Raw genomic sequence first — 72,089 nt, forward strand, 5'->3', positions numbered from 1 at the left:
TGTAACAAACCGATGGGTCGTGCTTTAATGACCTCTCATCGCATTATGCAACGCTAAGACTCAGGTCTCTTAGAGTTAAATTTCAGAATGAAATATACCTTCCTTCATATTCTAATGTGATATAATCGCATTTTAGCATGTAAAATTTCTAGCTACTAACTTCTTTAACAACGAGCATGATACCAATGATCGCATTGATTTCAATCTTCTAACTTAAGTTAGATGCTACCTTGAACTTGGTTCTCTGAACCATGTAACATACCTATCAATGTCGGACTCAATTTGATAGGACCTCTAGGGTCGAATAACAACCATCTTACTAGTCATTACCAAAACAATGGTAATTACACACTTGAACAAAACAGAATCAATTACTAACTTCATGGTAACCTTGTGCTTTCCCCGATCCAAGTGTGAGTCCTGTGCTTCTGGTAGTATATGCATCTACTACCTTTCACACCTACTCATACTCGTCCCAAGTATTGTCCCGCAGTCAACCAAGTCACCTTACAAGAAAATCATACAATCAATCAACACACCAGATAACAAAACTAGGTTTATATTATTTTTCTTGAAACTATTACACAAAAGTTCAAGTTCACCCTATACTATACCTCTAATAGGCTACACCATAAGTTACTATTCACAATACTACTTCATAACTTGATCTTTGGATATAAAATCCTCATCCTTGATTCCTCGCGTTGTCATCTGCTTCATCAAGGATCATTTGAAATGCTCTTGCCTTTGGCTTTGGCAGCACATTTGGCTTTGTAATCTCTTCCCTTCTTGGGCAGTTTTGCTTGAAGTGTCCTTCTTCACCACACTTAAATAAGGTTTCTCTTTTGTTTGTGCATTCTCTGGCATAATGACCAGTCTTCCCGCATTTGAAGTAGGTCATTTCTTTAGAGCATCTCCCATTGTGCTTCCTCTTGCACTTATCACACCATTGTGCTTCTTCTTTGAACCAAACTTCGAAAATTTTCTCTTCTCACCGGACCTTGAGGATCCTTCAAGATTTCTTTTCTCGCCAACTTCAACCTTGTTGGCAGTTCTTCCCTTAATCATATCTTCAACAAACTTGGCAGCCCAGATAGTTGGCTCCAGAGTAAGTGCCTGACGTACTGGCACCGCATACTCCCATGGGAGTCCCTTTGCGTACCATTCAACTTTAGTCAGCTCATCTGGGATGATGCACAAAGAAAACTCCATCTTGTCTGTGAAGGCATTAGTGTATTAATCAACTGACATGCTATATTTTTTCAATGTCAGAAACTTGTTCTCCAACTCTAGCAGATTTTGGGCCGAGCAGAACTTGCGCTTGAATTGCACCAAGAATTCTAACTAAGTCAGTTGTCGTGGCCCATTAGGGCTTAGGGTCCTCCCCAGAGTGTTCCACCAACGAACATCGCCATCTCTGAACTGACGCACTGCGAACGTGGTCTGCAACTTGCCTCTGCAACTACACGTCATGAAGGCTAGCTCCATTTCTGAGATCCAATCCATCACTTCGATCGGATCCTCTTTTCCAGTGAAGGTCGATGGTTTGCAAGTCAAAAAGTCTTTATACTTGCATCCAAGTCCATCAATTCCTCCTTCTTGTTTGTTTCGTCTGACCAATGGTGGGTTGGCTTGACCAACAATCCCACTGAAGTTACCTCCTTCTGAATGCCCTTTATTCAACTCGGGTTGTTCAATCGGCATTGAAAGTTCTTCACGATTCTGCCGAAGCAGACGTCTAGTTTCATCCATTTGACGATCCAACATCGTCTGAATCATTAATTGTACACCAACCACTGTTATTGGCTCAGGTGTTGCCGCTACAACGGGTACTCGCTCAATCACAGGTGGCTGATTCCTGTCTTCGTTCACGTTTCCATCTCTACTTCTGGTTCTTACCATTTTTTATCGACACACCGAATATGGTGAATTCAGATCCTCAATCATGATAGATAATTAAATCATCTTTATCACTCCGAAACGTTTACATGCTAGTTCCAATACCGTAGTCGTACGCTTAGAATCCTAAACACATAAGCTTTCTAGATCCGGTCGGCAACAGACCATAGATCCGAACAAACAATTTCATATACGATAAACTAATAGAATTTAGCACATAAAAGAATTTTAGGCATCTTTCCTAAAATATACTAGTGCTCTTGTATAAAATATGGTAGACACTCATCTCACGATCATCACTTAGCATTCTAAGTTTAAGTCTAGAAATCCTACAAACTCCTAGTTCGCTTAAACTAATGCTCTGATACCAACTGTGACATCCCCAATTTCACAGCCAGAAAAGACTAATTTATTTATGCTTTGTTTTTAAAATCAGAGTAATCTTTTATAGAAAACAAATTGCGGAATGCGTTCCCAAAACAAAATATGATAAGAATTTATCAAAACATTTCTTTAAAGAAATGTATTTTCATTATATAACAAAATCTCGGGATGACATGTTCAATACAAACCAAAAGCATAAACAGAACAAAATAGACCTTACAACAATTATTCATAACTAGTAGCCTATAATCCAAAATCTCTCGTTATGTCAGCCAACTTATGCTCTCTTGTCATAACCTGTAATACAAAGAAAACTGAATGGGTCAGGTTTGGGAGCCTGGTGAGCATATATGGTTTTCATCCCACAATGTTATATATATATATATATATATATATATATATATATATATATATATATATATATATATATATACTAGAACTCACAAACTTATATAATTTCACCATATAAAAGCAACTCTTAACCCACCCCATCGATCATCACAACTACACGATCTAAAGTCTCGTATCTAAAACCTTCCTCTTTACCTGATCCCTACTCACATATCTAAAACTAATCTCTTCACCTGATCCATACTCCTGGAATCTAAAACTACTCTCTTCACCTGATCCATACTCCCAAATCTAAAACTAATCTCTTCACCTGATCCATACTCCCAGATCTAAAACTAATCTCCTCATCTGATCCATACTCCCAGGTCAATAACTGTGCCCAATGCATACTCCCGGACAAGGGACAATTAACTTAGTCTTAATCCATACTCCCAGACTAATAACAAGTTTATCTCTTAACTGGTCCATATTCATAGATCTAAAACTAAGCTCTTGATCTCATTATCTAACTCATCTTTTATCACACACCAACTATCTCATCTACCTATGTTCTACCCAACATATTTGTAGATATAAAATACATATACAGTTTAACTCATTTAAAACTATATAAAACATCCATTCCGCACTCATCTTAAATAAACAACAATATATAAACACATAGCACGTATTTAATAGCAAATACTTCATATTTATGTGTTAGAAGAGAGTGACTACACACTCACCCAAATCATATACTTAATACATTCAAACAATACTTGTATTAAAATCGTGTTTATGAAAGGGACTATATACTCACCTGATAAGACGATCATCGGACAGCTCTATGGCTCTTCAAGTAGAAATTCTTCGGTGAAACCGAAATATCTTCACACAACAGACTACTCGCGAGCAGAGCTTCGGCTCGGAAAATCTTTTCTTCTCGGGATCTTCGGAGCGTCGGGACTCACTTCGGGTCTCGGGATGATAGCGGGGCTTCGGGGGGTATTCCTTGCACGTAAAACGAGGTAAAACGAGAGAGATAAAAGAAATTTGGCAACCAAACTCGGCTGCCTTCATGTTCTATTTATAGTGCTGAAGTCTGCCGCGAACGCAGGGCGTTCCCCGAACGTTGGGCGTTTCCTTCGAACGCGGTGCGTAGGAGCAGGGTTCATATCCTATCCCTTATCCGCTGAGTCAGCATCGGCGTGGCCACTCTGGAGCCAAGTATTGAATGCTGGGCATTCCCCAATTGAACGCGGGGCATTCCCCTTTGGGATGCGTGCCTCGAACTACAGAAAATCATAACTCTCGCATATGATCTCCGTTTTCGACGTTCTTTATATCCACGCGTAGGTGAGATTATGCTCTACAATTCTTGTTTACACTCCGTCGGCTAATTTTCAATTTATTTTTATTATATTATTTTTAGTAGGATGGGACAGGAAAACTCCGTTAGAAATTCATAACTACTTCATCTGACGTACGTTTTCGTCTGTCTTTTTACCGTTGCACTACTATTGATATGAAGCTACTTACACTGAGAGATTAAGGAGATGTAGATCACTAGTTTAAATGAATGTAAGGTCTTTTTATGCTTATGTTTCTGTATTGACAATGATATCCCAACATTTTAAAAGGAATAAAATAGATTTCTTCGGAAATGCTTTGATAACGTATTTATCATGCTTTTCTGGGAACAAATTTCGCAACATATTTCTTTAAAATATACTATGATTTTCAAAATAAAACATAAACATTAGTCTTTTTTGGCCGTAAAAATGAGGATGTCAGATTATTGCTCTGACTGATCGTACACATCGCATCATTCCTTGTTTACTTTTGAAAACAATTTTGAAAATCAGTTTAAAAACTTTTATAGTTCCCTAGTTTGAGTCTGGATTCACACGAATGATCATCTAATTCTCTCAAACCAAGGCTCTGATACCAACTTGTAACACTCAAAAATCACAATAAATTTAAAATGTTCAAAATCAACCATTAATCAACATTGTTTACAAAAATAGTAATTGTTTCAAAAGCATTATTTCAAATCAGAGTTTTCCCAAAACCCAACGACATAAAACATGAAGTTGTGTACGACCACACCTTTGCCTTTCCACGATCCTCTGAAGTACCTGAAAGAAAAACCAAAACTGTAAGTCAAAGCTTAGTGAGTTTCCCAAAAGTACCAACACACACACACACACACACACACACACATATATATATATATATATATATATATATATATATATATATATATATATCTAACAACATATACCAGGTATAAAGCTAGAAAGACGGATTACCCCTAATCCCACAGTATGAGTCTGGCATGCCAATCGGGCCTTCATCTCATATTTGGAAGGCTCACGGGTTTGATGGCTATAACACAAAGCAGTAAAACCTCAACCCAACGCAATATGTTGACATATGTCATAGATAAACATAACATAAAACTAGCAAATACAGATAATCATATAGATCTACTAATCAGCCACATTCCAGTATAATACTATCTTAACCAGGATATATAATCTATTGGGCCGACATTGGTGCCTTCGACCCATGATACAGTAAGAAGAAACTCACCTCGTAGTCTGATGAATAACTGAACAATACACCACTCCGAATACTGGCTCTACAAGTCACCTATTCAACATATAGAGATCAATGCTTGACTGTAGCTCAAAATATACAAAATACCCTTAAGTCAAACTTGGTCATCCTTGGTCAAAGTAATAGTCAACGGTCAAGGTCCAGAAGTCAATATTCCTTCACAGCAGAGTACGCCCAACGTACTCTGATGTTGATCAAAAGCAGGGCGCTGACCGTGTACGTGCAACGTACCTCCAAGTATGCCCAGCGTACGTTGCCCAATCCCAAAACTTCATTAAGAGCTTATTCCATTAAGCCCTTCCGTCCAAAACTCAGATCCAAGGCCAAAATTATATCCTAAGTCATAAAGTTTCTAACTTTATGACTTGGCATTCCTATAAAGTGCTTAATGTCCAAAACCCTGTGTTCTTAACCCAATAAGACCATCTAACACATGCATTGTAGTGACATAAAGGACATGGTTTGGCATGCAAAATTAAAGATTGCATAATGAACATGGTGATTTGGGTGTTTAAGAGATGTATTGATTATGTATGGTGTTACAAAAAGGGACATAAATCTACATCTACATAAATAACACACACTTACACACTCATTTTTACACCTCTCCAGCACACCTCTACAAGTGGACTAAACCCACCATATATAAAGGTGTTTACATGTCTCTCTCTCACTCTCACTAACTCATGGGTCAAAAGGCTAATGCACCACATGCAAGTGGGTTTTATAAAAGTCAGCACATTACAAAGTCAAACATGAATAACTTTACACCCTAACATTCTCCCCCTCAAAGTTAGGAATGGATGACCCACTTCAAATCTTCCAAAATCGAGCAACTACGCGATCCGAGCCTCAAGGGTGACACATGTTGAAATGAACTTCAATCTTCAATTCTTCCATGATTCTTTAATTTGGGCTCTAGGATGTGAGACCATACAAATTGAGCATCAACGAATGATCACGAGCTTCTCAAACTCCAAATTGATCATCAAAAGTTGAGCATAAAAACACACCCCAAAAATCTTCAATAAAACCAAATGTATTTCGAAAATAAATCACTTCTGAACTTCCAATTGCATCATTTCATAAGCTTCAAAATTTCAAGGTCACTTCGGTCTTCAAATTCGCGTAATGTGAAAAATTCAAGTTCGAATTTTCATATAAATTTCTCCCCCTTTTTATAATCGAAATTTGATTATAAAATCTTCAAGGAAAGAGAACGTGCTCTTTTCGGAATTTTTCGTGTCAAAACCCTCCCTTAACATGTAACATAAACTTTGTGCTTTAATCCGGAAAATCCAAAAATTCTTCAGTTTTTAGCTTCGTTCACGGACCGCCTTTGACAAAATTTCTCGAAAATGTGTAGAAATAGTCAATTTCAAAATTATGCAGTGACCCAGTACGCCCAAAACAGCCAAAAATGCAAAACTCTCCCCCTTTTCCAAAGCAAGGTAGAAAGCATCGTTTTTCATAAACTGCAGGGGGCTGAAATGCATTTTCTTCAACTTTTCAGCAAAATCAGTCCATTTTCGAATTTGGGCAAAAACTACCAAATTTCCGAAACTCCACGGACTGATTTTGAAAGTTATGCCTTTTGTAATTCCAAACTTACCAAAAATTATCCAAACATTCGAAAAGTTGTCCCAACATACGAAGATGGATACAATGTGTCACACTTTCGAAGATATAGGGTCTAATTTAGAAAATTCCGCACCATACTTCAAACATACAAAACTTTGTCCAATCATATGAAATTTTGTAAAATATGTCAAACTTTCGTAAGGTCAAGGGTCATTTTCAAAAATTTTGTCAAATCATATGAATCCACCTTTAACGAAATTTTGTTCTTCATCCCTTCGTTAATATTCATTACCCCTTCGTACAAAATCATCTACCCATTTTCTCTCTCCCCTTCGTTTAATCAGAGAACCGAAACCATAACCCATTTTAACGAAAATTTTCCTCACACTGGTTAACGAAATCGAATGTAGTCGAAGCCTCTAAATAATGTCTTAATTGTTTAATCACTGAATCGAGATCCAATTTTTTTTCGTTCGTTCAACAACTCATCATCAAGTTTTCGCACATCAATAATCTATTCATCAAATTGACAACTTAACTTCGATTGAACATACTTCCTCACGCGGATTCGATTTCCAGAGAAGAATGATAATAATCAAAAGTGATATTATGCATCTCCAGTTGACTCCAATCTTCGAATCTTAACCCAAATCAATCATTAACCCTTCAAATCTTAGACTCACAATAATTGACATTCAATCCAACCCCTTCATTAACGAAAAATCAATCCTACGTTTTACAGTTTGATCTCATAAACGAAATCACAAGTTTTCGTTACCAGTTCTTCAATCTAACTAAAAATCGACTCCAAATCAATAGATTTAAAAAAATCAATCAATATATTCCACTGAAAAACTCCAAACACTCTAAACCCAATATTGATTATCAGGAATCGAAATGGAAACAAAACATCACATTCATTCTTCGCTTTCCATTAATCATCTAACTGAAATCAATCCCTGTATACAAACCCAACACCCAATCGATCCTCAATACTACTCCAAACCATCAAAATCTTTAATCCTTTGATTTCCGATCTTTTATCAGATTAAGTATCGATTCAACCTAATTCATTCCATCTTCATCATTCTTCAATCATTCATCAACATCATTAACTAGAATATCAATTTCAAGATATTGAATTCAACATGATTACAAACAATCAAGATAATATCAAAAAATCGAATTATTCTCAATATTATCCACCAAAAATTAACATCGGTTTTGAGATGCGATGAATTTGTTGTTTAGGGATTCCAACTCACGAACACAAATTGATAAGTAAACTAAAGTTGAAACGAGATTGACATGTTAATTCTAAGTTCGTGAAATAAGTTTATGACCAAAGAGTGAACACACAATCAATCAGAAAATTAGGAACTTGAAAACAATCAAATGAGAAATATAGAATCGAATAAAGGAGACACTGACATGAATCAACGAAATTGAGTGTACTGTTGATACTTGGGCTACAAAATCGATTGATGAACACTAAAGGATTCGAAGTTTGGGCTCTTTGGACATATTATAATTTTGCGCTAAGATATATGGATTCATGAACAGTGAAAAGTAAATGCTTTTTTTGGGCCAAAACTTGATTCAAATATATATTAACAATTTGAGATTCGAATCAAACACATGAAAATTAGATTGGATCGGGATTTGATCAATGAAAAATTATTGGATCACAACAAATGGATTTTTCAAAGAATTTGATCCAACGAGTCAAACGATCACAAATAAAAAATGCAACGCACGATTCAATGAAATTAAGAGAGATCATAGAGAGAGACTCACCAAAAATGCTCCAATTGTGACAAATGTTGCCAAACCGAGAATTGTTCTTCAAAAATCACGTTGATCATTGAAGAACCACTCTAATACCAATTATAGTGACATAAAGAACATGGTTTGACATGCGAAATTAAAGATTGCACAATGAACATGGTGATTTGGGTGTTCAAGATATGTATTGATTATGTATGGTGTTACAAAAAGGGACATAAATATAGATCTACGTAAACAATACACACTTACACACTCACTTTTACACCTCTCAAGCACACCTCTACAAGTGGACTCAACCCACCTTATATAGAGGTGTTTACATGTCTCTCTCTCTCTCACTCTCACTAACTCATGGGTCAAAAGGCTAATGCACCACATGCAAGTGGGTTTTACAAAAGTCAACACATTACAAAGTCAAACATGAATAACTTTGCACCTTAACATGCATGGGTTACATACAACACTCAAGATCATATTTTTATGAAAAAAAATACTTTGAAATGTCTAAAAGGACGACTCAAATGACTTAGAGTAACCCTTACTCAAAACGCCAAGCTAATGGGACCAAAATGTTCACAACTTCGAGGCTAACAAGATCTTAAACAAGTCATCATCAAGTTTAGAGCTTTTTACCTTAAAATGATGCCAAATGGTGATGAGATTCTGGATCTAGGGTGCTTCAGTCTTCCAAGGTGACATTCTCTCTCCTTCCTTCTTAATCATAAAAAATTACCCATAAAAGCTTAAGAACACTCTCAAGGTGGATTAGGGTTCTAAATGGACGAAATGACAAGTGGAGGCTGAAGAGGGGATGAGAAATGAGGAGTTAATGATGTTTGCATATAGACTAAACCCTAAAAATTAAAGTTTAAGGATCATTCATGTACGACCTGCGTACCAAGCCCCGCGCATGTACGCTTAGCGTACGCAGCCTTGGCTTGATTTTACAAAAATGGCACTATAGGCCCTTTTGCAAGCTTACTCATACACAATGGTTAAACATTATAAACCTTCATACATAAGAGTTAATCTTGGAAATACCTCATTTTCAGGATGTTACAACATACCACACAGACCATTTTTGCAATTATATATATATATATATATATATATATATATATATATATATATATATATATATATATATATATATATAAACTTAGGTTATTGTATTCTAACTAAGTATTGTGTAGATGTATGAATGATTATGAGCCAATCATTTTAGTTATTTTAAGAAAGTGCTTAATAAATATTATTAAATTAAAAATAATTGAAAAATATCATCTAATTTCATTGTAAGGGTTTTATTCAATTAAAATAAATTTAAAAAAGGAAAATTGCAGATTTTAGGAAATAATTAATTTTATTAACTTTAAAAATATGATTTTTTTTAAATTGATTGAATTTCAAAAATTGTAAGCATATTCAATTTTATTCGGTAGGAATGTTATTTTGTTAAAATGATGTTAAATGAAAATGTTCTGACAGAATGCTATAAACATATATTACTCAAAATTAATTATTTTTAATGAATACAAAAGTAATTATATTCATTCTTAAAGAATACAACTATGAACATAAATTACATTCATTCTGAAAGAATACGACTAATAATGGTTAACAATTGCATTTATTCTTAAAGGAATAAAATTAAGAATGGTTAAAATTCAAATAAAAATATTGAAAAGTGAGTAAAACACTAATAACAACATTCTTGAACAATCATGTAAAAAATATGACAAGTTGATCCATCCTAAAAAGAATATGTTGATGATGAAATTTGAAAGAATATGTTGATGCATTTTGAAAGAATAGACTGATTCATTCTGAAAGAACCTCCATGATTTGTCTTTGACAAGTTTGGATAAATGCTCCAATTCACCTTCCTCCACAAAATTCTTACTTTTTGTATCCAATTTTGATGAACTGAAAACATATATATCAAATTAAACAAGTTACATCTTTTTTAGATTACACAAATATACTCTCCATGAAAAGTGATAAGGAAAATGGGATTGAGATTAACCTGGTATTAAAAAATAAAAATGAAGTCGACCCAAATGAAGAATCCTCTGACGACCCACTGGAAAATGGGAAATGACAATTAGGGAGTTGAGACATTAACTAATTGAAAGTTTGAATTGAAGAACCGATGTCGATAGATGAGTACGCAAAACCCTATTCCAATAGAACCAGTTTGCGACCAACAATAGTCGAGGAGATGCAATTCAAGAAAACAAAAATCAATTTATTACAAGAAACTAGAAATCTAAAAATACAATAAGAATCGTCGATTACCGAGTTAGTATCCGTGGTTAGAGCTTGTAATCAATATCACTAGAACATCGATTCAGCTATAAGTGAGGCTATCTTCTTCTGGACAAAAAGTTTGCTTCCCCAAGAACTGCTCTCCTACTTGTTCTTAACATCTATAAATATTTAATGATGAGTTATCTTACAACCCACAAGAACAAAAGGCCCAACAAACAAATTGACGCTTACCAGCTGCCTCTAAAGCAACAACATGATTTTTCTTTCTTTAGGACTCTGTTGATGTTAATTTTGGTGTTTGTGAGTGTTAGTCTCTTGAAGTTCATTTGACCCCTAACCATGTCATGTGCATCCATAAGATCCTATCAATCAAATATTCCAAAATGATTATAACATACATATAACTAGATCAATTATCATTGGATATGTATCTACCAACATTAGTTGTTCCTTCTTTAAAAACTTCTGAAAGTACATTCTAGGCTCAGATTTTTGTTGTTTTAGACAAGTTCTAATTTTAAAAGGAATACAATAACATGATACTGTAATTATGTGGGACTGAAAGATCATAGTTATAAGGCTATAGTTTGAAGAATCGAAGATGAAGAAAAAAACTAGCACTACTCCAAGACTTCATTCATTTTAAACCCAATTGGCAAGTACACTAAAGAAATACCTAATCGTATCTTGTATTGAATAAAGCAGAGCATATTTACATCTAATCAAAGCAACTATATCAAATTCATAACTAGAAAATCAACACAAAAGTAAATACCTTGTTTTGATCAATGAAATCGACGATAACAACGAGCCTTCCATAATCCTTTCTGTAGTTGACAAGGGCAATTCTTCCTATCAAAATAATCTAAAAGTAAACACCCTGTTTTCATCTGGGTAGGAGTGGAGGCGTGAGGCTCTTCGATAGAGCGATGATGGTGGGGGATAGGTGTAGCACTTGGTTCCCGGTACATATTTCTTGTAATTAATAATTCTAAATTCATGCATTTGTGCCTTGGACTCGACGAGTTGAAGGACCGACTCGCCGAGTAGGAGCGGGATGAGACGCGAAGTCTGAGCCTTGGACTCGGCGAGTCGGTTCCCCGACTCGGCGTAGGCCCTGTTGGGAAAAAACCCTAACCCGAGTATTGGAACCCTATTTAAGCACACTAACTCGGCCTCCCTTGTCCCTAACACTTCCAAAGAGCTGTAGTGAGAGACCCTAGCCCCCATATTGTTCTTGTGAGTGATTTTTACTTGGTAAAGGAAGTTTGGAGCTTAGAAAAAGAAGGAGGATGTTGAAGAGTGAAAGGAAGGGAGTAGATCCGAAATCTACACTGTGAGAAGCTTCCATTCAGGTAGAAAAGTTCATACCTTGATCACTAGTTCATTAGATACCATTTTTGTCCCAAATTGGTGGTTTTCAAGCCCTAAAACACCAAACTCCATGTGTTTGTGCTTAATGATCCGAAAGGACTTTAGATCTAGACCTTGTGGACGTATTAGAAGCATAAAGTTCTTGTGGATGAAGTGATTGAGGTCCCCATTGAGTGTATGACCTCATAAAGAGCTTGGATTTGCCTTTTGAAGCTTGTAGGGCCATGCATGCACGTAAAGTTTGCAACTTTACGTGATAAGCATGCCCTAGGAACATAGATCTATGGTTTTGAAGCATTTCATGTCTCAGATTTGGTCTATATGGGAAATGGGTAAAGGGACTCGACGAGTCCCAAAGTGGAACTCGATGAGTTCTTTGAAGACGACCTTAGACTCGACGAGTTGGATGAAAAACTCGACGAGTCCTATGAAGATTGCCTGGTACTCGACGAGTTGTTCTTCAAACTCGGCGAGTCAGATGAACAATTACTAAGTAGGAGGGGTTTAGATGTTCAATGTCTAACCCTTCGTATTTACACGCGGAATTAGCAATCTAATGTGTTGCAATAGTACCAGAAACCCAAATCCTCATAAGGGATGCTCGGGTGAGGATTTGGAAGCGAGTGGGAGGTCTGATCCTATGGACTCGGCGAGTTGTTCTTGGACTCGGCGAGTCGGATCGCGAGCCGGTTCTATCGTCCCAAGTAGCGAGTTAAGGGTGACTCAGTGAGTGGGAAGAGGGGCTTGTAGAGTAGGACGGGGTTAGTGGGAGAAGGACTCGGCGAGTCAGTGCCATGACTCGGCGAGTCCAGTCAACTGGAAGTTGACTTTGACCAACGAGTTGACCTTGGACCAGGGGTGGGTCAGTTATCTGACCTCAGGGTGTAAATGAGTGGCTAATCTATGTTTATGATTTATAGTCGGAGGATTACCGATTCAGCAGTCAGGTGCTTAGCAAGCAGGCTTTCAGCAGCTACTTTTCGAGTTGAGTTACCTTCCAGTAGTGGTGGGTCTAAGGCCACAATGCCGACCCACCAGTAGGAGACGTATGATAGATGATTGTCTTTGTGATATCATCTACGTTTGTTACTACCTGATATGTTATATGCTAGCATGATATATTGTATGCGATAGTAGTAGAGTTCGGTTGTTAGGACCGAAGGGTAGTCAGACAACCAGGTACGTATGACGGTATGTGATGATATGTTTGCATGTTGGTTTGTTATGTTATATGTGATAGAGGTAGTAGGAGGGGACTAGTCCCCGAGTTCGGTTGTTAGGACCGAAGGGTAGTTCAGGCACCCCAGATATTTCTGATAATATGCTTATGTTATGTTATATGTGATAGTAGTAGTAGGGGTGAAATATTCCCCGAGGTTCGGTTATTAGGACCGAAAGGTAGTCAGCACCCCAGAATGGCTTGACATGGGTAGGTCGGCACCCCAGAATGGCCGTACTGGGTAGGTCGGGCACCCTAGAAATGCCTGGCAGTATGTATGTGACATGATTGTATGGTATGTGGTACGATGGGGGGACTCACTAAGCTTCGTGCTTACAGTTTTTAGTTTTGGTTTCAGGTACCTCTTCAGCGAAAGGGAAGGAGCCGACGCGGTAGTGGCACATCATACACACACACACTTTGGATTTCTGCATTATGAGATGTTCTGGGATTGTACTATGACATTATTATTATTTTCTTGTTTTGGTTTTCAGACACGTAATATGTTTTATGAAATGATATGATCGGATGATGTTTTGCTATAAATATTTTACAAACCACTTATTTTAAATGAAATTTTTGGGCGTGAAAATTGGGTTGTTACAATAGGGGTCTGCTTTGTTGCCTTGTTGCGACATGGAGGATACAAACGACACCAACAAGTCGTCGATTGGTGGAGGAGTAGAAATCGAGAATGGATGAGCTAAACCAAGATTAGTAGGATAATCAAAAAAATTTAGTATCCTTGAAGCCTTTCTCGACTTTGGCAACATCATAATAAAAGGAAATCCTTCTTCTTGTTGATCTCGATTGAAGTAGGAGGCGCTGGTGGAGGCGGTGACCTGAATCCTTCTTCTTGTTGATCTTGATTGAAGTATGAGGCATTGGTGGAGGCAGTAACCTACTACTGGTGGCAGAGTGGTGGCAAGGTCGATCCTTTGAGCACTGGATTCGAGCATCAAGGTAATCATTTAAGCCTAAGACTACATCACGACTGAAGAAGCTCTGATGATTAGCGAGATGATAATAAGGCGAATATTATGTCGATGCAGATGTATTGTAGGGTTTTAAACTAAATTCCCAAATTCAAAGGGGATATTAAATGTTTTCAATATTTACTAAAATTAAATAGGTTCAACATTACTATTATACCCTTTAAAGAATTTATTAATTATTTAATATTTTTTAAAAATTGATTTGTGCACAATCATTCCTACATCCACACAATACTTAATTAGAATATTTGAATCCTCTCTCTCTCTATATATATATATATATATATATATATATATATATATATATATATATATATATATATATATATATATATATATATATATATATATATATATAAAGTGGTTGCGGGAAAGTTCATTGAAAGTATGAATAAAAAATGATCATGTTGTGTGTTGATCCCTACCATCCAACTGATATAAATTAAAAAAACATGTAAAAAATATAAGTTATGAATATAATAAAAGTATTCGTTCCCATAATGTATGACTGTATGTATATGGCTGAGTGGTGGATTCTAATAATAACCAACAATAGAACGGAATCTCACTCTAGTCTCGTTGTAGACATAACACTATCACTCTAATCATGTGAATCACATTATATAACCCTTACAATTTGCAAAGTATTTCCGACATTTGTTTATATCATTTTTTATGCTAATTTTAAAATGGGATAATGACTTAGAAGGGTAATAACGTTTCCTGTTTGTCCATGTTAGGTCCATAACGAATTTTTTTGTGCGTACTACACCATTAAGGTTATTATAACCGTTTACAAATAATCATTTTAACAGGAAGAAGCCGGTAAAAGGATTATTTATAAATGGTTATTACAACCTTAATGGTGTAATATACACAAAAAATACGTTGGGGACCTAATATGGACAAACGGGAAACGTTATTACCTTCCTAAGTCATTATCCCATGAAACGATAAACCCCCATAATAAATTTTTACTTTTTAAATAAGAAAACTTATAGGTCGTGGGGTTAGTAGTTTGGATGTTTTTAACATCGGTGTGACATCCCCAAAACCACGGCCAGAAAAGACCGATTTTGTTTATGCTTTATAAAAGTCAGACTACTTCTTTTAATAAAAATGTTGCGGAATTTGTTCCCAGAAAAATACGATAAATGCGTTATTAAAACATTTTCGAAGAAACGTATTTTTATTCATTTCAAAATGTTTGGGATGTCATCGTTAATACAGAAACATAAGCATAAATAGAACTTACATTTATTTACACTAGTGATCTACATCTCTTTAAATCTCTCAGTGTAAAGTGACTTCATATCAACACCTGTGATATAAATAAACTGAGTGGGTCAGGTTGGGAAACCTGGTGAGTACATAGGGTTTTCAACCCACAATAATATAATTATTATGTTTAAACAATCAAACAATTAACCCAATTACCCATCCCCATTATCTTCTTTAGTCTTACAGATCTACCCTAAGAATCAGCTATTCCTCGTTTATTTATTCCTAAGGATCATCCTAAGGAATCGACACGAAGTCCATCATTACCAAGGCTTATAGAATATATCTGGTGAACACGTAGTCCGAAACATCTGGTAAACACTTAGTTCAAAAGTAACTAGTGAACACACTTAGTTCAAAATACCTAGTGAACACACTCAGTTCAAAGATACGTAGTGAACACACTCAGTTTAAAATACCTAATGAGCACCTAGTTCAAAAACACCTACAGGTTACGAGCTTACTAGCGTTCCATCGGACCATTTAGTATCGCCCATGGCCTTCATCTCTACTCCACTAGATGACTGGATCACTGACAACATCGTGTTATCACAAAAAAACTATTTCATCTACCCATGTTTTACCCAACACATTTTGTAGATATAAAATACATATACAGTTTAAATCATTTAAAACATGTATAAAAATCTTTCACCCAACATAGACAGCAAGTATTCAGACAATATGCACACACAACACGTAATTTATATTAAAATACTTCATATCTATGTGTAAGATGAAAGGGACTATGCACTCACAACACGTAAATTATATAATAAATACTTCATATCTATGTGTAAGATGAAAGGGACCATGCACTCACTTGAATAGGTGGTGACTCAACACTCAGACAGCGCTTCGATACTCTCAAAACAACCTTCCTTCGATAAAACCTAGTATCAACACCACTAGGGTTTAGTCTACCGATATCCGCGACAAATTAATAGTCTGACTATTATTATTATTATATAAGCGTTAAATAACACTCAATATAACTCATAATAATAGCCCAAATAATTATTTTCAGGTCCTAATAATGTTACTATAATTAATTAGATGCTATATTAAAACTAGCGTAGGCGTAGCTCACTTACAGCGGGTTTTTCGCAAAACCAGGCTTCGCTGGAGCAGCGTTTCCCAAGCCGAAAGGCTCTTTTCTCGGAACTCCGGGAGCCTTGGGGCTTCCTTCGGGTGCTAGGGGGTTTACCTAGGCTTTAGGGAGGGTTTGGGAGGCTAGAGAGAGAAACTAGAAAGAGAAAGAATGTTGGAGAGGTGTGAAGAGAAGTGAATGCCCGGCACCTCTATTTATAGGAGGCCTGACTGGTGGACTCACCGAGTTTGAGTCATGACTCGTCGATTTGGTCCGTGTGGTGGCCTTCTGGTGGTGCCACGTGTCCAATTCTGGTGGTGCCACGTCACCCCCTATCGCGTATCAGCCTTCAAACTTAGAAAAATCATAACTTTCGCATACGAGCTCCGTTTTCGACGTTCTTTATAGCCACGCGTAGGTAAAATCAAGATCTACAACTTTCGTTTAGACTCTGTCAGCTAATTCTCGACCGATCTCAAATTTAACAGTAGGAGGCGTTTAGATTGTTAAATGACCGCGAAGAATTCATAACTCCTTCATACGGACTCCGTTTTCGTCTGTCTTTTTACCATTGAGTTCCTATTAATGAGATCTTCAACTCTCATTTAGGTCGTGTAAGCCAAAAACCGCTCGAACTAAAATTCGAGTTTCGGGTCGTGCACTGCTAAGCCGAATCTTAGAAAAATCATAACTTCTTCATACGAAGTCAGATTTGGGCGTTCTTTTTATCGACGCTCTTAGTTTAACATATTCTACGACTTTCGTTTAGATTGCTAAGGATAAATCTCGCTCTATCGTAAATTCACTATTTACGCTTCCCGGTGCCGTGCCGATTTTTCCACAAAACTTCGACGGGCCATAAGTTCTTCGTTATAACTCGGATTTCGGCGTTCTTTATATGTACGGAAAACTTGTGACATATTCTACAACTTGGTTAAGATTATTTATTCTAAATAATCTTTTGTTGAAAAGTCATTTTCGACCCCTATTGCCTCTAAATTGACTAGCCCAGATCTGCGGGCGTTACAATTATCTCCCCCTTAGGATGATTACGTCCCGGAATCATCAACGAAAAAGGGCTCACATGATGACTCCATTTGTTATCTATTCATCCTAAGTCATAACTTCGATGTTTCTTCGAACGTGTATCTAACTCTTAGATTCCTTGACTACAGGCGGTGCTCGATCTTGCATACGCTCTCTATCTCACGTTAGACTCCAAATTTTGACCTTCAAGTCACAATCTCGATCCTCACTGGATACGGACTTAAGATAAGTTCTTTTATTAATACAATGGACCGATGTGTCATATTCTAATGACCTCTCATCATATGTTGCAATGCTCAGACTCAGGTCTCTTAGAGTCAAATTCCAGAACAGTCTATACCTTCCTTCATGTTCTAGTCACATCTAAAAAGGTAGCATCTCTAGCAACCATCTTCTTTTAACAACGAGCGCGATACTTCTATTGATCGCTTAGATTTCAATCGTTTGGTTTAAGTCGGACGCTACATCAAACTTGGTTCTTTGAACCACGTAACATACTCATCATAGTCGGACTCAATTTGATATGACCACTAGGGTCGGAATATCAACAATCGTCTTAGTCATTACCGAAACAATGGTAACAACACACTTGAATAAATCGAAATCAATTACTAGTTTCTTGGTAACCTTGTGACTTTACCTAATCCAAGCGTGAGTCCTGTGCTTCCGGTAGTATATGCATCTACTACCTTTCACACCTACTCATACTCATCCCAAGTATTGTCTCACAGTTTTCCCAAGTTATTATCACAAAACATTTTTTTTAACACATAAAAATGTGTCCAAACAATCACAAAATTTTCCCTAGACTCTACTAGGACTTCTTCTATGCGTATCTTCAATCATCAATTTTGCTTCAGCTCGGTGGAAATACCATACGATGGGTCAACTTCATGAATTACGCCAATCATTCCATCATACTGCCAATCGAAGGTGTACTTCGGAGAAACATATTTTTATTCATACGTTATTAAAACATTTTCGAAGAAACGTATTTTTATTCATTTCAAAATGTTTGGGATGTCATCGTTAATACAGAAACATAAGCATAAACAGAACTTACATTTATTTACACTAGTGATCTACATCTCTTTAAATCTCTCAGTATAAAGTGACTTCATATCAACACCTGTGATATAAATAAACTGAGTGGGTCAGGTTGGGAAACCTGGTGAGTACATAGGGTTTTCAACCCACAATAATATAATTATTATGTTTGAACAATCAAACAATCAACCCAATTACCCATCCCCATTATCTTCTTTAGTCTTAAGGATCTACCCTAAGAATCAGCTATTCCTCGTTTATTTATTCCTAAGGATCATCCTAAGGAATCGACACGAAGTCCATCATTACCAAGGCTTATAGAATATATCTGGTGAACAAGTAGTCCGAAACATCTGGTAAACACTTAGTTCAAAAGTAACTAGTGAACACACTTAGTTCAAAATACCTAGTGAACACACTCAGTTCAAAGATACGTAGTGAACACACTCAGTTCAAAATACCTAATGAGCACCTAGTTCAAAAACACCTACAGGTTACGAGCTTACTAGCGTTCCATTGGACCATTTAGTATCGCCCATGGCCCTACAGGTTACGAGCTTACTAGCATTCCATTGGACCATTTAGTATCGCCCATGGCCTTCATCTCTACTCCACTAGATGACTGGATCACTGACAACATCGTGTTATCACAAAACAACTATTTCATCTACCCATGTTTTACCCAACACATTTTGTAGATATAAAATACATATACAGTTTAAATCATTTAAAACATGTATAAAAATCTTTCACCCAACATAGACAGCAAGTATTCAGACAATATGCACACACAACACGTAATTTATATTAAAATACTTCATATCTATGTGTAAGATGAAAGGGACTATGCACTCACAACATGTAAATTATATAATAAATACTTCATATCTATGTGTAAGATGAAAGGGACCATGCACTCACTTGAATAGGTGGTGACTCAACACTCGGACAGCGCTTCGATACTCTCAAAACAACCTTCCTTCGATAAAACCTAGTATCAACACCACTAGGGTTTAGTCTACCGATATCCGCGACAAATTAATAGTCTGACTATTATTATTATTATTATTATTATATAAGCGTTAAATAACACTCAATATAACTCATAATAATAGCCCAAATAATTATTTTCAGGTCCTAATAATGTTACTATAATTAATTAGAAGCTATACTAAAACTAGCATAGGCGTAGCTCACTTACAGCGGGTTTTTCGCAAAACCGGGCTTCGCTGGAGCAGCGTTTCCCGAGCCGAAAGGCTCTTTTCTCGGAACTCCGGGAGCCTCGGGGCTTCCTTCGGGTGCTAGGGGGTTTACCTAGGCTTTAGGGAGGGTTTGGGAGGCTAGAGAGAGAAACTAGAGAGAGAAAGAATATTGGAGAGGTGTGAAGAGGAGTGAATGCCCGGCACCTCTATTTATAGGAGGCCTGACTGGTGGACTCGCCGAGTCTGAGTCATGACTCGTCGAGTTGGTCCGTGTGGTGGCCTTTTGGTGGTGCCACGTGTCCAATTCTGGAGGTGCCACGTCACCCCCTATCGCGTATCAGCCTTCAAACTTAGAAAAATCACAACTTTCGCATACGAGCTCTGTTTTCGACGTTCTTTATATCCACACGTAGGTAAAATCAAGATCTACAACTTTCGTTTAGACTCCGTTAGCTAATTCTCGACCGATCTCAAATTTAACAGTAGGAGGCGTTTAGACTGTTAAATGACCGCGAAGAATTCATAACTCCTTCATACAGACTCTATTTTCGTCTGTCTTTTTACCGTTGAGTTCCTATTAATGAGATATTCAACTCTCATTTAGGTCGCGTAAGCCAAAAACCGCTCGAACTAAAATTCGAGTTTCGGGCCGTGCACTACTAAGCCGAATCTTAGAAAAATCATAACTTCTTCATACGAAGTCAGATTTGGGCGTTCTTTTTATCGACGCTCTTAGTTTAACATATTCTACGACTTTCGTTTAGATTGCTAAGGATAAATCTCGCTCTATCGTAAATTCACTATTTACGCTTCCCGGTGCCGTGCCGGTTTTGCCGTAAAACTTCGACGAACCATAACTTCTTCGTTATAACTCGGATTTCGGCGTTCTTTATATGTACGGAAACCTTGTGACATATTCTACAACTTGGTTAAGATTATTTATTCTAAATAATCTTTTGTCGAAAAGTCATTTTCGACCCCTATTGCCTCTAAATTGACTAGCTCGGATCTGCGGGCGTTACAATCGGCCTTCTTTATAAATGGAAGTGATGGTTTCTTAATGACAATGGAGCTCTTCGGGATAATATTGTCAAATTTTGTCATGGTGAAAGTGGTGGTTTTTCAGACGATTCGAGAATAGGAATTGGAGGGGGTGTTTGGCAAAAGATTGTAGGATCCATTAATTACCTCCATGAGAATGGTTGTATTTCTTCTAATTACATATATAGAGTGGTGGGGGATGAGACTCAAACGAGGTTCTAGAAGGATGTTTGCAATTATAAACCTTCATACTTAAGAGTTAATTTTGGAAATACCTCATTTTCGGAATGTTACAACATACCACACAGACCATTTTTGCAATTATATATATATATATATATATATATATATATATATATATATATATATATATATATATATATATATATATATATGCTTAGGTTATTGTATACTAACTAAGTATTGTGTAGATGTAGGAATGATTATAAGCCAATTATTTTAGTTATTTTAAGAAAGTGCTTAATAAATATTATTGAATTAAAAATAATTGAAAAATACCATCTAATTACATTGTAAAGGTATTTTAGTCAATTAATATAAATTTAAAAAAGGAAAATTGCAGATGTTAGGAAATAATTAATTCTCTTAACTTTAAAAAAAAAATATATTTTTTAAATTAATTGAATTTTAAAAATTGTAAGCATAATCAATTTTATTCTGTGGGAATGTTATTTTGTTAGAATGATGTTAGATGAAAATGTTTTGACAGAATGTTATAAACATATATTACTCAAAATTATTTATTTTTAATGAATACAAAAGTAATTACATTCATTCTTAAAGAATACAACTATGAACATAAATTACATTCATTCTGAAAGAATACGACTAATAATGGTTAACAATTGCATTTATTCTTAAAGGAATAAAATTAAGAATGGTTAAAAATCAAATAAAAACATTGAAAACTAAGTAAAACACTAATAAAAACATTCTTGAACAATCATGTAAAAAAATATTACAAGTTGATCCATCCTAAAAAGAATATGTTGATGATGAAATTTGAAAGAATATGTTAATGCATTTTGAAAGAATAGATTGATTCATTCTGTAAGAACCTCCATGATTTGTCTTCGACAAGTTTGGATAAATGCTCCAATTCACCTTCCTCCACAAAATTCTTACTTTTTGTATCCAATTTTGATGAACTGAAAACATATATATCAAATTAAATAACAAGTTACATATTTTTTAGATTACACAAATATACTCTCCATGAAAAGTGATCAGGAAAAGGGGATTGTGTGACAACCCAAAATTTCCATTTTCGTGCAAACAATATCAAGTCAATAGAAGTTAGATCAGTTGCAGTAAATTTTCAGACTTTTGGTATAAGTTTGAGTATTTCAGGATTTACACTGAAAGAGATATCAGGAGAGAGGATATACTAGGGTATTGTGCAACACTGTTATTCCAAAGCTCATTGACATTAGAATTCAATGCCTGAATAAAAATATTTTATGCCAAAAACCCCAGGAGTATATATATGATTCTGAGCAATAATTATTCATTTGTTACATTTCCAACTAGAGAAAAGCCATATTCTATCTCATGGATCTTAGGACTTTCGTCCCAAAACGTGAGTACTTCTATCTAAGTGTGTTATAAGGCTTGTTATGTGTCTAATACACTAGAAATCTTAAGAAAACAACTAGATTAAAGAGTTTACGACCCAAGAACATCTTGGACCGTAAACCCTTCTTTAAGGGACAAATGATGCCCTAGTCCCTTCCTCTTGCAATGAAACTAGCTTAGCCTTGTATCCTAATGTATTTAGGACTAGAAAACACCCCAAGAACACCAAGATTAAGGTGTTCACGGACCAATAAGTTCTTGGACCGTGAACTCCAAACAAAAGGGCCAAATGTGCTTTAAACTTTCCATAAGCCTTGGACACTAGCCTAGATTGATTTCTAGTTGAGTTAGGGGCTTGAAAACACCAAAAACACCCTTTCCATGGGAGATTAACGGCCGTAATCACCAAGGGGTTTGGTCCCAGGGCCGTGAACACCTCAAGGGAGTTATAGGATGCCCTAAACTCTTCCAAAGACCATGCCATTAAGTAGAAATGCTTCTTAGGGACTTGTAAAGCCTCAAAACATCAATTGACCAAGTATGTATGAGCTTAAGGCCGTAAAACCAGGAGTTTACGACCGTAAAATCATTTTTTGGTGACATTAGGGCCGTGAACTCCATTAGGGAGTTTTCCTTGAACCCTACACACACTAGCTTGTCCCTACAAAACCTAGATGCAATCCTTGAGGCTAATAACACTTGTTAAGAGTGTTTAGCATGACCTAGGGTGTCTTGAATTTGTTTATTAGTTGTTTAAAGACTAATTTGATGCATATATGTGATATTATATGTTAACTAGGATCATAGAGTGTGTTCAAGACTTCACTTGACACCTAGCAATCCTGCATCTTCAGTTCATCCGTACCACTCACTACAGGTGAGTTCATACCCCTTAATCAATGTTTTAAATGTTTTTAAATGCTTTTATGGGGGGGGGATACAAGTAGAATCATGCTAGTTATTATATCAATCACATGTGATTAATAAGCAACATTCAAATGATTTACTACACATTAACTATTTTACCAAACAGTTTTCTTCAAATGATTTTCATAAACGTTTTATATGTTTAAAACTCCTTATTAAACTATTCTTTATATACTGTATATTTCATTTTAAACTCATTTACAATTGTGTTTCAAACAAATTTTTTCGTTATACTTAAACTGTGTTTTCAAACAAATACTTCCAAACCATTTTTATAGGCTGACACCATGTCGAATTTTTCTTAGATAATAATCATGTTCAAAGGTTTGACAAAACTTATTTTATGCTTTTATATTGTCAATTGCATGCCTATATATGTATAGTTATATAAGAAATGTTTAAAGGACTTAGGAAGGCTATCCACTCTATTTCCTTTTAACCGTTGGGATGTGGTCTGGTGAGGTATCGGGTACCCGTCCGAAGGTCGTTTAAATATTAGTTATATATCATGTGTACATATATAGTCATAAAGGTTCTTCCAGTTCATTCAGTACCCTTGGGTAGCAAGGCTATACTTCCATGTTCATATGTACCAGTTACATCACTAGTAAGTTACCATAGGGGTAGCCCAGGAGGATACTAATACTATTACTAGAACAATGAAACATACAATGAGTTAGTTCATTTATGAGTCTATACATGCTAGATAGAGAGAGAACACACGTTACAACCAGTTCATACAGTACATTACTATACATGCTAGATAGATAGAGAACACACGTTACAGCTAGTACACACAGTACATTACTATACATGCTAGATAGAGAGAGAACACACATTACAGCTAGCACACACAAAACATTTCAGTACACTACTATACTATTACATGATTACGCTTACATGAGTACATTTACATAGATACGCTTACATGATTACGTTTACATAGATACGTTTACATGAGTACGTTTACATGAGTGTGTTTACATTTACGATAATAGAACAGACATCACTAGGTGCTATAGCATGGAACGGTTTCAGGATCTAACTATACCAATGAATCACAACGCATTGTGATAGTTATATTGGGTATATACGATCATAGTAATGTGGATGTTCGCGGCTTGAAATCATGCAGGGGGCGTGTATGGGTCCCAAAATCTCTTTGACAGGGAGCGTCTAGCCTGGGATCTAGCCATCACATTATGTCTTATCCCTCAAATAAGGCAAAATGAGTACAAAAGTAGTCACTTATTACAAATACTACAGTACTTACGATATTACAATAGATTTAAGGTAGTTAGTACGGTTGTAGTTTTGATACTACACCATGGTACTATTTCATTTTCCCATTACATTCACTTCGTGAATATTCACACGATGCACAGTAATGTAGAAACTATATTTTTGGTTAATGATAGTCAGATTGGGAAAATACACACTTTTACAAGAGACACACACACAGACACTAGATGCCTTGGTAGAAGGCTACCCTTAGTAGGAAGCATAGGGCTTTCTAGGATGTTCAAAACGTTTTCATACTTACATTTCACATACGTACAAATACATACATTTCATATACGTACAAATACTTACATTTCAAATACATACAAGTACTTACATACAAATTAAGACACTAAAATACTTATGATCTCACCAGCTTTAAAGCTGATACTCGCTTTCAAAATAACTTGTATCCTCAGGTCAACGATAGACAGGTACCGATGCAAGGTTTAGAGAAGATGGAGCTCATTCAAGACTCATCTTTCATTTCGATTTATACTTTAGTGTTTTTTATAATTTGACAGAACACACTTGTATTAAAATTATATTATTAATGCAATGGATGATGTTATTGCTTGTTTACTACTTTTCATTGTTGTGATACTGTATATGACGTCTTCTGCCCCAGAACGTTTCCGCCGTTCATGGTTTTGGGGTGTGACAGATTGAGATTAACCTAGTATTAAAAAATAAAAATGAAGTCGATCCAAATGAAGAATCCTCCGACGGCCCACTGGAAAATGGGAAACGACAATTAGTGAGTTGAGACTTTAACTAATTGAAAGTTTGAATTGAAGAACCGATGTCGATAGATGAGTACGCAAAACCCTATTCCAACAGAACCAGTCTGCGACCAACAATAGTTGAGGAGATGCAACTCAAGAAAACAAAAATCAATTCATTACAAGAAAGTAGAAATCTAAAAATACAATAAGAATCGTTGATTACCGAGTTAGTATCCGTGGTTAGAGCTTGTAATCAGTATCAGTAGAACATCGATTCAGCTATAAGTGAGGCTATCTTCTTCTGGACAAAAAGTTTGCTTCCCCAAGAACTACTCTCCTACTTGTTCTTAACATCTATAAATATTTAATGATCAGTTATCTTACAACCCACAAGAACAAAAGGCCCAACAAACAAATTGACACTTACCTGCTGCCTCTAAAGCAACAACATGATTTTTCTTTCTTTAGAACTCTGTTGATGTCAATTTTGGTGTTTGTGAGTGTTAGTCTCTTGAAGTTCATTTGACCCTTAACCATGTCATGTGCATCCATAAGAGCCTATCAATCAAATATTCCAAAATGATTATAACATACATATAACTAGATCAATTATCATTGGATACGTATCTACCAACATTAGTTATTCCTTCTTTAAAAACTTTTGAAAGTACATTCTAGGCTCAGATTTTTGCTGTTTTAGACAAGTTCTAATTTTTAGCGGAATACAATAACATGATACTATAATTATGTGGGACTGAAAGATCATAGTTATAAGGCTAATGTTTGAAGAATCGAAGATGAAGAAAACAACTAGCACTACTCCAAGACTTCGTTCATTTAAACCCAATCGGCAAGTACAAACAAATACCTAATCGTATCTTGTATTGAATAAAGCAGAGCATATTTACATCTAATCAGAGCAAATATATCAAAGTCATAACTAGAAAATCAACACAAAAAGTAAATACCTTGTTTTGATCAATGAAATCAACGATAACAACGAGCCTTCCATAATTCTTTATGTAGTTGACAAGCGCAATTCTTCCTATCAAAATAATCTAAAAGTAAACACCCTGTTTTCATCTGGGTAGGAGTGGAGGCGTGAGGCTCTTCGATAGAGCGATGATGGTGGGGATAGGGGTCTACTTTGTTGCCTTGTTGCGACTTGGAGGATACAAACGACACCAACAAGTCGTCGAATGGTGGAGGAGTAGAAATCGAGAATGGATGAGCTAAACCTAGATCAGTAGGATAATCAAATTTTTTTAGTTCCTTGAAGCCTTTCTCAACTTTGGCAACATCATAATAAAAGGAAATCCTTCTTCTTGTTGATCTCGATTGAAGTAGGAGGCGCTGGTGGAGGCGGTGACCTGAATCCTTCTTCTTGTTGATCTTGATTGAAGTATGAGGCGTTGGTGGAGGTGGTAACCTGCTGCTGGTGGCGGATTGGTGGCAAGGTCGATCGTTTGAGCACTGGATTCGAGCATCAAGGTCGATTATTTAAGCCTAAGATTACATCACGACTGAAGAAGCTCTGATGATTAGCGAGATGATAATGAGGCGAATATTATGTCGATGCAGATGTATTGTAGGGTTTTAAACTAAATTCCCAAATTCAAAGGGGATATTAAATGTTTTCAATATTTACTATAATTAAATAGGTTCAAGATTACTATTATACCCTTTAAAGAATTTATTAATTATTTAATATTTTTTAAAAATTGATTTGTGCACAATCATTCCACACAATACTTAGTTAGAATATTTGAACCTCTCTCTCTCTCTCTCTGTATATATATATATATATATATATATATATATATATATATAGGATATAGATCCGGTAAGAAATTTTTTTTATTAGGAAGGTACAAAGTTTTTTTTCTATATATTTTTTTGACGAACAAAATAAATGAATCACTAGATGATTCATTTGTAAGATGATTCACAAGAAAAAATTCCCAAAAAAACATCTTTATGATTCATTTTTAAGTAAATTAAGAAAAAAAATATTTTTATGATAATTTTAGTGAATAACAACAAAATCATTGTAAAAATGAATCATCGAGATGTTTTTTTGAGAATTTTTTCTTGTGAATCATCTTACAAATGAATCATTTAATGATTCATTTTGTTTGTTCGCGAAAAAAATATGTAGAAAAAAAACTTCTTACCTTCCTACCAAAAATTTCCTTCTTATTTGATCTTGACTATATATATATATATATATATATATATATATATATATATATATATATATATATATATATATATATATATATATATATATATATATAGGTTTCGGTTCTATGGAAAACAAAAAACCTTAAAAATCATAAAAATGCATTAAAAAAAACTTAGAGATCACAAAAAATTTTTTTATATATTTTTAAAAATCGTAACTTTTATATTATTTCGATGAAAATCTTTTTGAAAAAAAAACAATAAATAAAAAAATAAATAATAAATAAATAAATAAATAATGGATTTTTTTTCAACGGATTTATAGAAAAAGCTGCAATTTTTAAGAATATAAAATTAAAAAAAAAAGATTTGTGATCTCTAAGTATTTTTTAAATGTATTTTTATGATTTTTAGGATTTTTTTAAGGTTTTTTTTTTGTTTTTTTATATAACCCTTCCCTATATATATATATATATATATATATATATATATATATATATATATATATATATATATATATATATATATATATATATATAAAGTGGTTGTGGGAAAGTTCATTGATAGTATGAATAAAAAATGATCATGTCAGTGTATTGATCCTACCATCCAACTGATATAAATTAAAAAAACATGTAAAAAATATAAGTTATCAATATAATAAAAGTATTCATTCTCATAATGTATGACTGTAAGTATATGTTACATGGATGAGTGGTGGATTCTAATAATAACCAATAATAGAATGGAATCTCACTCTAGTTTCGTTGTAGACATAACACTATCACTCTAATCATATGAATCACATTATATAACCCTTACAATTTGCAAAGTATTTCCGATATTTGTTTATATCATTTTTTGTGCTAATTTTAAAATAGAATTTGTTAAGAACATTGCAAGTTGCAAGATTAGATTTTCTTTTTTTCAACGGGGGTAAAAAAATCGGGTTTATTTGAACCCATCAACCCGGTCGAACCCACCCAACTAGACTCACTTAGTTCGGGACCCTTTTATAGTTCCTCTAACTTTTTTTTTTACACTTTTAGTCCTTTTTTTTTGTTACAGTTTCGTTTAACATTTAATTATTTTTACGAACTTGGTTTACTACTTCTACAATTTTAGCCCAATGTTAAATCATGTTTACCAATTTGGTTAAAAACAATTTATAGGATATAAAATTTCCACAACTTTTTCTATACAAGTTTATCTCTTTATATTATTTTAAAACTTACATACTTTTGACTTTTTTTTTTTTTTTTGTACATCTTTGTTTATGAATTCGTCCAAACCATTTTTGACAAATTTTCTCATTTTCTACAACTTCGAATTTTATGTTTCTAAAACTTATCTTTTATATTTTTTGAACAACTTTTTACATCTTTTTTACAACTTTCTATGAGGAACACACCAAACAAGGACAAAAGATATTTCCAATTCTTAAAAATAAGAAGTTTTTTCTACGGTCAACTAAAATAAATCAATATTTGCCGATATAATTCTTGGTCCATTGTAAGCTAAAAGTGCGTTTTTTTAAAACATATTTTTTTTTTTTCGGTTTCTAAAACAATTTGGGTGAAATAGGGTTATGCCCGAAAACCATGAATTCCTATGTTTTCGTTGGTTAGTGGCAATATTTTTTCAATTTTTTTTTTTTTTAATAAATTCGTTTTCATGCATGTAGGGTTGTAAAAACATATATATTTATTTCACATATTCGTCTTCACAAACCAAAAATGCATTGTTATATACATAAACTTTCCACAACAACGTGTAGGGTGTGCATCCCCTAGTTATAGACGTAACAAAATCGCCTATTCGTGTGAATCACACTAATTTGCGTTCCTTTATTTCCTCACATATTAATTTGTTTGTGTGCGCGCCAATTTTAATGATAACAATTGATATTAAAGTTATGATCACAGAAGGAAAAGTGGAGATTGACATGTTTGACAAGTTTGACAGCTAGAAGTATGGATTTTGGAAGATGCTTACGGCTTATTAAGGATTATAAAACCTTAATTGATTAAGGTTAATCTTTTTTTCATTTTTCGTTGAATAACAGAGTACAAGATATATATATATATATATATATATATATATATATATATATATATATATATATATATATATATATATATATATATATATATATATATATATATATATATATATATATATATATATATATATATATATAGGAAACATATTACGAAACTAACCCCTTAACTATAAACTATTGTTAAACATTGGTTTAATATGCCCCCACAAGCTAAGGGCGGGACACGATCTGGAGCTTGGACCGAAGAAATTGAAACTTGGGTGTTGATAGTGGCTTGGTGAAGACATCGGCCACTTGATCATTAGTGGAAATAAACCGAACCCGTAGCTCACCTTTAGAGACCTTTTCCCTAACAAAGTGAAAATCGATTTCAATGTGTTTTGTGCGAGCGTGAAACACTGGATTGGCAGAGAGGTAGGTAGCGCCAAGATTATCACACCAAAGTGTTGAAGATGCATGAGTACTAACACCCAGTTCTCTGAGCAGAGCCTGAAGCCAAGTAAGTTCAACCGCAATGTCGGCCATGGCTTTATATTCCGCCTCGGTGGAGGAGCGGGAGACCGTTCGTTGTTTTCGTGAACACCAGGAAATGAGATTTGTGCCAAGAAATATAGCAAAGCCTCCTGTTGATCTCCGATCATCCGGACACCCGGCCCAATCAGCGTTGGAGAAGGCATTAATTGTAGAGTCGGAAAAGGCATGAAGGGCCAATGTGGAATTGCGTCGAATAAGAAGTCCAAGAGAGTTCGTGCCTCGAAGATACCGAAGAATACGTTTGACTGCTGACCAATGATGATCTGTCGGTGCATGCATAAATTGGCAAACTTTGTTGACAGCATAAGCAATGTCTGGGCGAGAAAGGGTAGCATATTGCAGGGCACCAACAATTTAACGGTACTTCGTTGGATCGTCAAACGGTGTACCAGATTCGCGGGTGAGTTGCGTTGTCGATGACATAGGGGAAGGCGCTGGTTTGGCATCGGAGAGACCCGCCCGACGCAATAAGTCAAGAACGTATTGTTGTTGGGACAAGATAATGTCTGATCCGCTCGAGATAACTTCAATCCCAAGAAAATGATGTAAGCCACCCAAATCTTTTAAGGCGAATTCAGATCCAAGAGTAGAGACTAGGCGATCGAGTTGGGATGCATTGTTCCTTGTCACAATAATATCATCAACGTAGACGAGGACGTAAAGAACAATAGAACTCCGAGAGTAGATGAACAATGATGAGTCAGTCTTAGAGCCGGTAAAGCCATGATTAACCAGAGCGCTAGAGAGCCGGTGAAACCAAGCACGGGGAGCCTGTTTTAAACCATAGATAGATCGCTTGAGCTGACACACATGATGTGGATGAGCAGGATCAACAAATCCCGATGGTTGAGACATGTAGATAGTCTCATTAAGATGCCCATGGAGAAAGGCATTTTGAACATCGAGCTGACGGAGTGACCACCCTTGAGAGATAGCAAGTGAGAGAACCGCCCGAATTGTGGTAGATTTGATGACGGGACTGAAAATTTCTTCAAAGTCAATACCTGGTTGTTGATGGAATCCTTTGGCAACTAAGCGAGCTTTATAACGTTCGATGGTTCCGTCCGCCTTTCGCTTAATTTTGTACACCCATTTGCACCCAACAATGTTATAATTGTCTGAAAAAGGGACAAGATTCCAAGTGTCATTCCGAACCAGTGCAGAGTACTCCTCAGCCATAGCCCTGCGCCACTCAACAAATTTGTTAGCAACAGCAAAAGAGGAAGGCTTTGTTTCCGCTGATGTAGACCGAGTGACATGGGATGTAGAAGGATCAAAAGGAACACGAGGTTTGGGATTTGGTCGGAGAGACATGGAATGAGTGCGAGTGACAGGAGGGGGGACGGACTCGGCGGAGTAGCTTCTGGTATGGAACTTGTGCTCGGATGAGTAGCTATCTCAATAGCAGGAGTAGTGGATGGAGGCAGGGTAGTTGTGGACTCACCGAGGGAAATAGGAGAGTCGTCATCAGATGTAGGAATTTCTGGAAATGGAAAAGCTGTGTGGGGTTCGGGAGGTAAAGGATTCTCAACTGGTTGGGTCATAGATGATGGGGGATCAAGTTTACAGTAGAATGGTGTCGGCATGGAATTAGGTAAAAATGGGAAGACAAGCTCATTAAATCGAACATGATGGACTACATAAATACGATTGGTTTGAATGTCAAGACACCGATAGCCATGATGAGTCAGGCTATAACCTAAGAAGACACACGGGGTAGAGCGAAATTCAAGTTTATAAGAATTGTATGGACGAAGATACGGAAAGCATTGACATCCAAAAACCTTAAGAAATAAGTAATCTGGTTGTTTGTGAAAAATATGCTCATATGGAGAAATTGATTGAGAGACACGAGATGGCATCCGATTAATCAGAAAGGTGGCAGTGTCAAAGGCATAATGCCAAAAGTGATGGGGAACATTTCCTTGAGCTAAAAGAGAGAGCCCGGTTTCAACAATATGTCGATTTCGACGTTCGACAAAGCCATTTTGTTCATGAGTATGAGGGCATGAGCCGCGGTGAACAATGCCCATGGTAGAACAAAAAGTGTTGAGATCTCTGTATTCACCCCCCCCCCCCCCCCCCAATCAGTTTGAATAGTTTTAAGTTTTGTATTGAATTGACGTTCAACCATTGTAACAAACTGTTTAAATAATTCAAAAATGTCAGATTTACGAGACATAGGATAAAGCCACATAAAGCGAGAATAATCATCCACAAATAGAACAAAGTAGCGATGACCACTAGATGACAAACACGGGGCAAGCCCCCAAACATCACTATAAATCAAGTCCAAAACTCTTGTACTTTTAAAAGAAGAAATAGGTAAAGACAACTTGGAAGCCTTGCCCAATTAATAAGCCGAACACATATTATGTAAAGTTTTATTAGAAACAGGAAGCGAAAAAAGATTCAATATCGATTGTAGTAATCGTGGATGAGGATGGCCCAGGCGTTGATGCCAAACATCAGTTGAGGCACGCTCAGCAGAGAAGACAACATGTTTGATAGAATGGAGTTAAGGAATGGTAAGAGAGTAGAGACCATTATGGCTCGGGCCTGTGAGAAGAACAGTGCGCGTATTCTGATCATTCACAACAAAGAAACGGGAGTGAAATTCAAAAAAGACATCATTATCAGTGCAAAATTTTTGTACAGAAAGAAGATTTTTAGAAATGGATGGAACATGTAAAATATCTGAGAGTCGAAAAGTTTTGTGAGGTGTGTGAATATCAGAGGATCCAACGTGTAAAATAGGAAGACCTTTACCGTTGCCAACATGAAGAGCGTCAGGACCATGATATGCTTCGGAGAAGTCCATACCAGAAAGATCGGCCGTCACATGACTGTTTGCTCTCGTGTTTGGATACCAATTTGGAGTACTAGATGAAGATGCTTGTGACCGGTTTGTGCTAAAGTGAGCAGTCGGCCGAATATTAACATTCCCCTTGTGATTAGGGCATTGTGCTGGAATAAGTTGAATCCCGCATTGCTGACAATGGCCATAAACGGTGTTCTGGGTGGATGCCCAACTAAAATCAGGACCACGTGATCTGCCTCCACGAGTATTACGATTGTTGTTTCTTCCACGACCGCCACGATTGCCACTACGATACCCACTGGAAGATGGCCGTCGATTACCAAAGAAGGCTTGGGGTGTTACATTTGTCGGAATGAGACTTAAGCCAAGAGCTTGGGCTTGAGCTGCAAGTTGCATGTAATTTGGTGAGTTGTTCACACTTTGGCTTGAAGTTCGGCTAGAACCTGTAGATTGACCGACTTGCACATTATATGCCTGGGATATATTTGGTGTTCCTGTTTTGGATCGGCCATGAACAAACTCATGGTCTGCAAGAAGAGCTTGGAGATCATCAACATATATTTCAGTCCCGCGAGCTGTGAGTGTGATAACAAGGCTGTTGAACTCATTGCGACTGGATAAACCTGCAAGAATGGTTAGAACTAAATCTTTTGGACGAACGGGCTTGCCAATTGAGGCAAGAGAGTCGGCATATCCCTTTGCACGTTGAAGATAGGCAGTGACAGATTCATCAGTGCCAATTTCCAATTTCAGAAGATTAGTTTTGAGAGTAAGTTCTCGGGAAAGGGATGTCGGCTCAAAGGCACGTTGCAAAGCTTCCCAAATCTCATGGGATGTTTGTTTCCCATAAAAAAACACCATACGCTTCTTCAAAGATTGAAGAGAGTAGTAGCATCTTTACATGATCATCATTTGCTTTCCAAGTCGCATAAGCCGGATTTTCCACTGTCTTGTTTTCTGTTGTTATCTGCAAGGGAGGACACGGAATTGATCCATTAAGATACCCTGATAGTTTGTTTGCTGAGAAGAAGGGTTCCACCATAGTTTTCCAAAATTGGTAATCCTCTTTTGAGAAGAAAGGCCCAACGATGGGCTGATTGAGCAGATTTTTCTGCTACAGTAAATGACATCATGCTAATTGAGAGATAAAAGACAGACTTGGTTTTGATTGTAGACTACCGGACGGAGTTAGATTACCGGAATTTCAAGCTGTGTCAAAACTTAGGGTTAGGGTCGGCTAGCTGGGCTCTGATACCATATAAAACCTTAATTGATTAAGGTTAATCTTTTTTTCATTTTTCGTTGAATAACAGAGTACAAGATATATATATATAGGAAACATATTACGAAGCTAACCCCTGTTTATAAACTATTGTTAAACATTGGTTTAATAAGGATTAAACATTTAAATGTACAAGAAAAAGCTCCATGAACCACTATCAAATTACAAATGGGAAATCAAATATCTTCCTATCTTTTGTTAATATTCATCTTCTTACTTATTAGATCAAGGCAAAGTATCAAAATCAAGAGAACTGATTAAGAGAGTGAATTAATGGATTTCAAATATCATTATTAAGAAACAAAAAGTAGGGGATTATTTTTTTCATTACAAAAATGAAAATATGAATTAACAAGATAGAGATATGTTAGATTGACTTAGGTGCTGTTTGTTTTTTTGAAGCCAAAATGTCTGCAGTCTGCGGACCACATCTGCAAGCCTCTGCGGCAGAAGAGGTGGACCAAATGTCTGCAGTCTGCAATAAGAAGACTGTTTGTTTTTAACGTCTGCAGCTATTGAAATAAATTAATTTTTCAAACTTAATTTCATGTCATAACGATTAAAAATGCATTTTCAGCAAAAAGAGAAAGAAAAAAAAACAAATGGTCTTTTTTTTTTTTTTGGTTAAAATGAGGTCTGAAGACCTTTGAAGACAGTGGCTCATGTCTGCGCCAGGAAGATCTCGCGCAGACGTTTTTTGGTCTGCGCACTTCCAAAAAACAAACACTCTGCAAAGGCATATGTCTGCGCGTTGTCTGCACGGCGCAGACAAAAGTGGTTGCGCAACTCTTCACAAAAAAACAAACAGCCCCTTAGTGTAGACAAGTTGATATTAGCAAGGAATATGTTTGGACCCATAAAAGTATTATCCATGTACATATACCAATATATATATATATATATATATATATATATATATATATATATATATATATATATATATATATATATATATATATATATGGGTAAAGTGAATATACCTAACAACCTTATATAAACTTAGGTACCTAACATCATCAAACTACGTCGTTTTGCATTAAATTTTCATTGCAATCATCCAAGGTTCTTAAACTTCATCCCTACACTTGATTTACTTCAAAAAAATTTGGAAATTCATCATTATATTTCTCCTACATCATTTCATTTGTAGCGGTAGGATATGAAGCCTATAGGTGGTATTCGATAGAAAGACGTGATGTAAAAGAAAGATATTGTTGAAAGTCTAAAGATTTTGGAAATAATCAAGTTATGGGGTTGAAGTTTAAGAACCTTAGGCAATTACAATGTAAATGATATAGGAGAAATATTTTGTACCATTCCTATAGTTGTAAGAATGTATGTATATACTACTGGTTAGATGTAAGAATGTATGTATGTTACAAACAAATAAATGAATTTAATTCGATTATATCTAGGTTAGCCTCATGGATATTACATTTGATGATGAAGTACAAACAATGTCATTAAAACCTTTGGCATTAAAAATTTGATTAAAATCTCATTAAATTTGATGATAAAGTGTATAACAATATTATTGAAATCTATGTAATAGAATCTTTATCATTATTTGTGTTTGCCACCCGGCCCTTGTTCCATCTAGGCATGCAAAAACCGGTTTTTTTTATGAACCGGACCGGTTCAGAAAACGGTTCGATTCAAGTCCAAGTAGTCAAAACCGGTTCACACCAAAACCGGTTCGGTTCCAAACCGGTTCACACCAAAAAATATCCGAACATATGTAAACCGGTTCGGTTTATTAGAAACCGGTTCAACGAAAACCGGTTCAAAAAACTGGTTCAGAAAATCGGTAAAAAACTGGTTCAAAATCGGTTCGACGCAAATAAGGTTTTATAATTTTTTTTTTTTTTTTTTGGGCTAATAAGTGGAAAATAGGAATGGTTCAAAACCGGTTCGATGCAAAAAACCGGATCAAAATCGAATCATAATCGGATCAAAAAACCGGTTCGAAACCAGATCACATGGTCAAAATGGCGAATTGGTTCGGTCCGGAGGTTCGGTTCTTCGGGGGTTCGGTTCATGCCTGAACCGGTTCGGAGGTAAACCGGTTTCCGGTTCACTGACCGGTTCGGTTTGTGAACCGGTTTTTTTGGTCACCTCTAGTTCCATCTTTACTTTCAACTTATATTTTATAGTATTTGGTCCATATATTATTGCTAGTATATGCTTCCATTCCATTATTTGTGTATTCATAGATAGCTAATTATTTTACCTTTACCCATTAACCAACCACTCTTTTTTTTTTCTTCATTGTGGGCATGATATGCTTAATATGCAAGAAATCATACTAGAAAAACTCGTATTTCTTTTTCTTATTGTTGTATAATACCTAATCACCTATTGTACTTATGAAACACAAACAAAAGGTATTCCAAGATACAAAACAAAATAAAATATTAACAAAATGCAAGTAAAAGGGCATTAAAGAATCCCCTTGCATATTATCCCATCACAACATATATATTTTTCAGTAAATAACATTAAAACCCTCATCTGTACAACTTTAAACGAAAAAAATCCCCAAAAGAATCACCAAGAAACCCATTTCATGATCATTTTGTATGTTGATGAACAACAATTAAAACAATCTAAAGAAAAGACTCGTTGATCCATCACCAAATGATCGTATATCAGCTGGTCTTACTAAAGCTCTGCATAAAGGACACGTCCTCTCTCTTTCAAACCTACATACATCACACCTCATCAACATCTATGTATGTATGTATGCATGTATGTATGTATGTATGTATATATAAAAAGGTATATCTAACCATTCTGAGACACAATCTTCACAGAAAATATGGTTACAACACAGCAATATTGGAGCTTGCATTTTTTCTTGGCAAATAGCACACATGTCTCCAGCCTCACTTACCTAGTAAGAAACCTTAAAAATATCAAAACAAAAAACATATTTTTCTATTTTTAATTTAATAAATGAATGATTTTGTAAAGTGACACCTGTTCTGATGTTGCATATGATCCATAATGCATTTCTTTTCGTGATAAAGCCTTCATTGCAGCATAGAAGGAACCAACCTACAGGGGCAAAACAGGAAATACATTAATAATACCCATTTTCACTAAAAGACAGATGATTGATAATTATTGACAATAATACCTTCTCCACTATTGATGTAAGCTTAAAAGTCAAATATAGCCCTGTGATCAAAGAAGAAAACAAGCTCCCGTATTCTTTGTTTAAAAAGAATCTGTACCAAACTGGAGCAGGTAAAAAAGCACGGTATAACAGAAGGGCATATTCGACCAAAGTCAACATTTGACCCTAAAATACCAAAAATGCCATTAGAAAGTTTTAAAAACTTGAATTGAAGTTGTATTAAGTTACCTGTCTACGAAAATTATGACCCCTGCCATTTTTATAGTACATAAGGAGTACTAATTTTAAAGTCATTGCTGCTTGTCGCACCATTGTATCTAAAGGGAATAAATTTTCATAAAGAATCATTAGATGCTCATTTTACACATCATAAAATCTTTATTAAAGATGCAATAATGGAATGAATTTCATACCATTTACGATTATTATGAAAATGGCATGCCAGAATGGTGGGATTGATTTTGGGGGAACCATTAACAATGGGGAACTAAGATCATCGTTTTGATACCACCAGTATACTCCAATTACATGAAGCGTAAAGATTATACCATAACCTATGAGAACAGAAAGTTTTCTCTCCCCCTGTAAAATTCAGCGATTATTAAGCTTAATGGGTGTTTTGTGATCGTTTAGTGTTAGTGGTATTCATACCTTTAAAGCTGTTTGCTTTCGAAGAATGTCGTTTGACTTGTACATGAAAGCAGTTACATAGATTGTTACAAAGAAACCTAAAATCAATTATGAATGAGTAATCAGGAATGGTATTTGGAGAAGAAGAGATAATCAAAGTAGAAAGTATATGGTTAGTTTCAGCTTTGAGTACCTTGCAAGTGTTGGCGAATGAACACGACAATTAAGAGTAAGGAGAACGGAAGAATCTGCTCAATCCACCTCGAAACTTGCTGCAAGTCATACCTTTGTTGATTTGATGAATCACTGTTATTATTACTCCCATTAGCTCCACTCCTGACATCCACATCACTAGAATCGGCCATCTCCCTCTCTCTACCACCACCATCTCCGCCTATGACAGCGGATTCTCCACCGTCGTCGCCATGTCCCTCTTCTTGCTCTCCGTCACCCATTATCCGAATTGAAACCTCCCCTTCATTATTACTACCATCGCTACTAGAAGCCGTACCGGAATCACTCGAACTATGATTATGATGGTGTGGAATCAAGCTCTCGGATTCATGATTATCGTTGCTTGACCTAGGTCGTAGAAAACCCGAATATTCAAATAAAGTAGTTACAGGAGCTTGTAAGAAGCGGACTATAGGAAACGCAGAAGACGACGTCGACCTTCGGGAAGACCTGATGCTACCAGCGGCGCCCCTAGTCGCCGGAGATGAAGGATTTGACGAGACTGAATTTGAATTGTTACCAGTATAGCTATCAGAATTCGTCGTGGCAACACCAACACCCACTGTTTCCATCAATCGTGTATAAAAGTAAAACCCTAATCGTCAAATTTAATATTTTCTTCCTTCACACGTTCAACGATCTTAGAGCTACAAATTCCTCAAATTGATCGAAATACTGAAGAAATTTACACCGAAAAGGACATGATTGCGATGATATATGGAAAAAATAAAAAGTCAAAGGTTTGAATAATGACGAATTGTTTGATGATTATTAGGAGAAGGGAGAAGTTTAGGGTTCTTTGTTGCGATTTGAGATTAAGAAGTGGAATTAAATTACAGATATTGAAAAGGATGGTCGATCAATGGGATTGAAATAGTGAAGCGGGCAGAGGAGACCGTGTATGAAAGACGAGACGGCAAGAGAAAAAAGCATCTTGAACATATACGGCGACAGCCACGGAACAACCTATCTTTTGACATTCTTCTTTTTTTTAACCAATACTTATAAAAACATTAATAAATATACACTTTTTAATTTATATTTTAGAACTTTAGTTATTTAATAAGAGTAATCGCCCATAAATATTTCTATTAACATACACTTCATAACTTAATTTCGTATTTTGGTTTCTGGACTTCAGTTGTAAGACAAAGTTAGTAAACAAATTCAAATTTTGATTGGTAAAGTTAAAGCCAAATTTGTGATTATTTATCTTAAAATTTTCTTATCAAAATGATGAATTGATTATGTTTGATTGTAAATTTAAGTGAAAATCTTTTGGAGAATTATGTGTCTCCTGAAAACCCAATGCGGGTTTGGCTTAAAAATTCTAACTATCCGGATAATTATGTGTATGGTCTATTATATCGGATGAACCTTACTAATAATGATTTTTTTTGGTCAAATGGATATTCTCTTACAAACTCATCGATTGTAACTTATGGGATGTCCTAATTAAGAGTGGTACCGATTGGGATCGGCGGAATATCCTTATTATGAAGAATAACATTAGAGACTTCATTGTCTCCCAAACTTGATGATGACAACTTTGTCTCTGCTTGGAATGACAACCAGCATCATGTTGTTCACCTTTCTCGATTTTGGCTCCATGTATTGTTAATCAAGTGAGTTTTGCCCTTGATGCTACAATCATATACCTTGTCTGCATTAGTACTTGGGTTAACGTCCAGTGTGACACGCATGTTGCACTTAGTGGTCACACACCTTGTAACATCCTAAAAATACGACTTAAAATTTTGATTTTTAAGTTTATCAAAGTCACAAACACAAAACATCATTGATTCCAAAACCATGAAAAACACAAGATAATTATAGTGTATAATCAAGACAAATTAGTAGAAAAACATTATCAGAGCATAAATCCCAAAATCTCTACTGCAAAAAATCATAGTGTGATGCGACGCGATCAAGTCAAGCCCTTCCCCTTCGAGTTGGAAGTACCTGAAACACAAACTGAAACAGTAAGCACAAATCTTAGTGAGTTTTCCCCGCCATACCACATACAACACCAACATACTGTCAAACATATCTGGGTGCCCGACCTACCCTGTCGAGCATATCTGAGTGCTCGAACTACCTTGTTGAGCATATATGGGTGCTCGACCTACCCTCCAGTTTATTTCAACCAGTTACGGGGTCTATTTCACCCACTACCACTACCACATAATAACACACATAAATCACATAATCATAAAGCAATACATAAACAATGATAATTATCACACAAACAACCATCATATTATGCAATAATAAAGGGTCGACTTTGGTGCCTTCGACCTGTAACTTTCACGAATGGAGACTCACCTCAACTATGAATGTCAAATCGTACTCCTTGGATGACTCGGGACTCCTCTCCCTATAGCACAACAAACTTCCTAATTAGATATTGGATCTAAACCTGACCCTAAGGTCTAAACCCTGATTCATAACATAAGGCAAAGGTTCCCTAATTTTTGCCCTATTGGGCCTCTTCCTCCCAAGGCCTAACTTTCAAAATAAAATGTCCAAGTCCAACCAACTAAGCTTTAAGGCCCAATAAGACCTAATACCAAAGGCCTTAGTCCTAGGCCCAAAGGCCTTAGTCCACAGGTACACTTGAGGCCCAACAATTCCAGGCCCAATATCCTAAAGCCCAAAAGCCACTTTTGATCCATTACATGCGTACGCGCGGTGTACTCAGCACGTACACTGGCCTTGAACAGATACGAGAGATTGAACCAGTACGCTCAGTGTACTAAGGGGTACGCCCAACCTACTGGCCAACCATCTTAAGAACTTCCTTGTGACTTAATCCATTAAGTCCTATCGTCCAAAACATAGATACATACCCCTAAAGACGTCATAAACCATAAAGTTATAAAATTTATGCTTTTGCATGCATGGATGGGGATTAAGACATAAATTAAGTCCATAAGCTCACTTAATTGCTATCTAGCACTTGCATGGTTGAGGCTAAACCATCAAGGTCTGATTTTTATGGCTCCAAACGCCTCCAAGAGCCTAAAAGGGCAGCTCATATGGACTGGAACCTCTAAAACTCAAGGAATCTCAACTATGGGACCAAAATATAACATAAAACACCCCAAAACTAGATTTACGCATGCAATGGTCAAGGTTGAAGCTTTATACCTCAAATAAGTCAGAAATGATGCAAAACTTCTAGATCTACAAGCCCTCTTTACGTCCTTACTCCTTCTTCAAACTTTTTCTTCTTCAAAATCACCAAATATCACCAAAAATGCTCAATGTAAGCTCAAAATGCATACAAGAGGCTGAGGGTTCAAGTTTAACACTTTAGGGATGGTGAAGGCTGAGAGAATGAGGTTTGGTAGGGACTTAAGGTGTTTAGATAAGCTGCAAACCCTAAAATTTCGGGTTTGTATCTGGCCAGCCTATGCCCAGCGTACACATGGGCTTCCCATAATTCGCGCCTCTCCAATGTACGTCGTACGTACACTATGTACACACAATGTACGACCCCTTCACATATTCAAAATAATATTATTATTTGAATAAGTAGCAAAAGGAAACACCTGTCAACTCGGGCATTACAAAACTCCCTGTAACATCCCCTAAATACGGTCCCAAAAATTTCTTTTAATTAATTAATAAAAACCATAATAACATATCATATCATTCATAAACAAAGGTTGTTATATCAAATCAGAGTATCATCTCAAAACATGATCTTTTATCAGAGTATAAGCCTCCCAGGCTAAAACTTCTTGGTATGTGCCATGCGATCATCCCGAGCTCTCTCCTCCACTTCCAGAATTACCTGAAACCAAAAATGAAAACCATAAGCACGAAGCTTAGTGAGTTCCCCAACCTACCACATACCATACACAATCACATACTGCGTAGTAGGGCCAAATCCAGCACTCTGAGATTATTCAACCCTGATCACATGTGACTTGACGTATCCACCTAATGGCTAACTCACATCACTTAGAGTCCCACAAAGCACAAAGCAAGTAGCATTCAGACAAAAGGGAAAAAGTATAACCATATAATCCAATCATACCGTTCTATCCCCTACTCAAGAATCTGTACTAGCATGCAACACATAAAGCTCATACAGATAACAGGCACATAAGGCATCCTCCTTAGATCCTTAGTCCTAATCTAGCATGCAGTTCTAAAGCACATATCATATCATAGCAAACATGTATGGGTAATTTGGGAGAACTTACTTGAGCTCGGCTGATTGCATTCTAATGGTTTTTGAGCATATTAACACTCCTATGGTGTACATGCAACCCTAGAAACCTTGAATCTATGTTTTCTCTAAAATAAATGCAAATTTCATTTCCAAGGTTCACAATCTAACTAGCATGTTATGGGGTACTTGTAACACAAAACTTTAAGTAGAATAACATACCTTACTTTTATGGTTGATTGCTTGGAGTTTATGAGCCTAGCACCAATAATGTGGATGCCTTAAGTGGTGTCACAAATCACCAAAACAAATTGGAAGCTCTTGAGAGAATAAGAACACTTATAGAAATCGGCTCACTCTTATGCTCACACACACTCATAAAAATTCTAGAACCAAGAACTCCTTTATATAGTATGAAGGATTAGGGTTAAACCTTAATACCTATGACTCTTCATTTACCTAGGATCCATGGGTTAAAAGCTCCATGGACTCCATATACTCTTAGCCTAATCCATATATATATATATATATATATATATATATATATATATATATATATCATATCATATACATCTTATTCTCAAAAGTATATCCAAACAAGTTGTTAGGTGAAGTGCAACCCAAATGGACCATTCCGGGTCGGGTCAAGTTGATACCAAATATAGTTACAGACTTAGACACCTTATCCAACAGTCTCCAACTTGGATAAGTCTAATAACTATAGTTGCAAGTATAACTTCAGGAACCAACCAGCAATCGTAGCTCTTTCAAACTCTGTCAAACTATGAAGCACCATTTTAGATAAGTGATCATATAATCCTCTACTCTCAAGATATCAGTCGGACAAATACATGGAACATGGTCTTACTTATTGTCCATCATTTGTTTCTCGATCTCTGATTTGTTTCGACATAGAACCAAATTGAACACATCAATTAGGTTCTGACCGGCACGACACATAAGTCATAACCAAATCATCGAGGGGCCCAGATATCGCTTCTATCGCTAGAAGGAATAGATAAACTTCGACTCATATGCTTGTACTAACTACTTGTTGAATTGTGCACAAAAGCACATTTTATGACATCAAGTTACTGATGCGTTTTCGTACAATCAATGGATAACCAACTCACAGTCAACAACTCATATCTCTAGGTTTGAAGATATATATATATATATATATATATATATATATATAATTTTACCATCTCACGATCACTCGAGATAAATTCCATGAAGTGATACAAACGAGCGTGGGTTTAATCCAATAATCAGGAGTTATGAGCACTCATGAATGTTGTAGCAACCATTGCTATGTCTAATTCACCTTAGACAAATCTTACAAGCCAAATTAATGACAGTCTTGATTCATATCTACTTCCGACATATGACCGTCTATGGAGAGTTTAAATAAAATAGTTATTATAGAAGTCAAAACATCCAAAATTGAAACAATAGTAAACAATCAACATAGGATAGTAACACTTTACTCATAAATAAATAACAACTTTTATTTAATCATCAAATGTCAATTACATTTTACAAGTTTCAGAAATTTAATTATTAAAACTAATATCGTCTCTCAGCCCGATGCTTCTTGCATGCTGCAAATGCCTAACCCTAGTCAGTCCCTTCGTGAGGGGATCTGCAGGGTTCTCTTCTGATGATACCCTCTTTGCCACGAGGAGTCCTTCTTCTATCTTGTGTCTTATGAAGTGGTATTTTCTGTCAATGTGTTTGGATCTACCGTGACCTCTTGGCTCCTTGGCTAAGGCAACCACACTATTGCTGTCATAAAAAATTTCCATAGGATCTTGTATAGCTGGCATAACTCCAAGGTCTTCGATGAAGTTCTTCAGCCATATCGCCTCCTTCTCCGCATCACTTGCTTCTATGTACTCTGATTCACAAGTAGAATCAGCTACTGTCTCCTGTTTGGAACTTTTCCAAGTAATTGTTCCTCCATTTGGGGTAAAGACCCAGCCAGACTGAGAGCGGAAATTATTCCTGTCAATCTGAAAACTAGCATCACTATACCCAATCACTCTTAATTCATCACTCCCACCAAGGGTAAGGACCCAATCCTTAGTCCTCCGTAGGTACTTGAGAATATTCTTTACCGCAATCCAGTGCGTCATGCTAGGATTTCCCTGAAATCTGCTAACCATGCTCAAAGCAAAGGCTACATCAGGGCGAGTACAAGTCATAGCATACATGAGCGAGCCAACAATGGAAGCATATGGAAATCGACTCATTTCAGCTATCTCAGCCTCTGTACTCGGACTATGAGTCTTACTCAACATGGCATTGTGCTGGATCAACAAGTCCCCTTTCTTGGAATTCGGCATGTTGAATCTTTTAAACACCTTATCCAAGTAAGTACTCTGACTAAGTCCAATTATTCTCTTACTCATGTCTCTCATTATCCTTATCCCTAGGATATAGGTAGCCTCTCTAAGGTCCTTCATAGCGAAACACTTCCCAAGCCAGGACTTAACCTCCTGCAAAGTTGGGATGTCATTTCCTATGAGTAGTATGTCGTCCACATACAACACCAGAAAGCTAACTATACTCCCACTAGCCCTAACATACACACATGACTCATCTTCGCTCCTCGAAAAACCAAACTCTTTGACTTTCTCATCGAAGCAAAGATTCCATATACGAGATGCCTATTTCAATCCACAAATAGATTTCTCAGGCTTACACACCCTATTAGGGTACTTTGCATCGATAAAACCCTCTGGTTGAGCCATGTAAACATCCTCAGCCAACTTCCCATTAAGGAAAGCGGTTTTGACATCTATTTGCCATATTTCATAATTATGAAATGTAGCTATGGCCAGCAAAACTCTAATAGACTTAATCTTTGCTACTGGTGAAAAGGTATCATCATAGTCAACCCCCGAAGTTTGAGTAAATCCCTTTGCCACCAGTCTTGCTTTGTAGGTGTGTACTTTCCCATCCATGCCGGTCTTCTTTTTGAAGATCCATTTGCACCCAACTGTCTCACGACCTGGTACATTGTCAACCAAGTTCCACACTTGATTGTCATACATGGACTGAATCTCGTTGCCCATAGCCTCCTTCCACTTAGCAGACTCAGGGCCTGCCATGGCTTCCTTGTAATTATTAGGTTCATCTAAATCTATTAGTGTACTATCACTAATAAATGTATCACCTTCATTGGTGATGTGATAACCATACTAAAACTCAGGTGTGTTCCTAACCCTAGTGGAACGCCTCGGATGTATAGAATCATCTATCGGCTCAACAGGAGTTTCCTCCTCAAGTTGGTCGGTAGTATATCAAGTTCCTTCACCACTTGACTCTTGAAGCTCTTCAAGGTCAATTTTCCTACCACTATCCCCTTGGCTTATAAATTCTCTCTCACGAAAGACTCCTCTTCTTTCTACAAAGACCACATTATCACTGGGTCTGTAGAAGAGGTAACCAAAGGATCTCCGTGGGTAGCCGATGAAAATACACCTCTCACTTCGAGGTTCAAGCTTGTTATGAGACTCACGCCTCACAAAAGCTTTGCAACCCCAAATATTGATGTGGTCTAGATTGGGAACTTTCCTAGTCCACATCTCGTGAGGTGTTTTGGCAACCTTTTTAGTAGGGACTAGATTGAGGATATGGGCGGCAGTCTCTAAGGCATACCCCCAAAATGAGATTGGTAACGAAGCTCGACTTATCATGGAATGAACCATATCCAACAAGGTTTGATTACGCCTCTCAGCCACACCATTCAATTGTGGTATCTTGGGAGGTATCTATTATGAGATGACTCACATTCCTTGAGATAGCCGAGGAACTCTGTACTAAGATACTCACTACCACGATCGGATCGAAGCATCTTAATGTTCCTGCCTAATTGATGCTTTCCTGTTGCCCATGACTAAGTTTATCTTCCCGTGCTCCACTTTCTCACTTATTCTTAGGCCCTGCAAATCAGTACAAATGTGAATACCACAACCTATATCAAGTACCCAAGAATTTGATGGGTTTTAGCCATAAGAACATTCCTATGTGCACATACAAACCCTAATGCTTGGATCTAGGTTTCTCTAATTTGAACATGCAATATATCTAAGACTTTGATTGATAGATCTAGTATAATAACATAAGAAATCAGATCTAAAAGAATACCTTGAATTACTTGCTTGTATCTTCTTGTCCTTGGAGCTTAGAGTCACAAATGTCACTCCTCTAATGGCTTACAAACACCAACTAGCAAGAGGATGATTTGAGAGAGATGGAAGGGTGAGAAAAACGGTCAGGGTTTCTCCAAGACCAAGGGTGCCGATTTTCTTAACCTTATGGGTGTATTTATACTAGTGAGCATCCTAGGGTTTCACCCTTAAAACCCTAATTGGATAACTTAGGCTCTAAGAAATCCAATCTCCTTATGATAAGCCTTTGGATGATTTGTAGGCTTATCCAAACCCTAAAATCCGTCCACCCCTTATCTCTAAGGAGTCACTGCTTAAAATACAACTATCACACAATTGTTAGTTTATGCCCCTTTATTCAATTAATCTCTTTAAAACACCAAATTAATTCCTAATTAATTTCTGACTTATATTAATCAAATAACAATATTATTATTCTCATAATATATTAATAATATTTCTTATCTCATTATAAATCATCCTATCAAGTTGCTATGGTGAAGGCAACCCAAAAGGACCATGCTCAATCGGGTCAAGTACTTACCAAATATAGTTGCAGCCTTAGACACTATTCCAACAGTCTCCTACTTGGATAAGTCTAGTAACTATATATACCGATTAGCAATCGTAGCTCTCAAAGACGCTGTCAAACTTTGATCTTATAAATTTTGTCCTTTAGATAAGGGATCGTACAGTCCTCTGTTTAGATATCGTGCAGACAATTCTATGGAATCAATTGTCCAGTAGTTGGTTTCTCGATATCAGATTTATTCGACATAGAAATTAATCGAACACATCAATTTAGTTATGTCCAGGCCCGACACATAAGTCAAATCAAATCATCGAACAACCGATATATCGCTTTTACCCTCTTAGGATAAAAGTAACAGATAAACTTCGACTTATATGCATTTACTTATTCATTAATCAATTATACACAACAATGCATTTTATAACATCAATTTACTGATGCGGTTTCGCATTATCAATGTACAACCAATTAACAAATAACAAACCATATATCTAGGTTTTAAGACCATATGATATTATCATCTTGCGATCAACCTTTTTCATCAAATTCCATAAGGTGATTCCAGCAAGCACGGGTTTGTTCCAATGCTTAAAACTAGTTCATAAGCACTCATGAACGTTGCAGCAAACTTTTGCTATGTCTAATTGTTGGATAAGGTGTCTAAGCCCATAACTTATTTGGTATATACTTGACCCGACCGGCATGGTCCATTTGGGTTGCATCTCATCCAAACTATTATGGATAATTTTATGAGAGTTATACACATATGTTTATTAATATATTATGAGTTATAATATATTAATATGAAGCTACGTTATTTAATTAGTTTTAGTCTTAAATTAATTATGAATTAATTTAGAGATTAAAAGGAATACTAATTAAATTATGGGCTATTTGTTTTATATAGTGTGGGCTAATACTCATTTGTTAATGGGCTAGGCTTATGTGGAAGTCCATGGATGATCCATGGAGCTTTTAACCCATGGATCCTTGGAAAAGGAAAAGACATGGGTTATTAGGGTTTCACCCTAACCATGCATACTATATAAGCATGCTTATGGAGCATGAAATGAAGCCTAAGAGAAAACTAGTGAACTAGTGTGTGTGTGCATGTGTGTGGCCGATTTCTATACAAGGTGTATACTCTCATCAAAGTTTTCCAAGAGTTTGTGGTGTTTGTGATTCCATTTGAGGCATTCACACTATTGGTGCTTGGCCCTCAAACTCCTAAGAACCCAACTCACCAAAAGGTATGTAATCTCTTCTAACTCTTTTATGTTGAAATGTTCCCCATGCCATGTTAGATAGGTTATAAACCTTGGAAAATTATTATTTTGCATGTATTTAGACAAACATAGATCCAAGGTTTATTAGGGTTGTATGCACACTTAGGAAGTGTTAGATTGCTCAAAACCCAACAGTGGTATCAGAGCCTAGGCTTGCTTGTTTGATACTTGATGCAAAATAGTGAAAAAAGTCGAAATCGTTGCTGTCTGCATGGTAGACTCGCCGAGTCCATTGGGGGGACTCGCCGAGTCCAAGGCAAACTTCAACCTACTCGACGAGTAAGTTCGTGCACTCGACGAGTAGGATCGAAAGAATGCAGAATCTCGACTTTTGCTGCTGGAAATGGACTAGAAACATTACCCTAAATTGTTTTGGTGTTATAAAACTTATTTTAGTTGGTGTAATGGTTGTTCTAATCCATTTACAATAGCATATACCAAAATTCCATGATTTTATGTGTTCATATAATTCTTGAATTTTTGATGATCATGTTCATGTTCTTATGAATTTAGAAAATGATAGGAATTATTTGCTGAATTGTTTAGGATTAATTCTTTATCATTTATGTGTTTTAATGGAGTCCATAATTTGTCCTCAAGTTATGGATTACCAAAGGTCACTTTCATTTAACACACACTTAAAACACATAAGTTACATGAAAATGAAGAGTCTTCATTTTTATGAACCTTTAATTCATAAGTTATGAAATGAAGAGTTTTGCAAAATTAGAAAACTTGCCCTCAAGTTTTGGAATTTGTAAAGTTTCACACACTTTAATAAACTTTAATTCCAAACCTTAGAGTTTTAATAGTTAAAATTCAACCCTTATACTATTTATAACATTAATGGTTAATTATTATATATATGTATAAGAATAAGTCGTTTTACCGTTAGTAGGCCTCATTCACGAAGCCGGTCTATAAGGTGGGTATAAGGTTGTTGCCTATAAAATGGCGACTTAATGGGTGTATACTCTCACCCACCGCTTGCTTGATCGGTGGAGGGTCGTTAGCCGAACGGGTAGAACAATGACTTTAAATCCTCATTAAAAGTATAATGAATATTATAAAATAACTAAACTCTTTTAATTCCCAATCTTAGTTATTTTAGGAAAATGTGAACATGGTGCTAATCCATGGAATTCACACTTTGTACCTTACCAAGTCGTTGGTGGAGCGTGTGTGGTTAACCGGCACACTAATTAGGACTAGTAAGGATCACGAAGGGTGACTTAATGTTTGTCATAGATCAATGGAGCGTGTGTGGTTAACCGGCACATTGATTAGGTGATAATATTAAGAGTACCAAGTGAATTAGCATGGTTATTCACACCTTGTTTTGTGATCCTCGGCATCCCAGTCACAAAACTTGAAGGGCACAATCGAGATTGAAACATGCCATTGAAAAGTTCAATGAATCTCAAAAGAATCTAGGAATTTCAAATCCAATTAAACCTAATAAATCATTTCGTTTTCATGGTGGAAATTGGTGAATCGTCATTCACCTACCTTTCAAATATATTATTACTTAGATTACGGCATCCCTCTTCTAAGTGTAATATATTGTGATTGGATCCTAGCCTTAATATTACATTTGGGTGTCTTATTAAGGATCCTAAATATCTAATCTAAACTTACTTTCTTCTTTCAGATGTCTTCCAACACTAATGCTTCAGGCTCTAACCCAACTGGTTCTTTCTCTCTCATGAATCTTTGTGGGAGGGTCATCTTTGATGGTTCCAACTTCATGGATTGGATTAGGAACATCAGGATGGTTACTCGTTACGAGGACAAGGAATATGTCCTCGATAAGGAGTTAAAAGAACTTGATGAGTCTACTGCTACTCCTGAGGAGATCGCTGAATTCAGGACTCATGAGAGAGATGCTACTAAGGTGGCATGTATCATGTATCATGATGGCCACGATGACAGCCGAGCTCCAAAAGTCGTATGAAGATTTCTACCCTTTTGAGATGCACCAAGACTTGATGGAAAGGTACCATCAGAGTGCTCGTCGGGAGCGGTATGAAATAATCTCCTCCATAATAACTACCCGCATGAAGGACGGTGAATCCGTCACGGGCCACATGCAAAAGATGCAAAGGTATGTGGACCGTTTGCTGAAGCTGAATGTTAACATCCCCGAGGAGTTAGCGATTGACATCATTTTGCACTCCTTGCCTTCTTGTTATGATCATTTTTGAATGACATGTCATATGAACAAGGAGGAAGTTACCCTCAGCAAGCTTCAAGGACTCTTGAAGACCGCTGAAACCGGTCTTAAGGGTAAAGCGGTTGTTACCTCTACTACTCCTACTCCAACTTCTACCCCTGTTTTAGCTATTGGGAAAGGCAAAGGGAAAAAGAGGAAGCACCCTTCGAAGGGTACCCAGGGAAAGTCTCTTGAAGGCTCCTCATCAAAGACTAAGAACGGTTCTGTCACTCCTTCTGCCATTCCCAAGGATGCTGAATGCTTTTATTGCCATGAAAAGGCACACTGGAAGCGAAATTGCCCTAAGTACTTGCAGGATCTAAAGGATGGGAAAGTGAAACCCACCTATGCAGGTATTTACACTATATTGTCTAATTACTCAACATATTCTAACTCTTGGGTGCTTGATACAGGATGTGGTATTCACATATGTTCTGATTTGCAGGGCCTAAGAAGAAGTGAGGATGTGGAGCACGGGAAGATAAACTTAATCATGGGGAATAGGAAGGCTTCACCTGTTTCCAAGATTGGAGTTTATACTTTGTTGCTTAATAATGGGTTAAAATTAGATTTGAATAAATGTGTGTACTCGTCTTAAATGGCGAGGAATATTATTTCTTTTCATGCTTTGTACAAACAAGGTTTTACCTTTTCGTTTGATAATGAATGTGGTGGGATTAATGCTTTCTTTAATAATGTGTTTTATTTTAAAGCATTACCTTGTGATGGTGTGTATGAAACTGTGTCGATTGTAGACAACTTAGGAAATAATGTGTTGTATATTGATTCTTCTACTAGCCTAGATAAAGCATCATTGTGGCATTGTCGTCTTGGACATGTAAACAAGAAACGCATAGGCCAACTCCAAAAGAGTGGAGTCTTGGAATCATTTGACCTTAAATCAGATGATAGTTGTGAATCTTGTCTACTTGGAAAAATGACGAAATCACCCTTCACTGGAACTTGTGAGAGGGGTGAAGGTTTGTTGGACCTAATACATACTGATGTATGTGGGCCATTCAAAACCGCCACAAGGGATGCTAATCGGTATTATGTGACTTTATTGATGATTTTAGTAGATATGGGTATGTCTACTTAATCAAACATAAGTCCGAAACCTTTGAAAGGTTTAAGGAATTCAAGCAGGAAGTAGAAAAACAATTGGGCAGGAACATTAAGATACTTCGATCCGATCGAGGTGGTGAGTATCTTAGTACCGAGTTCCTTGACTATCTTAAGGAGTGTGGGATTGTCTCACAATTGACTCCTCCCAGGACACCACAGCTGAATGGTGTAGCTGAGAGGCATAATCGTACCTTGTTGGACATGGTTCGCTCTATGATGAGTCGAGTTTCGTTACCAATCTCTTTTTGGGGGTATGCCTTAGAGACTGCCGCCCATATCCTTAATCTAGTCCCTACAAAGAAGGTTACCAAAACACCTCATGAGATGTGGACTGGGAAGGTTCCCAATTTGGACCACATCAAAATTTGGGGTTGCGAAGCCTTCGTGAGGCGTGAAACTCATGATAAGCTTGAACCCCGAAGTGAAAGGTGTATTTTCATCGGCTACCCACAGAAATCCTTCGGTTACCTCTTCTACAGACCCAGTGAGAATGTGGTCTTTGTAGCACGAAGAGGGATCTTTCGCGAGAAAGAATTTATAAGCCAAGGAGACAGTGGGAGGCAGATTGATCTTGAAGAAATTCAAGAATCAATTGATGAAGAAACCTCAGACACTAGCAATCAACCTGAGGAGGAAACTCCTGTTGATCCAGCTGACGAGTCTGTACCTCCGAGACGTTCCACACGGGTTAGGAACACACCTTCATTTTATTATGGTTTTCATATTACTACGGAAGGTGATACGTTTATTAGTGATAGTACACTAGTAAATTTGGATGAACCTAGCAGTGTTAAGGAAGCCATGGCAGGCCCGGAGTCTGCTAAATGGAAGGAGGCTATGGACAGCGAGATACAGTCCATGTATGACAATCAAGTTTGGAACTTGGTTGACAATGTACCAGGCCGTAAAACAGTCGGGTGCAAATGGATCTTCAAAAAGAAGACAAACATGGAAGGAAAAGTGCATACTTATAAGGCTCGACTGGTTGCGAAGGGTTTTACTCAAACTCAAGGTGTTGATTATGATGAAACCTTCTCGCCGGTGGCCAAGATTAAGTCTATTAGGGTTATGTTAGCCATTGCAGCATTTCATGATTATGAAATATGGCAAATGGATGTCAAAACCGCTTTCCTTAATGGAAAGTTGGCTGAGGATGTGTACATGAATCAGCCAGAGGGTTTTGTCAATGCAGAGTACCCTAATAGAGTATGCAAGCTTGAGAAATCCATTTATGGATTAAAACAAGCATCTCGTAGCTGGAATCTTTGTTTTGATGAGAAGGTAAAAGAGTTTGGCTTCTTGAGAAGCGAAGATGAGTCTTGCGTGTATGTCAGAGCTAGTGGGAGTATAGTTAGCTTCTTGGTACTGTATGTGGATGACATACTACTCATAGGAAATGACATCCCAACCTTGCAGGAGGTTAAGTCCTGGCTTGGGAAGTGCTTTGCTATGAAGGACCTAGGGGAGGCTACCTATATCCTAGGGATAAGGATATTAAGAGAAAGGAGTAGAAGACTAATTGGACTTAGTCAGAGTATCTACTTGGATAAGGTGTTGAAAAGGTTCAACATGGAGAATTCCAAGAAAGGAGATTTACCGATCCAAAGCAATACCAAACTGAGTAAGACTCAGAGTCCGAGTACAGAGGCAGAGATAGCTGAGATGAGCCAATTACCATATGCTTCCGCAGTTGGCTCGATCATGTATGCTATGACTTGTACCCGTCCTGATGTGGCATTTGCTTTGAGCATGGTCAGCAGGTATCAGGGGAACCCTGGCAAGGCTCATTGGACCGCGGTAAAGAACATTCTCAAGTACCTGCGGAGGACTAAGGATTGGATCCTTACCCTTGGTGGCAGTGATGATTTGAAAGTATTAGGGTATAGTGATGCTGGTTTTCAGACTGATAGGGATAATTTCCGCTCTCAGTCGGGCTGGATCTTTACCTTAAATGGAGGGGCAATTTCTTGGAAGAGTTCCAAGCAGGAGACGGTGGCTGATTCGACTTGTGAATCAGAGTATATAGCAGCAAGTGAAGCAGCGAAGGAGGCAATATGGCTAAAGAACTTCATCGGAGACCTTGGAGTTGTACCAGCTATTAAGGAACCTATAGAGATTTTCTGTGACAACAATGCTGCGGTTATCTTAGCCAAGGAACCGAGAGATCATGGCAGATCCCGACACATTGACAGAAAATATCACTTCATAAGACACAAGATTGAAGAAGGACTCCTTGTAACAAGGAGGATATCATCAGATGAGAATCCTGCAGATCCCCTTGCGAAGGGACTGACGAGGGTTAAGCATTTTCAGCATGCGAGACGCATCGGGCTGAGGGACGATATTAGTTTTACAGATTAGATAGTTTTCCTGAAACTTGTAAAATGTAATCGACGTTTGATGATGAATAAAATTTGTGATTTATTTATGAGTAAAGTGTTACTATCATTGTCAATTATTTACTATTGTTTCAGTTTTGCATGTTTTGACTTCCAGAATAATTAATTTATTCAAACCTCCACAATCGATCATACGTCGGAAGTAGGTATGAATCAAGATTGTCATGAATTGGGTTTGTAGATGCCTTAAAGGTGTTTAGACATGGCAATGGTTGCTGCAACATTCATGAGTACTCATAAGTTATGAGTATTGGTATAAACCCACGCTCACTTGTATCACTTCATGGAATTTATCTCGAGTGATCGTGAGACGATAACATCATATAAATCTTTAAACCTAGAGATATGAGTTGTTACCTATGAGTTGGTTGTGCATTGATTGCACGTAAACGCATCAGTAACTTGATGTTATAAAACGTGCCTTTGTGTACAATTCAATAAGTAGTAGAACAAGCATATCAGTCGAAGTTTATCTGTTCCTTCTAGAAATAGAAGCGATATCTGGGCCCCTCGATGATTTTGTGTTGACCCATGTACCAGGCCTGGTCAGAACTAAACCGATGTGTTCAGTGAAGTTCTTCGTCAAACAAATCGGAAAATCGAGAAACAACTGCTAGACAATAAGCAAGACATAGTTCCATGTGTTTGTCCGGCTGATATCATGAGAACAGAGGATTATGTGATCACTTATCTAAAATGGCGCTTCATAGTTCGACAGAGTCTTCATTGTTCGAGGGAGTTTTCGAGAGCTACGATTGTTGGTTGGTTCCTGAAGTTATAGGCAAATATAGTTATTAGACTTATCCAAGTGGGAGTCTGTTGGATAAGGTGTCTAAGTCCATAACTTATTTGGTATATACTTGACCCGACCGGCATGGTCCATTTGGGTTGCATCTCATCCAAACTATTATGGATAATTTTATGAGAGTTATACACATATGTTTATTAATATATTATGAGTTATAATATATTAATATGAAGTTACGTTATTTAATTAGTTTTAGTCTTAAATTAATTATGAATTAATTTAGAGATTAAAAGGAATACTAATTAAATTATGGGCTATTTGTTTTATATAGTGTGGGCTAATACTCATTTGTTAATGGGCTAGGCTTATGTGGAAGTCCATGGATGATCCATGGAGCTTTTAACCCATGGATCCTTGGAAAAGGAAAAGACATGGGTTATTAGGGTTTCACCCTAACCATGCATACTATATAAGCATGCTTATGGAGCATGAAATGAAGCCTAAGAGAAAACTAGTGAACTAGTGTGTGTGTGCATGTGTGTGGCCGATTTCTATACAAGGTGTATACTCTCATCAAAGTTTTCCAAGAGTTTGTGGTGTTTGTGATTCCATTTGAGGCATTCACACTATTGGTGCTTGGCCCTCAAACTCCTAAGAACCCAACTCACCAAAAGGTATGTAATCTCTTCTAACTCTTTTATGTTGAAATGTTCCCCATGCCATGTTAGATAGGTTATAAACCTTGGAAAATTATTATTTTGCATGTATTTAGACAAACATAGATCCAAGGTTTATTAGGGTTGTATGCACACTTAGGAAGTGTTAGATTGCTCAAAACCCAACACTAATACCATTTAGACAATATACACACCAATTCATGACAATCTTCATTCATATCTACTTCCAACATATGAACGATTGTGGATCGTTTAAATAATTCGATTATTCTAAATAAACTCAATTATTCTGGAAGTCAAAACATGCAAAGTGAAACAATAGTTAAACATTTAACATATGACAGTAACTTTACTTATAAATAATACTCCTTTATTTATTCATCAAATGTTAAATTACATTTATCTATTATAAGTTTCTAAAATTATCTTATCTAATCTAATATCATCTCTCAGCCCAATACTCCTAGCATGCTGCAAAATCTTAACCTTACTCAGTCCCTTTGTAAGCGGATCTGCTGGGTTATCTTCTGATGATATCCTCCTCACCACGAGGTGTCCCTCTTCTACTTGATGTCTAATAAAATGATATTTTCTATCGATATGACTAGATCTACCATGATCCCTCAGTTCCTTGGTCAATGCAACAACTCCTTCATTATCACAGAAAATTTCCATAGGCTCCTTTATGGTAGGCACAACTCCAAGATCACCAATGAAGTTCTTCAACCATAATGCCTCCTTCGACGCTTCGCTCGCTGCAATGTATTATAATTCTCATGTTGAATCAGCTACGGTTTCCTGCTTGGAACTCTTCCAAGTTACTGCTCCTCCATTAAGGGTAAACACCTAGCCCGACTGCGAACGAAAGTTATCCGTGTCGGTTTGAAAGCTGGTATCACTATACCCTCGCACCTTCAAGTCATCACTCCCCCCGAGGACTAAAAACCATTCCTTGGTCCTCCAAAGGTACTTAAGGATATTCTTGACAACAATCCAATGTGCTCTGCCAGGGTTCCCTTGATATCTACTAACCATGCTCAAAGCAAAGGCTACATCAGGGCGAGTACAAGTCATAACATACATGATTGAGCCAACTACGGAAGCGTAAGGTACTCGACTCATTTCTTCTATCTCGGCTTCGGTACTCGGACTTTGAGTCTTACTCAGCTTGGCATTACTTTGTATCGGTAATTCTCCCTTATTCGAATTTTCCATACTAAAACGTTTTAGTACTTTATCTAAGTAAGTGTTCTGACTAAGTCCTATTAGTATCTTACTTCTTTCTCTCATTATCCTTATTCTCAAAATATAGGAAGCCTCTCCGAGGTCCTTCATAGCAAAGCATTTCCCGAGCCAGGACTTAACCTCCTGCAGAGTCAGGATGTTGTTTCCTATGAGCAGTATGTCATCTACATACAAAACGAGAAAGCTAACTATACTCCCACTGGCTTTGACATATATGCATGATTCATCTTCGCTTCGTACAAATACAAACTCTTTGACTTTCTCATCGAAGCAAAGATTCCATCTGCGAGACGCTTGCTTAAGTCCATAAATGGACTTCTCTAGCTTACAAACTCTATTGGGATGTTTCGGATCAACAAAACCCTCTGGCTGAGCCATGTAAACATCCTCAGCCAACTTCCCGTTAAGGAAAGCAGTCTTGACATCCATTTGCTAGATCTCATAATCATGAAATGCGGCAATAGCTAGCATCACTCTAATAGATTTTATCTTCGCAACTGGTGAGAAGGTCTCATCATAGTCAACTCCGGGAGTTTGAGTAAAGCCCTTCGCAAGAAATCGCGCCTTATATGTGTGTACATTTCCATCCACTTCGGTCTTCTTCTTGAAGATCCATTTGCACCCAACGGTCTTACGTCCGGGCACATTATCAACCAAATTCCAAACTAGGTTGTCATACATGGATTGGATCTCGCTGTCCATTGCCTCTTTCCATTTTTCAGACTTCGGGCCTGCCATGGCTTCCTTAAAGCTATTAGGTTTATCTAGATTTATTAGTGTACCATCGCTAATATACGTGTCCCCTTCGGTAGTAATATGAAAACCATACAACTGGGGTTGAACTCTAACTCTTTCGGAATGTCTAAGAGGTAAGGACTGGTCAATAGGTTCAACCGGAGTTTCCTCCTCGGGTTGATTGCCAGCGGTAGAGGTTCCTTCATTAATCGATTCTTGAATTTCTTCAAGCTCGATTTGCCTCCCACTGTCTCCTTGGCTTATGAGTTCTCTCTCTTGGAAAACCCCTCTCCTTGCAACGAAGACAACATTGTCACTCGGTCTATAGAAGAGATATCCAAAGGATTTCTGCAGGTTGCCGATGAAAATACATCGCTCACTACGAGGTTTGAGATTGTCGTGAGTATCTCGTCTTACGAAAGCCTCGCAACCCCAAACCTTGATGTGTGCTAACGAGGGATCTTTCCCTATCCACATCCCGTGAGGTGTTTTTGGCAACCTTCTTCGTCGGGACTCGGTTAAGGATATGGGTGACAGTCTCTAAAGCATACTCCCAGAATGAGATAGATAGTGAAGCACGAATAATCATAGAACGAACCATGTCTAACAAGGTTTGATTACGCCTTTATGCCACACCATTCAATTGTGGTGTCCTAGGTGGCGTCACTTGCGAAACTATTCTGCATTCTTTGATATAGTCGTGGAATTCAAGACTTAGGTACTCTCCTCCTCGATCGGATCGAAGCATCTTGATTTTCCTTCCCAATTGATTCTCCACTTCATTTTTGAACTCTTTGAACTTTTCAAACGTTTCTGACTTTTTCTTGATTAAGTAAATATACCCATATCTACTATAGTCATCGGTAAAAGTCACATAGAAGCGGTTCCCATCCTTTGTGGTTGATCTAAAGGGTCCACATACATCGGTATATATGAGGTCCAATAAACCCTCACCCCTTTCACATGTGCTAGTGAAGGGTGACTTGGTCATCTTTCCAAGTAAACAAGATTCGCATGTGTCATCTTCCCTAAGGTAGAATGACTCCAACACTCCATCCTTTTGGAGTTGGGCTATGCGCTTCTTGTTGACATGTCCAAGATGACAATGCCACAAGGATGCTCTATCCATACTATTGGAAGAATCCATGCATAAAACATCATTTCCTAGGTTATCTACAATCATAACAGTTTCATAAATTCCATTACATGGCATTGCTTCAAAATATAAGACACCATTTAGATAAGCATAAATAGAACCATTCTCATTATTAAAAGAAAATCTAAATCCTTGTCTAAACAAACCATGAAACGAAATGATGTTTCTTGCCATTTCTGGAGAGTAGCAACAATTATCTAAATCTAAACATAATCCATTACTAAGCACTAAATAATACACTCCAATCTTGGTCACAGGCGACGATCTTCTGTTCCCCATGATTAGATTTATTCTTCCATGCTCCACATCCCTATTTCTTCTTAGTCCCTGCAATTCAGAACAAATGTGGTAACCACATCTGGTATCGAGGACCCAAGAAATAGCATGAGATGAATCATTAGATTTAATTGTGTAAATACCTGCAAAAGATGGCTTGATCTTTCCTTCCTTGATGGCTTGCAGGTATTCTGGGCAGCTTCTCTTCCATTGCCCTATTTTGTGGCAATGGTGGCACTCTGCCTCCTTTGAGTTTGAGTTGGGCTTAGTAGGATCAAGTTTGGTCCTACTAGAAGAAGAACCATCTCGGGACTTTCCCTTGCGGTGGCTCTTAGATGGAGCCTTCCTCTTCTTTCCCCTTCCCCGCCCAATAGCCAAAATGGGAGCAGCGGGTGGATTGGGAGTTGGTGCAACAGACTTGTTCTTGAGGTTTCTCTCAGCAACCCGTAGGAGACCTTGGAGTTTACTTAGGGTGACCTCTTCCTTGTTCATGTGGTAGGTCATCCTAAATTGGTTGTAACACGGAGGCAAGGAATGAAGTATCGTGTCGATAGCCAAATCTTCCCCAAATTCGACATTCAACTTGCGAAGATGATCAACGTACCTTTTCATCTTTTGCAAGTGTATGGTTAGAGATTCTCCATGTCCCATTTTAGCAGAGATAATGTTAGTGAGGATCTCGTAACGTTCCTGCCTCGCGTTTTGATGGTATCGTTCCAATAAGTCTTGATGCATTTCGTACGGATATATGTCCTCGTAGGACTTTTGGAATTCGGAGTTCATAGTGGCTATAATGATGCAATGAACCTTCGTTGCATCACGCTCATGAGTTTCAAAAGCGGTGATTTCATCCGGAGTAATGATTTCTGGATTGATCTTTTCGAGCTTTTTGTCGAGGACATACTCCTTGTCCTCGTAGCGAGCAATCATACGAATGTATCTTATCCATTCGCTAAAGTTCGTTCCATCGAAAGTCACATTTTGGCAAAGGCTCATCAATGTGAATGAACTAGCAGCAGCGTTGTTCGCGTTCGACATCTACAATTAGAAAGGACAAAGATTGATTAGAATTTGAATCCCTAATTATCACCCAATAAGAAAAATTAGGGCTAGGATCCAACAACATTATTTACATATTAGAAAAGGGATGCCGTAATCCAACATGCAACCAATTTGAAGGTAAGTGAATGACGATTCGCTAATTCTCCACCATGAAAACATTACCTATAAGTTTTAAACGCATTGAGAATTCCTAGGTTTCGATGAGATTCATTGAACTTTTCAATGGTATGTTTAAATCTCGATATGCCCCTCTCGTTTGTGACTGGGATGCCGAGGATCACAAAGTGGGTGTGAAAAACCATGCAAATCTACACGGTGCCTTCATTGTAACAATCACCTATTCGATGTGTCGGTAAACCACACACGCTCCACCGAACTATGATAAACAATGAATCACTCTTTGCCACCTATGCTTAGAACCAATTAGTGTGCCGGTAAACCACACACGCTCCACTAACTTCTTAGCACGGGTGGAAAGTGTAATTTCATGGGATTGCATCAATTCACTTTTCCTAAAGTAACTAGGATTGGGAATTTTGAAAAAGATGTAGTTACCTTGTATTTAATATTATACTTTTAATGAGGAGATGGAGTTGCCCTATCCTACCCGTTCGGCTAACGACCCTTCACCGATCAAGCAAGTGGTGGGTGTGAGTGTACACCCATTAAGCGACATTTTATAGGCAACAACCTTATACCCACCTTATAGACCGGCTTCGTGAATGAGGCCTATTAACGGTAAGACTAGCATTTTAATTATATATATATAGATATATATATATATATATATATATATATATATATATATATATATATATATATATATATATATATTAAGCTTGTAATCATATAGAGTATATGGTTGAATTTTAAACTTGTAAAATTCTAGGGTTTGAAATTTAAATTGTCCAAATTAAACTTTTAATCATAAAACTAAATCTCAAAACTTGAGGATCAGTTTTAAACCTTTTAAAACACAAGGGATCAAATAAAAAATAATTTAAATTAACCATTTAATCTCATAATTATCCATATTTGATGTTTCTTGCAAAACAATTTACCAATTTAATTAAAATAATTAATCAATTATCACATAAGGAAATTATTATTCAATTAATTGGTAATTATCTTGAATTAGGTCAAGGATATACTCATATATATGATAAAATCGGATTTATATTGACCCATTAAGATAAAGGCAAGTTTCCTTAAGATAAACAACAAGAAATCCCGTAATTAGCTCCTCCTGACGCTCAAACTTGTCGAGTACCACAATGGACTCATCGAGTCGAGGCCTACTCGCCGAGTCCACTATGGGACTCGCCGAGTTCATCAGGAAGATTGACAAAATTCGAATTTTGCAATCAACAATCAAGCAACCAATGCATCAATTCAATAGAAACCAATCAAGGCTCTAATACCACTGATGGGTTTTAGCCGTAAGAACATTCCTATGTGCACATACAAACCCTAATGTTTGGATCTAGGTTTCTCTAATTTGAACATTCAATATATCCAAGACTTTGATTGATAGATCTAGTATAATAACATAAGAAATCAGATCTAAAAGAATACCTTCAATTACTTGCTTGTATCTTCTTGTCCTTGGAGCTTAAAGTCACAAATGTCACTCCTATAATGGCTTACAAACACCAACTAGCAAGAGGAATATTTGAGAGAGATGGAAGGGTGGGAAAATCGGCCAGGGTTTCTCCAATACCAAGGGTGCCGATTTTCTTAACCTTATGGGTGTATTTATACTAGTGAGCATCCTAGGGTTTCACCCTTAAAACCCTAATTGGATAACTTAGGCTCTAAGCAATCCAATCTCCTTATGATAAGCCTTTGTACGATTTGTAGGCTTATCCAAACCCTAAAATCCGTCCACCCCTTATCTCTAAGGAGTCACTGCTTAAAATACAACTATCACACAATTGACAGTTTATGCCCCTATATTCAATTAATCTCTTTAAGTCACCAAATTAATTCCTAATTAATTTCTGACTTATATTAATCAAATAACAATATTATTATTCCTTATATTATTCTCATAATATATTAATAATATTTCTTCTCTCATTATAAATCATCCTGTCAAGTTGCTATGGTGAAGGCAACCCAAAAGGACCATGCTCAATCGGGTCAAGTACTTACCAAATATAGTTGCAACTTTAGACACTATTCCAAAAAAATTAGCATTAGATGAGTTATTATACAATATTGTATAGATACCTGCATGGTTGGGTTTAACTTTCCCATCCTTTACATCTTGCAAGTATTTGGGGCAGCTTCGCTTCTAGTGCCCCTTTTCCTAGCAATAGAAGCATTGTGCTTCCTTTGGGTTTGAGGAAGGAGTAATGGAACCTTTCTTCGTCCCACTTGAAGAGGAACCATCAAGGGTCTTACCCGTGGTACCCTTCAAAGGGTTTTTCCTCTTCTTACCCTTTCCCTGCCCAATTGCAAGAACAGGGGCTGCTGTAGGAGTAGGAGTAGAAATAACAACCGATTTACCTTTAAGGCCACTTTCAGTGGTCGTTAAAAGTCCTTGAAGTTTGCTAAGTGTGATGTCCTCCTTGTTCATATGATAAGTCATACAAAACTGATCATAACTTGGAGGTAAGGAATGGAGAATGATATCAATCGCCAAGTCCTCAGGGAAGTCAACATTGAGCTCTAATAACCGGTCCACGAACCTTTTCATTTTCTGCAAGTGACTGCTGATGGTTTCACCATCCTTCATCTTGGGCGTTATCATGGAGGAGATGATTTCATACCTCTCTTGACGCGTGCTCTAATGGTACCTATCCATCAGATCTAGGTGCATCTCATATGGGTAGAAATATTCATAGGGTTTCTGGAATTCGGGAGTCATGGTAGCCAACATGATGCAGGACAATTTGGTAGCATCCCTCTCATGTGCAGTGTACTCCGCAACCTTTTCAGGAGTAGCAGTGGACTCATTGATAACCCTAAGCTCCTTATCAAGGGCATATTCCTTGTTCTCATAGCGGGTAGTCATCCTGATGTTTCTAATCCATTCATTGAAGTTAAACCCATCAAAAGTGACTTTCCCACACAAGTTCATGAAGGAAAAGGAGCCTGTAGGGTTTGAGCCAGTAGTAGTGTTAGAAGACATCTGAAAGAAAGAAGGACAAGTTTAATTAGATGAAGAACCCTTAATAAGTCACCCAAATGAAATATTAAGGCTAGTATCCAACAAACTATTTATAGTTGGAAGAGGGATGCCGTAATCCATAGTATAAAATATTTGAAGGTAGGTAAATGACGATTTACCAATTTCCACCATAAGAACGAAATATTTTATTATTAGGTTTTATTGGATTTGAAACTCCTAGATCTTTTGAGATACATTGAACTTTCAATGACATGTTTGAATCTCGATTGTGCCCTCTCAAGTTTGTGACTGGGATGCTGAGGATCGCAAACAAGGTGTGAATAACCATACAAATTGACTTGGTACCTTAACTATATTACCTAATCGATGTGCCGGTTAACCACACACACTCCACCGATCTATAATAAAGTCAAGTTACCCTTTGCCACACTTACTAGTCCTTGTTAGTGTGCCGGTTAACCACACACGCTCCACTAACGACTTGGTAAGGTACAAAGTGTAATTTTATGGGCTAGCACCTATTTCACATTTTCCTAAAGTAACTAAGATTGAGAATTAATAATATATAGTTACTTTATAATTCATTATACTTTTAATGAGAGTTAAAATCTTATCCTACCCGTTTGGCTAACGACCCTCCATCGGTCAAGGAAGCGGTGGGTGAGAGTGGACACCCATTAAGCTGCCATTTTATAGGCAACAACCTTATACCCCCGTTATAGACCGACTTCGTGAATAAGGCCTACTTGCGGTAAGATTGACTTATTCTTAGACATATCTATATAAATAAGATTATAATAATAGTATAAGTGTTGTTTTTAAACCTTTTTAAAAAACTAAGGTTTAATTTGGAATTAAAGTATTAATGTGTGAGACTTTACAAATTCCAAGAGTTGATGGCAAGTATTGAAAGTATTCAAGACTTTTCATTTCATAACTTATGAGTTTTAATGGTCCATAAAAAGAAGACTCTTCATTTTATGTAACCTCTTATTCTTTAATGACATTTTTAAAGAAGTGACTTTTGGTAATCCATAACTTGAGGACAAGTTATGTATTCCATTATTAGCCATTAAGATCAAGAATTACACTACAAGCAAATAACACATAATTCCTATGATCTTATAAAACTTATAAGAACATGAACATTCATATCAAAATTACAAGAATCATATTAACACATATAAAACGTGGAATTTTGATATTAGCCATTGTAAATGGATTAGCATAAACATTACAACATCTAAAATAGGTTTTAAAACACAAAAACATTTTAGGGTAATGTTTCTATTCCATTTCCAACAACAAAAGTCAAAAAACTGCATTCTGGGGCTCCTACTCGTCGAGTGCAAGAACCTACTCGACGAGTAGGATGAGTTTGGTCATGGACTCGTCGAGTCCCCCCATGGACTCAGCGAGTTCATGCTTAAGAGTGTAGATTTTTCAGCTTTTTTAACAAGTTTGCATCAAGTTTCAAGAAAACAAGCCTAGGCTCTGATACCACTGATGGGTTTTGAGCATACTAACACTCCTATGGTGTACATGTAACCCTAGAAACCTTGGATCTATGTTTTCTCTAAAATACATGCAAATTTGATTTCCAAGGTTCATAACCTAACTAGCATGTTATGGGGTACTTGTAACACCAAACTTGAAGTAGAATAACATACCTTACTTTTGTGGTTGATTGCTTGGTGTTTATGAGCCTAGCACCAATAGTGTGGATGCCTCAAGTGGTGTCACAAATCACCAAAACAAATTGGAAGCTCTTGAGAGAATAAGAAAACTTATAGAAATCGGCTCACTCTTATGCTCACACACACTCATACAAATTCTAGAACCAAGAACTCCTTTATATAGTATGGAGGATTAGGCTGAAACCCTAATACCTATGACTCTTCATTTACCTAGGATCCATGGGTTAAAAGCTCCATGGACTTCATATACTCTTAGCCCATCGTAAATAAATCTTAGCCCAATCCATATATATAAATAAGAGTCCATATTTAATTAGCCCCTTTTGATCACTAAATTAATTCTTGATCAATATGTAACACCGTAAATTTCAAAACAAATTTTCATTTAAAATAATCGTTTAATTCTTAGAAACACTTGTTTAAAATCTCATTCATAATCGAATTACAAAACATAACTCCATTTTCACTTGCATATTAAACCAGGATCCTCAAAACATGACTCTTTCTCCGGTGTGTACAATCAAGCCGGTGCCGTCCCGTGATCCTGAAAGAAACCTGAAACATAACACAAAACGCTGTAAGCATGAAGCTTAGTGAGTTCCCCAAAATACCACACATAACACATATTAGCCACTCGAGGCTATAACTCTATGGGTCCGTGCACCCAAACTCTGTGAACCCTCAGGTTCTAACTCTGGGAACCTTCCGGTTCCAACTCTATAAACATGCACAGCATAAATCACATAGAAATAATGCAGTACAACACATCACGTACATATAGCATACAAATACTCTGATCACATAACTCTGTTTACCTACTCAAGGTAAAGTATAGTGAGAAGACTCACCTGGAAAACAGAAAGCAGATATCCCCACACTTGAATCTCGAACCCGCCACCGCCTAACACGTAAGGCAAATACTCTCATGAATATAACTCTCGAGACTAGAATCAACCCTATCATGGCACCCTTTTAAGGGTAAAAGACTATTTTACCCCTCTCTTGGCCCAAAGGCCACATCGCTGACCAAGCCCTAAAAGTCAACGGTCAACTCTTGGTCCAAGTCAAAGTCCTCCGTCAAAGTCAACCCTCCTGGTTGATCCTGCTCGCCGAGTCAACCCGTCGACTCGTCGAGTCCCCGTGCTCAGAACTTTCCCAATCCGCGACTCAACTCGCCGAGTCACCCCGAGACTCGCCGAGTCCCACAACTCTGAGTCCACTCGCACACAACTCACCAAGTCATCCCTTGACTCGCCGATTCTCGACTCAACCAGAAAATATTTGGGACTCTTCGACAAGACTCGTCGAGTCCAAGAACATACTCGCCGAGTCTACGGCTATCTTCAACCTACTCGCCGAGTTGTTCACACAACTCGCCGAGTTCCAGGCCATCTTCATCCAACTCGTCGAGTCCACCCATGTGACTCGCCGAGTACCACCGGTCTGAATACATTCAGAAGCATTCCAGGCCATGCAACTGCTCCAAAGCATAGATCTAGTCTCCTACCACTCATCCATCACGTAAAGTGGCAAACTTTACGTGAATCCAAAGAGATCTAAGCCGTTTGCACATTGGGCTAGGGTTTGGGACATATAAGCTTCACTAAACACTCTAACACAGGGACTTTCATGCTCTCTGATTCTTCTCCCTTCCAGATCTGAGGTAGCAACCTCAGATCTAGCCTCTAGACTTCCGATTACATCCCTAGACAAATTCCCACAACCCCCAAAATGAAGAAACCACATAACAACATTTCAATAACGAGATATTACCTCTAAGAGATGCCCCAACTGCAATGTAATTCGAATCCAAGCAAAGCCCCTTGCTCCAAGCCTTCAATCTCCCAAAATTCCTTCAACAATTACTTCTCCAAGCTCCAATCCACTCAACAATGGTGCTTCTCCGCGATTTAGGGTTTTTTGAGGCTCAAGGGGTGATAAAGAGGCTGGGAGGAAAACATAATGATCTTTATATAAGGCTCAACTCCGAGAATTAGGGTTTTCTCCACTCAGCGCCTACTCGCCGAGTCCATTACACTGACTCGTCGAGTCGGCCACTTAACACGCGACCAAGTCGCGACTCTACTCGCTGAGTCCGCACATGGACTCGCCGAGTCACTCTTTCCCAATTTACTCTTTTAGCCCTTCAACTCTACTCTTGATATTTCGGGATGTTACAATTCTCCCCCACTTAAATTAGGCTTCGTCCTCGAAGCCTACAACAACTCAACTCCGGAAATACTCCCACAACGTGCCACCTGGCCTTAATCGGACCAGGTCTCACAAGGCATACCCATCGAAACTCGAACACACTTTCCCTTTCCTTACGGTGTCCTGACCACTGTCTCGAACCGAGCACCGAAGGTACCCTCTGATAACCACACTCAACGATCCGAGAATTACCCATGAAGCATCACTGCCCAAATCTCAACAATCACTCGACCCATAAGGGTTAGAAGCCATGAACCATCGGATCCCAGATCCGAATCCCACTTTATCCAATCCGTGACGACGGAAAGACCCACTATTCAATCCCAGAGTAACTCTCATGAGTCCTCTTCTTGCAATCACACACCCATGCCGCACCAACCTTCGCACTCTCGGGTTGGGAAAACCTGTCATACTGACGACATCTCTAACATTCCCAGGAGAAACCACCACTACGCACACAACCCTTGATCAGAATCAAGCTGGGAGTCTCAGACTCCATCCCTGCATCCATCCTGAGACTCTTGGCTCTACACCCGCGGAATCCCTTCCACATCCTCAGCAGACATCCCATCATGATGTCATTCCATACCACTGTCACAGACACAGTGTTTGACCACCATACTCCAGATCATCCATTCTCACTACTATTTCCACTTCCGTGAATCAACACTTTCCCTAGCAAATGAGGGTGTGACACCTCCTCCCATACAATAGCTCAAAAGGCGGCATACCAATGCACTAATGACGGCTGTTGATATAAGATAACTCAACCAAGGATAATTACGTGCCGCAACTCCCTCCGAAATCTAATACACATGCCCGAAGCATGTCTTTGAGCGTCTGAATCGTTCGCTCCCTCTGAGGTGTCCTCAGACATCATCATGATAAGCTCTAGCTCATCTCATATCCTTCTTCGAGACTGAGCACCAGGTCAGCTTTTGACTCCACAGCTGAGCCTCCAAAGGTCACCCATATCATGATCCAAATATCCCACTAACTTCCTCCCCGTGACCACTATCCCGGCCCCGTGACACGCAAGTCACGAAATTCTCTTTTCCTTATGCATGAAAATACAATCCAACCGAGGATCGTCTCCACTCTGATCTCTGGTTTCTGCTGCGCATATCCCTTGCGCATCTCACCACATTCCCCGACAGAGACGGGGACCCCAGTCTCACCCCCGGTCCAACATCCAGGCTCCCAAAACTCAATACTAGGGCTACTCAAGCCCAAAACTCTTCCACATCATACACTGATCGGAGAACATTCCATCATCACACTCCCTTGCCATCTAGTGAGTACTATGGCTCCCCGTGGTATCGCAACACCCTCCGACTAGTGAGTACTACGGCTCCCCACAGTATCACAACACCCTCTAACTAGTGAGTACTACGGCTCCCCGCAGTATCACAACACCCTCTGACTAGTGAGTACTACGGCTCCCCGCAGTATCACAACACCCTCTGACTAGTGAGTACTATGGCCCCCCGCAGTATCACAACACCCTCTGACCCCACTAGCTCGTGCTCCGCAGACTATCATAGGCGGCTACCCATACTCGTCTCGAATATTCATCACAGACTCTGGAGGAAATCGACATAACAGATGCCCACCCTTGCGAAGATCCACTCTCTCAAATAATCTCCCTGGATGCCCATACTCGAAGGGCTCTCACTAGATCCATAGATACCTGATATACCACAAGTCGTCTCAACTCAAGATTCATGAATAACTTTGAAATAAAGATATCAATACCCGGATACCTCGGAACACCCCCACCGAACATCACAAGATCCTGCCACAACCACTGATCTCCTACCCCAAGCACCATATAGATGCAATAATACATTCCCTCTGAACCCCATAACTAGATCTCCATTTTTTTTCCAAGTTGCAACTTCGGTGTATCCAATTTCTCAATTGCAATACGAAGAAACGCAAACGTTACGAAATACGCTGATAATTCTCCGAAACCCTTTTTCCCGCCACTCAAAATCCAAACAAAGGTACGCATACCGACCCGGGAGTTGGCTGCCCAATCATTCTCTATCTACTTGCCCCAACACTGACCAATACCAGATTCTTAACCAATAAACACCTGTCGTGGAGACATTCATTATTCTCAAACAAGTACTTCCCGCATTAACTCACTCTGACCCCTTTCCTCGATCACCGACATCTCTGGTCTCAGGATTTCTTACTGCATATCTCTATACTCCACTTATAACTTCTCTTGACAAATCTCTGCTTTCTTACATACGACACCCAGTTCTCCCCCACTTAGGTTTCGAACCATCACCAAATAGCACACAACCAACCCATAACTATTTTCTCCAGCAAAATCGACCCTGCCCCCGGAAAGTGCTACACAACGCCCGATAATCCCCCTTAAGGAAATGAATCGACCTAATATACTCTGAACCTCGGATGAACTCCTCAAAAACTTCTCGTCACGTCTGCCTCTAGTCGTTCCAAATGTCGTACCAATCTAGTACCAAACAACTCAACTGCTCAATAACATCCCTGGCTCATAGACTGAACCATAAATTCATCGTACACCTCACCTCAACTCATCAACCAACGCTCCAACACCGGGATCATCCTAAGAACAAGGACCCACTCCCATATTCAACACCCCATGGATAGAAAACTCTCTGCACTGCTAGACTCGACTGAACTCCCCACTAATACCACTACCATACACCCGACTATACTCAAATAGGTGTAGCGTGGCCCTCGACTATCTCAGTCCAAACTGACTATTTGCTCATGATAAATCACTGCCTCGCGGCACACATGCTACCTGATACTCTGGTGGGAAATCATCATCAATGACGACCTGCAGGGTTTACCCCTAAACCCAAAACCAAAACATCATGCTTCTCATATTTTCACACGTACATAATCAGTACCTCCCAGATCATAGGAGGTGACATCTCCTTTATTGACTGATCGCTCAACTCAGATCGAAATTCTCCCTTCTCACTGACTCCTTACTAAAATACTCTGAGGGACTCTCGATCTCCCTCTCAAGGGACGCCTCTTCGAACTTACTCATGACCGAATAACCGGAGAACCACAAACATCCTTCACTACGAACCATGGTACTCATTCCATGACATCTCTTCTCAATATGCCTCGGTGTATGGTACCCTAACCATAACATCACTCCCCAATCCACTCCGATGTATGGTACCTGGACCATAACATCACTCCTCAATCCGCTCCGATGTATGGTACTCAAACCATAACATCACTCCTCCATCCGCTCTGATGTATGGTACCCGGACCATAACATCACTCCTCAATATGCTCCGATGTATGGTACCCGGACCATAACATCACTCCTCAATCTGCTCTGATGTATGGTACTCGAACCATAACATCACTCCTCAATTTGCTCTGATGTATGGTACCCGAACCATAACATCACTCCTCAATCTGCTCTGATGTATGGTACCCGAACCATAACATCACTCCTCAATCTGCTCTGATGTATGGTACTCGAACCATAACATCACTCCTCAATCTGCTCTGATGTATGGTACTCGAACCATAACATCACTCCTCAATCCGCTCTGATGTATGGTACTCGAACCATAACATCACTCCTCAATCTGCTCTGATGTATGGTACCCGAACCATAACATGACTCCTCAATCCGCACCTTAGACCCGTTCCTACTGGAGAAAACTCATGTTGCACTGCTGAACCCTTACTGATATCCCTCTGGCTGCTATCTGACAATTCCCGAACCACTGCTCCTTCGGCTCTCCAAGCTATCAATACCAAAACATCACTTAGTCCAATACAATAATCCTTCATAGGTTAGAATGACCTTTCTACCCCTCCTAGTCCAACTTGATACATATCCAAGGTCCACTACCATGATTCAGAAGGCCCAATACTAGGTAAGCCTCCCAAGCCCACTAATGTCCCAATTTGCTCCATTGGGCGTAATCCCTATAATGGGCCTTACATTAAGCCCATAACATATTTTGGACCATATTAACTAACTCCTGATGACCCACTATGGTGTAAAAGCCCAAACTCCAAAGCTCAGCCCAAACTGAGGCCCAATAATGCAAGGCCCAAACTGACAGAGTACACGGGTGTACTCCTAAGTACGCTAAGCGTACTGGCTGGTAGCTTGTACGCTGTATGTACCTCCTTATACGCCCATTTTACAGTCCTTCTAAGCCACTTTTCCATTATGTGCTTAATATGCTACTCTAGAAGACACAAACACAAAATCCATGTCCTAATCCATAAAGTCGACTACTTGGTGGCTTGCAACCCACCAAATGAGCCCAAACTCATCAATCTTCCATAACAAGTGATAGATATCATGCATAAACATAAATGAGTCCTAAAGGTTGAAACTTTACTACTTATGGGACTCATATGACACTAAGGGTGGCAACCCTGGACCAAGAAAACGAGTTAAGCCATAAAGGTCCATTCTTGGGACTAAAAAGATCCAAAACTCCATTAACATAGATCCAAGCATACTTATGGAAAGTTTCAGACTTTATACCTCAAAATGGTCTAAAATGAAACCACAATCTTGGATCTACTGCTTCCCCTTTGATCCACCACCTTGCTAATCTCTTCACTTGCTTGGAAATGGCTTTACAACACCCAAAAT

At 37.7% G+C, this 72,089-nt stretch overlaps 1 protein-coding gene across 1 annotated transcript; it reads right to left on the reverse strand.

Moving 5' to 3' along the window:
• Window positions 1-36,978: 36,978 nt before the first annotated feature.
• Window positions 36,979-39,557, reverse strand: LOC145015819 (uncharacterized). The gene is made up of 8 exons (XM_078974297.1): window positions 38,546-39,557; window positions 38,374-38,450; window positions 38,136-38,304; window positions 37,951-38,039; window positions 37,723-37,887; window positions 37,563-37,640; window positions 37,373-37,476; window positions 36,979-37,285 (listed from the first exon to the last, which is right to left on the reverse strand). The coding sequence occupies exons 1-8, from the start codon at window positions 39,156-39,158 to the stop codon at window positions 37,180-37,182; spliced, it is 1,401 nt and encodes a 466-aa protein (XP_078830423.1). The 5' UTR covers window positions 39,159-39,557; the 3' UTR covers window positions 36,979-37,179.
• Window positions 39,558-72,089: the final 32,532 nt, after the last annotated feature.

The sequence above is a fragment of the Lactuca saligna genome, chromosome 9 (assembly GCF_052625555.1).
Source record: "Lactuca saligna cultivar CGN05327 chromosome 9, ASM5262555v1, whole genome shotgun sequence".
In the NCBI taxonomy this organism is placed as follows: domain Eukaryota; kingdom Viridiplantae; phylum Streptophyta; class Magnoliopsida; order Asterales; family Asteraceae; genus Lactuca; species Lactuca saligna.

Coding starts and splice junctions, on each gene's coding strand:
- LOC145015819 (XM_078974297.1), bottom strand. CDS start 39,158: ATGGAAACAGTGGGTGTTGGTGTTGCCACGACGAATTCTGATAGCTAT. Junction 38,451..38,545: donor CATTCGCCAACACTTGCAAG/GTACTCAAAGCT, acceptor AATTGATTTTAG/GTTTCTTTGTAACAATCTAT. Junction 37,888..37,950: donor GTCATAATTTTCGTAGACAG/GTAACTTAATAC, acceptor TTGGTATTTTAG/GGTCAAATGTTGACTTTGGT.